Here is a 60,948-nt window from a genome sequence, read left to right on the forward strand (position 1 = left end):
CATATCTGAATGATGAGTACTCCGTGTTGCGTCATATCTGAATGACGAGTACTCTGTGATGCGTCATATCTGAATGACGAGTACTCTGTGTTGTGTCATATCTGAATGACGAGTACTCCGTGTTGTGTCATATCTGAATGACGAGTACTCCGTGTTGCGTCATATCTGAATGACGAGTACTCCGTGTTGCGTCATATCTGAATGACGAGTACTCCGTGTTGTGTCATATCTGAATGACGAGTACTCTGTGTTGTGTCATATCTGAATGACGAGTACTCTGTGAGCAAAGAAACAGAGGAGGAGGAATGTGAATGCGTCGGCTGACCTCATTTAAGGCAGGAGGCGTGAGTTGTCTGAGCAGCCACCAAAGCTAAACGAGCCCGTTTTGTCTCGATAACGAAAATAAATAATAAATAATAATAAATAATAATATTTTGTCACAGTTTCGTTATCAAAGAGCTATTTTTAGCTCAACATCTTTAGTCAACATCTCATTTTAGTCATGGATAAAAAGGTTTTTGACGAACATATTTCGTCTCGTCTGACGAAATTAACACTACACAGAATCCGTACAAAATATGAAAGCCGCTCAGTCATGTACATCCTCTCCACAAAAACAAATCTTGCAAATTTGTCTCTCCTACTCCATTCCCTACTCTTGCAACTTTTGTGTGTGCTTGCCTGTGTGTGTGTATGTGTCTGTGTGCTTGTATGTGTGTGCCTGTGTGTGTCTGTGTGCTTGTATGTGCGTGCCTGTGTGTGTGTGTGTGTGAGTGTGTGCCTTTGTGAATGTGTGCAAGTGTGTGTGCGTGCATGCGTGCAATAGGCCTAGCATGCTTATAGCGCTTTAATAGTGTGTGTAATAGGCCTAGCTTGCTTATAGTGCTTTAACAGTGTGTGTGTAATTAACAGTGTGTGTAATAGGCCTAGCCTGCATACAGTGCTTTAATAGTGTGTGTAATAGGCCTAGCCTACTTATAGTGCTTTAACAGTGTGTGTAATAGGCCTAGCCTACTTATAGCACTTTAACAGTGTGTGTAATAGGCCTAGCCTGCTTATAGTGCTTTAACAGTGTGTGTAATAGGCCTACTGTTCAGCCTCCTGCTCCCGCACCACCAGACTTGCAAGTAGCTTCACTCCCCCAACACCTCCCCAGGACCGCCCTGTGGAACTGCACTGTGACTGCGCAGCCTTACACACAGTACACACAAGCACAAGTTTAAACTTCATGTAAATGTTATTTATCACTCTGCCACAATGCTGCTGCTACTACTACTCTGTCAGAAGGTTACGCTAGGACTATGTAAATATACAACACAACTACCTCTATTTTCGTTAAAAAATTCACTATTTTTTATTGTCTATGGCTATGTCTAAAGTATGTCTATGTCTGCATGGGAAAGTAAGAAACGAAATTTCAATTCTTTGTATGACCAGTGCATGTAAAGAAATTGACAATAAAGCCGACTTGACTTGACTTGACTTGACTAGCCTGCTTATAGCACTTTAACAGTGTGTGTACTAGGACTAACCTGCTTATAGTGCTTATAATGATTTAACAGTGTGTAATAGGCCTGGCCTGCGTATAGTGCTTTAACAGTATGTGTGATAGGCCTATCCTGCTGGTGAGTGAGAGGGTGAGTAGTTAGTCTACCCCTCAGCTGGTAAATAATAGGGTGAGCGGTTTAATGTAAGACTAATAACACTCTGGTTAGATAAGCAGTGAGGGTGAGCGGTTTAATGTAAGACTAATAACACTCTGGTTAGATAAGCAGTGAGGGTGAGCAGTTTAATGTAAGACTAATAACACTCTGGTTAGATAAGCAGTGAGGGTGAGCAGTTTAATGTAAGACTAATAACACTCTGGTTAGATAAGCAGTGAGGGTGAGCAGTTTAATGTAAGACTAATAACACTCTGGTTAGATAAGCAGTTTTTTGCAGTGCATGTGGTTTCTCTTCAGCTTCACAGGAAGTGATGTCAGTGATAAGCAGAGGAGTAGGCAGGATCCTGCACTAACAACTACTTTATTTCCACTCTGTACAGCTGATAACAACAAGAGGCCGCTGCACTAACAACTGCCTTATTTCCACTCTGTACAGCTGCATAGCAGCACTGAAACACCCACTGCATCCTGTGTGCAGATTTCTACTGAAATACCCAGATCATCACCATCAGCATGTTCACCTCAGCATAAAAATACTTGATGAACATTCAATATGAAAATGGCAATGCCCCGCTGAAGGCCTAGATGACTGAAACATTTTGCCACAATGCAAAAAATAAAATCTAACCAAGTGTTATTAATCTTATATTAAGATCAGAACATCCTTTTGGTATTGTTTTTAGTATGAAGAGACTTACCTAGCACTCTCTCAAAAGATCATTTTGACTTAATTTGAGAACACTTTGACTTATTTTAAGGAGTCTTATCAAGACAAATGTACTTAACGCACTGGCAGAAAAAGCATATGCTGTGAAGTGGATTCAAGGGGGTCCACCTGATGGGTTTCGCACCAAGATGTGAATTTGCCCCAGCGAAAGGCGTAGGCTGCACGGGTCGATTATGCCCTTGCCGACTCCAATGTTTGGATTACTGGATTTGAGAGGCCTGAAACTCTGCCCTTTCAGGGGCCACGGCCACAACCTCAGGCCCCGTGGGAATGGGTGAAACAGGGACCCCTGTGCCTGTGTCAACAGATCCCTCCGAATGGGGAGCTCCCAAGGGGTGCCATTCAGAAGCAGAACAATCTCCGAGAACCACAGCATGTAAGGCCAGTTCGGGGCTATCAGGATTACGTCCGCACTCCATAAAACGTCCATAAAAGAGGATGAAGAAGGCCGAAGGGGGGAAACGCATAGAGCACAGACACACACACCCAGAGGCCACTGATGGGCCAGAGCGTCCATCCCTAAGGGTGGGTCGTCCCTCCTCAGAGAGAAGAACATGGCACAAAGTGTCGTCTCCCTTTAGGCAAACAGATCTGCTAAGGCGACCCCAAAGCGTTGACATATCTGCGCAACCACCTCTGGATGGAGTCTCCACTCCCCTGGCTGAGGCCCTCCCCTGGACAACAAGTCTGCCGCAGTGTTCAGGGAGCCTGGTAAGTACGTGGCCCTCAGGGACAGAAACCGTGGGTAAGCCCAACTCCACAACTCGTGGGCCAGGCGTCCTAGGATGGGAGAGCCAAGCCCCCCCTGCCTGTTGACATAAGCAGCTGCCGCTGTGCTGTCGGTTTTGACTAACACATTGTGGCCCCTCAAGTGTGGGAGGAAACTTTGGAGTGCAAGGCGAATTGCTGTCAGTTCCAGTGCATTGATGTGTTGGCTCAACTGTTTGCTGGTCCAGACACCTCTGACCCCGAATCCCGCATGCACCGCCCCCCAACCTTCTTGTGAGGCATCCGTTGCCAGTAGTTGGCGATGCGTCACTGGGCCCAGCCTGCTGCAAGTTCCCTGGGTACCTCCACCATTGGAGAGCAGTGGAGAGACGCCGCGTCACCCGAACTCTGGCTGACGAGGGGGACTGGGGGTTCAGACCCAGACTCAGAAAGCAACGCTGTACTGGCCGCATATGCAGCAAGCTGAGAGGAACCACATGAACAGTAGCCGCCATCAGACCCAACAGGCGAAGACATAGTCTCCAGCTCATCTTCCTGTGAGGGTGAAAGAGAGAGAGACAAGACCTGATGGTCTCCTTCCGCACCGAAGTCAGGGAGATCTGAGCAGCCCTGGAGTCCAGAGTCGTACCTAGGAACTTGATGACCTGTGATGGCTCCAGTTTGCTCTTTCTTACATTTAGACAAAGCCCTAGGCTTTGAATATGTTGTAGCAGCCTGGATATGTGTTCGCAGCACTCCTGCTGTGACTGTGCACATAGCAGCCAGTCGTCCAGGTAATTCAAAATCCGGATGCTTTGCTGGTGGAGGGGACCAAGGACGGCGTCCATGCACCTCGTGAAAGTGCGGGGAGAGAGCGCATTGCTCCGGTCAGAGGAGTCATTCCTCTGCCGCTTGGGAGCATCACCATCACCAGGCGGAGAGTGGGGTCGTTTACCCATAAAAAATGGAAACGGGCCTCCCTTGTGCAGAAGGGCATTATAAAACAATCCATGCATGTCGCTGGGTTATTCCTTGCGGCCTCAGCATGTCGGAAACCCAAGCACCTAATGCATTTGTCATGTCCATCTTCCATGGGCAATGTAACTGTACATGCCACACAAGCGTGACTGGGAGGATTTGGGCAGCCGTGGCCTACTGGTTAGCGCTTCAGACTTGTAACCGGAGGGTTGCCGGTTCGAACCCCGACCAGTAGGCATGGCTGAAGTGCCCTTGAGCAAGGCACCTAACCCCTCACTGCTCCTCGAGCGCTGCTGTTGTTGCAGGCAGCTCACTGCGCCAGGATTAGTGTGTGCTTCACCTCACTGTGTGTACACTGTGTGCTGTGTGTATTTCACTAATTCACGGATTGGGATAAATGCAGAGACCAAATTTCCCTCACGGGATCAAAAGAGTATATATACTTATATACTTATACTTAGCCAGATCATTTCAGTGCACTGTTTAGAATACACTTACCTGTTTGATTTTGCCGTAAACATTTCCCTTTAATACAAAATGAGACCTTGCGTGGTGACGCTACGTCTGGCCACAAGGGTTTGTTTACCACAAAGTTTGTTTGAGCTTAAGCAGCTATGGAGTCTGCGCGTTTGCAGCTCACATGCACCATCTCGCGGTCTGTGACAGGTGGAGGACAAGCAGGCAATTGCCTGGGCCTCGCACCCAGTCTCCTCGGCCGCGTTAAACACACAACAATGTGTGTAATACGCCGTACGGAGAAACTTACCCGATAGTAGCCTAGTTCAGACGGAGGAGAACAAACAAGCTAATGCCTGTCCTGCAACCTGTCGCTCCTGGTCACGTTAGCAACACAACCTTGTATGCAATCCGTCATTTGGACTGGCTACCTGTTTGGAAACAAAGTCGCAACAGTAAGGAGAATGAATGGATACAACCACCAGAGAGAAAGCCAGTTCTCCCACTGCTCATCTGCGGCTTCAGCGGCAGGCAAGCGGCTGTTGTGCCATTAATTGGGTTTCAATTATTCTTACCTTGTCTTCGAGTCACGCACGTCCGTGTGGAGATCAAAAAAGCGCTAACCTCACACCAGCACAGGTGTTTAAACAACACTAATCGAGGGCATGGCCGGTGCCACCAGTGTGTCTTAAAGAAGTATCCACGTTACACGATCCGGTAGATCAATCCCCCATACATATGGAATATGTAATGGGTGGAGAGATAGTCTCCATACGATAGAGAACAGCATTACAGTAATCAATACGGGACCAGATGAAGGCATGAATGAGCATTTCCAACTCTGCCTGGGGCCTCTAGGTTTCTTATACTAGGGCACACTCAAGACGAAGGAGGTCCAAGGTTTTGCCATGTCATGGGCAGAGTTGTGTCTGGAGCAACATAATCCAGCAGCATCATGAGTCCTGTGGGCATTTTGGTATGACACCAAGACACCAAGACAACATGACACCATGACACCAAGACAACATGACACCAAGACAACATGACACCAAGACACCATGACACCATGCTAGATGGCTCAAGGGGACCCTGACGGTTCATGAAAAGCACTCTGGGAAATGGTGCTACTACCATTATTACTGTCACATATGTGCCCTCCATACAACTGAATACAGAACACTACTACTACTGCTGCTACGCTTGCCCTCCATACAACTGAATACAGAACACTACTGCTGCTGCTGCTAATATAATAATAATAATAATAATAATAATAATAATAATAATAATCTCCATACAACTGAATACAGAACACTACTGCTGCTGCTGCTAATATAATAATAATAATAATAATAATAATAATAATAATAATAATCTCCATACAACTGAATACAGAACACTACTGCTGCTGCTGCTAATATAATAATAATAATAATAATAATAATAATAATAATAATAATCTCCATACAACTGAATACAGAACACTACTGCTGCTGCTGCTAATATAATAATAATAATAATAATAATAATAATAATAATAATAATCTCCATACAACTGAATACAGAACACTACTGCTGCTGCTGCTAATATAATAATAATAATAATAATAATAATAATAATAATAATAATCTCCATACAACTGAATACAGAACACTACTGCTGCTGCTGCTAATATAATAATAATAATAATAATAATAATAATAATAATAATAATCTCCATACAACTGAATACAGAACACTACTGCTGCTGCTGCTAATATAATAATAATAATAATAATAATAATAATAATAATAATAATAATCTCCATACAACTGAATACAGAACACTACTGCTGCTGCTGCTAATATAATAATAATAATAATAATAATAATAATAATAATAATAATCTCCATACAACTGAATACAGAACACTACTGCTGCTGCTGCTAATATAATAATAATAATAATAATAATAATAATAATAATAATAATCTCCATACAACTGAATACAGAACACTACTGCTGCTGCTGCTAATATAATAATAATAATAATAATAATAATAATAATAATAATAATCTCCATACAACTGAATACAGAACACTACTGCTGCTGCTGCTAATATAATAATAATAATAATAATAATAATAATAATAATAATAATAATCTCCATACAACTGAATACAGAACACTACTGCTGCTGCTGCTAATATAATAATAATAATAATAATAATAATAATAATAATAATAATCTCCATACAACTGAATACAGAACACTACTGCTGCTGCTGCTAATATAATAATAATAATAATAATAATAATAATAATAATAATAATCTCCATACAACTGAATACAGAACACTACTGCTGCTGCTGCTAATATAATAATAATAATAATAATAATAATAATAATAATAATAATCTCCATACAACTGAATACAGAACACTACTGCTGCTGCTGCTAATATAATAATAATAATAATAATAATAATAATAATAATAATAATCTCCATACAACTGAATACAGAACACTACTGCTGCTGCTGCTAATATAATAATAATAATAATAATAATAATAATAATAATAATAATCTCCATACAACTGAATACAGAACACTACTGCTGCTGCTGCTACGCTTGCCCTCCATACAACTGAATACAGAACACTACTGCTGCTGCTGCTGCTGCTGCTGCTACGCTTGCCCTCCACTACTACTGAATACAGAACACTACTACTGCTGCTGCTAATATAATAATAATAATAATAATAATAATAATAATAATAATAATCTCCATACAACTGAATACAGAACACTATTACTACTGCTGCTAATATAATAATAATAATAATAATAATAATAATAACTCATTCTTACCACAGCTGCCATGGCGACGGTTCCTCCTCAGCTCCAAGGCTGCTCTTAAACAGACAGGTCCTGTGCTCCTGTGTTCTTCATAGAAACACGGTCATTTTGACAGGAAGAAGATAAGAAACGCTGCAACGATAACACAAGGCAGTTTCATCATCTTCAGTGATGAAATGATCATAAACAGGAAAGCACTAAGGCTCGCTCTCTCTATCATGAAACTGACTGTGTGTGTGTGTGTGTGTGTGTGTGAGAGAGAGAAACTGTGTGTGTGTGTGTGTGTGTGTGTGTGTGTGTGTGTGTCTGTGTCTGTGTGTTTGTGTGAAACTGTGTGTGTGTGTGTGTCTGTGTGTGTGTGAAACTGTGTGTGTGTGTGGCTAGGGACAACAGATGAAAATGAGCTCCAGCTTATTTACAAGGCCAGTGCAGAATGCTGGTTAGCCTGTGTGCTCCTGGGCCCTGGTTAGCCTGTGTGCTCCTGGGCCCTGGATGGTGTTGTTATGCTGGTTAGCCTGTGTGCTCCTGGGCCCTGGATGGTGTTGTTATGCTGGTTAGCCTGTGTGCTCCTGGGCCCTGGATGGTGTTTTTATGCAGGTTAGCCTGTGTGCTCCTGGGCCATGGGTAGTGTTCTTATTTACAGTTGAGTTTCACACAGCTGATGAAATATGCATTACATCCAGGATCTCATCAGTAAAAGTCCAAGAAAGCGTAATTATAGCAGTGAAACGTTCTGTTGTATAAGTCAAGACACAAGCAAGTTTAGCAGGTTTTCAAAGGTAAAAACCCAGATGTGTACTTCTGCATTCCTTTAACATGCATGACCAGATGCAGTGATATGTTTATGTTTTATTTTAGTGTTACACAACCCAGTTGAGGTAATGAGATTAAGGATAAATTAACTACAAGCATAACTAATCATGAACATTAATCCATGGATTGTTATTGAATGAGTCCAGATATTATGGGCAAGGGTTTAGCCAGATGTATTTTTTATCTAAAAGATTGGGTGTGCAACATGTGAATGTTTACTCTGCTTCCCTCTGCTCTGTGTCTGTCTGTCATGACCAGGTTCATGTGCTCATGCAAACAGTATTCAAACCAAAACAACTGAAAACCTGGACTCAGCTTTGACACTTTTTTAACCGGACATGTCATTTTTAATTGCAGTATGACTAGCATTATGTAACGGGATATGTTTGTTTTTAATTACAGTATGACTAGCATTATATTTAACGCGATATGTGCGTTTTTAATTGCAGTATGACTAGCATTATATTTAACAGGATATGTGCGTTTTTAATTGCAGTATCACTAGCATTATATTTAACGGGATATGTTTGTTATTAATTGCAGTATCACTAACATTATATTTAACGGGATATGTTTGTTTTTAATTGCAGTATCACTAGCATTATATTTAACGGGATATTTTCGCTTTTAACACCATTATTTTCTCATTTATGGTCTTGAAATAGTGTGTGTGTAAATGGAAGATAATGAATATGAATTTACATTTTTTCATTTAGCAAACACTTTTTATCCAATACATGATTGACTTACATACTGTATGTCAATCATATTACAAGGGCCATTCACACACACACACACACACACATACATACACACACACATACATACACACACACACACACATATGGTACATACACACACACAGACACATACACACACACACACATACATACACACACTCTCTCTCTCTCTCTCTCTCTCTCTATAATAATAATAATATGTATTTATATAGCCCTTTTCAAGCACATAGCACAAAGTGCTCTACAGACAAACAAACAAACAAAACAAAGCAAAAAACAAAACAATAGTAACGATAACAACAATAATAATAATAATAGTAATAATTAAAAAAAATGATAAAATAGTAAACTACCAAACTACAAATACAAACTTAACTAAATATATATAAAAAAGAAAATAGAAAAGGTATACAGTATCGTACCCAAGACAAAATAAACAAACAGAAATTATAATAATGATAATAAATTAGCAGAGACATGAGTGGAATCATTATTAATATTTAATCACTATTTAAGGAAAGCAATTTTATATAAGTGGGTCTTTAGACTAGATTTGAAAACAGCCACAGATGGTGCAGATTTGATGTTATAAGGGAGGCTGTTCCAAAGCTTGGGTGCTCTAACTGCAAATGATCGGTCACCCCTAGTTGACAGTTTACTTTCTGGAACAACTAAAAGTCCCAGGCTGGAGGATCTGAGGGGCCGAGCTGGACAGTAGGGGGTTAATAAATCTGTTAAATAGTCAGGTGCCAAACCATGTAATGCTTTATGGGTAATAAGGAGGATTTTAAAATCAATCCTAAAACTCACTGGCAACCAGTGAAGATTGGCCAGAACTGGGGTGATGTGTTCCCTAAATTTAGACTTTGTCAAAAGTCTGGCTGCTGAATTCTGAACAGTTTGTAAACGAGAGATGGAATGACGATTTAAACAGGTGAATAAGGCGTTGCAGTAATCAAGTTTAGATGAGACAAATTCTCTCTCTCTCTCAAAACTCTCTCTCTCTCTCACTGTTCACTATCGGTCACATCAAGTCAAGTGTGCCCTCACATTTGATCCTTATCCACCATATCGAAGCAGGAAACTAGTGACATTCCTCAACAACCCAGCTTCCTGATTGGGCCAGTCAATCCTTAACAACAACCCAGCTTCCTGATTGGGCACTTGGCTCTGAGCTATAAGAACCTGATGCTAGTGAGTGACCCCTCATCCTCTCAGGAACCATGGAGTCGGCCATCAAGCTCACTCTCATCTCCTGTAAGTCTGTCTGTGTGTGTGTGTGTGTGTGTGTCTGTGTCTGTGTGTGTGTGGGTGTGTGTGTGTGTGTGTGTGTGTGTGTCGGTGTGTGTGTGTGTGTCTGTGTCGGTGTGTGTGTCGGTGTGTGTGTGTGTGTCGGTGTGTGTGTCGGTGTCGGTGTGTGTGTGTGGGTGTCGGTGTGTGTGTGTGTGTCTGTGTGTGTCGGTGTGTGTGTGTGTGTCGGTGTCGGTGTGTGTGTGTGTGTCTGTGTGTGTGTGTGTGTCTGTGTGTGTGTGTGTGTGTGTCGGTGTGTGTGTGTGTGTGTGTGTGTGTGAGTGAGAGAGAGAGAGAGAGAGAGTAAGAAAGAGAGAAAAAAAAAAAAAAAAAAAATATATATATATATATATTAGGGCTGTCAATCGATTAAAAATAATAATCTAATTAATTACATACTCTGTGATTAATTAATCTACATTTTTTTTTGCTGTGAAAGTATTTTAAATATTTAAATTCAAATGAATCATTGAATAATCAGCATTAGTGACATTAAAGTTCAAAAACTCTTATTATTTTCACTGTTCAAATAACGGCCATAATAATCTATTATATGACCTAATATGCTGATGAAATAAATTCAAAACTGAATGCATTGATGTGCGACTATAGAGTTGATGAACTCCGGTGATATGCAAATTCCTTGCTGCAGACATTGCAAAGGACTTTATTTTCAACACTTTGTTTTTATCAACACCATCAGGGCGTTTTTTAAAAGTAAATGTTCCAATCAATGATCCAGTAAGGAATCGATTAATCTGCACAATTATATATATATATATATATTGTGTGTGTGTGAGAGAGAGAGATAGTGTATGTGTGTGAGAGAGATGTTGTGACAGGTATATATTGTGAGTGTGTGTGTCTATGTATCTGTGTGTGTGTGTGTGTGTGTTTGTATGTGTCACATCTGTGTACGCTGTCTCTCCTCTAGTGGTGATCTGTGCCTGCAGTGTGGGGACTAAAGCAAGTAAGTCTCACTTCCTTCACACACACACACACACACACACACACACACACCCACAACCCACACACACACACCCACAACCCACATACATACACACACACACACACACACACACACACACACCCACAACCCACACACATACATACACACACACAACACCCCTCCCCACACACACATAACCCACACAACCCACACACATACATACACATTGCTGTCTGATAAATAACACATTATGTCCAAAGTTGTTATTTTTCAAAATAATTGTGCATCGTGTTATCAAAAATTGGTATAGCAGACTGGTATTATGGGGCTGTTGTGTTAGAGGGTTGGAGTACTGACCGGTGTTACAGGGCAGGTGTGTTAGAGTACTGACCGGTGTTATGGGGCAGTTGTGTTATGGGGCTGTTGTGTTAGAGTGTTGGAGTACTGACCGGTGTTATGGGGCAGGTGTGTTATGGGGCAGGTGTGTTAGAGGGTTGGAGTACTGACCGGTGTTACAGGGCAGGTGTGTTAGAGTGTTGGAGTACTGGCCAGTGTTATGGGGCAGTTGTGACCGGTCTTATGGGGCAGTTGTGTTATGGGGCAGGTGTGTTAGAGGGTTGGAGTACTGACCGGTGTTACAGGGCAGGTGTGTTAGAGTGTTGGAGTACTGGCCAGTGTTATGGGGCAGTTGTGACCGGTGTTATGGGGCAGTTGTGTTATGGGGCAGGTGTGTTAGAGTGTTGGAGTACTGACCGGTGTTATGGGGCAGTTGTGTTAGAGTGTTATGGGGCAGTTGTGACCGGTGTTATAGGGCAGTTGTGTTAGAGTGTTATGGGGCAGTTGTGACCGGTGTTACGGGGTTGTTGTGTTAGAGCAGGGGTGGGCAAACTGCGGCCTGCGGGCCGGATCCGGCCCGCCAAGCACTTTCATCCGGCCCGCCGAGCATTTCATTTGGTTATCAGGCTGCTCGCTATTTTTTCCTGCGATAGACGGCGTTGGTTAGCTTTACTGCAAACTGCTTTTCACTCTCCTTAGAGAACGTTTACAATGTCAATGTCAAAACATCATGTTAAATAGAGAGAACATTATGTTAAACTAAGTTAACTCTTAGTTATCTCCTTTGCAGCAGATTTAACGTGAACATTATGCGATCCATTTAATTGGGAACACGTCTGCACTCACGAGAGGGAGAGAGAGCCGCAGGTTCCAGCTGGCTTGTCATTGTCGATCATTGATATCTCCTTATAAGAAACTGTTAAAAGGAAATCATGAAGGCAACAGTAGTTCCCACTACTGACCATTTAAAAACTCTGAGGGCCCAGCCGTAGGTACAGCACTAGCCATAGCGGAGCAGGCAGAAGATCATTGAGAAATAAACGTGAATTAAAGCGACTGTCTTAAAGCGACTGCACAATTTATACATTTGTTAAACAGCATAAAATTAGCAGTATTTTTAAGCAAGTAATATTTTAAAATTAAAATAAATACTTTTCATACTAAATTATACGCTATAAAAAATGTGTGTGTGGGGGGGGAGTTTGTTGTGCGGCCCGCCGGCCAATTTTAAAAACCCAATGTGGCCCTTGAGCCAAAAAGTTTGCCCACCCCTGTGTTAGAGTGTTGGAGTAGTCTCACTGGGTCAGGTGTGGTCATGTGATGATGATACCACCAATATCACCTGCAGGTGTCAGATTGACTGTGAACGTGAACCTGATGAAGCAAATTGCAAAACGTGTTGTTCACACCAAAAATAAAGTCTGCAACATATACCCCCCAGTATACGATGTATACTACTTTTAGACTTTTCAATAGTTACAGTACACTACACACCATAAGCACCTGGGGAAGAAGGGCAGTGCACTGGGATTTGGAACCTTGATGGTATAGTGTCTATTTATAGTCATTCACTTGCTTGTGTCATAGTATTATTCACATTCACACGGTCGTCGTGTGACATGGATTGTAAAACTCTGCACCAAATTTATTTTCATTCAGATATTCAACTGTCTGTCATTTGGTAATCCAGCCCACTTATACGCTTATAGTGCGTATAGAACCTGTAATGCTAATAGGCATAGCCTACTTTATACCACAATATGTTTTGATGTATAAACTAAACAGTCATTAATGAAACACAATGATTATGTTGTTGTAGCTTTGTGTAACCCAGACATCAGGAACGTTTTATACAACCAATCACTCCTCCTTATGGCTGCCTGCGCTTTCCCTGTCCTCACGGCTGCAGTGTGTGTGTGTGTGTGTGTGTGTGTGTGTGTGGTTAGCCTGCGCTTTCCCTGTCCTCACGGCTGCAGTGTGTGTGTGTGTGTGTGTGTGTGTGTGTGTGTGTGTGTGTGTGGTTAGCCTGCACTTTCCCTGTCCTCACGGCTGCAGTGTGTGTGTGTGTGTGTGTGTGTGTGGTTAGCCTGCGCTTTCCCTGTCCTCACGGCTGCAGTGTGTGTGTGTGTGTGTGTGTGTGTGTGTGTGTGTGTGTGTGTGTGGTTAGCCTGCACTTTCCCTGTCCTCACGGCTGCAGTGTGTGTGTGTGTGTGTGTGTGTGTGGTTAGCCTGCGCTTTCCCTGTCCTCACGGCTGCAGTGTGTGTGTGTGTGTGTGTGTGGTTAGCCTGCACTTTCCCTGTCCTCACGGCTGCAGTGTGTGTGTGTGTGTGTGTGTGTGTGTGTGTGTGTGTGTGTGTGTGGTTAGCCTGCGCTTTCCCTGTCCTCACGGCTGCAGTGTGTGTGTGTGTGTGTGTGTGGTTAGCCTGCACTTTCCCTGTCCTCACGGCTGCAGTGTGTGTGTGTGTGTGTGGTTAGCCTGCACTTTCCCTGTCCTCACGGCTGCAGTGTGTGTGTGTGTGTGTGTGTGTGTGTGTGTGTGTGGTTAGCCTGCACTTTCCCTGTCCTCACGGCTGCAGTGTGTGTGTGTGTGGTTAGCCTGCACTTTCCCTGTCCTCACGGCTGCAGTGTGTGTGTGTGTGTGTGTGTGTGTGTGTGTGTGTGTGGTTAGCCTGCACTTTCCCTGTCCTCACGGCTGCAGTGTGTGTGTGTGTGTGTGTGTGTGTGTGTGTGTGTGTGTGGTTAGCCTGCACTCTCCCTGTCCTCACGGCTGCAGTGTGTGTGTGTGTGTGTGTGTGTGTGTGTGGTTAGCCTGCACTCTCCCTGTCCTCACGGCTACAGTGTGTGTGTGTGTGTGTGTGTGTGTGTGTGTGTGTGGTTAGCCTGCACTCTCCCTCTCCTCACGGCTGCAGTGTGTGTGTGTGTGTGTGTGTGTGTGTGTGTGTGTGTGGTTAGCCTGCACTCTCCCTGTCCTCACGGCTACAGTGTGTGTGTGTGTGGTTAGCCTGCACTCTCCCTCTCCTCACGGCTGCAGTGTGTACACTCGTTTTTTTTTTTGCCCAGAACACCAGCCTGAGCTGCCATGTCAACAATGAATGAAAATGAGCTTATTATCAATGCGCGTTATCAATGAATGAAAATGAGCTTATTATCAATGCGCGTTATCAATGAATGAAAATGAGCTTATTACCAATGCGCGTTATCGACGAATGAAAATGAGGTTATTATCAATGCACCGTATCAACGAATGAAAATGAGCTTATTATCAATGTGCGTTATCAACGAATGAAAATGAGCTTAAATGAGCTTATTATCAATGCGCGTTATCAATGAATGAAAATGAGCTTATTATCAATGCGCGTTATCAATTAGCTCCAGTATACTACACATACATTTTTTTTAAAAGACACAGGACTGCTGCAGGCAAAGAGCAGCCAATCACCATGAACGGTTTTTAATGTTCTATCAGACAATAACTACTCGAGACTCTGTTCTCGTATAATTTTCGGGATAATTCGGGCCGGATTCGGGGGAGCTGCTTGGATGTAACTGCTTGGATTTCGGGAACTAGCTCTTTGTTTTGTTTTAACGTCAACAGAAGTGACTTTGCTTAGAGCACCCAACATTGCTTAGAGCACCTTTAATGTATCAGGAAGTAAAGAAAACGCTGCATGCCTTTGTGTTTTTGCCCATAATTTATTGAAAAATAAATCAGATTTTAAATATTTTCATGTTTTTCGCTCATGTTTGTGTTTATAGTTGAAATGGAATGACAATACTTTAATCATATTGCTTAGTTGTGCTGAAAAAAGGATATAAGATAGTCAGTGTTGAACATTCCTGAGACCTCTTTAAAGTCATTAAAAAATAGCAACAATGCATAAAAATGCAAAAAATGCTTGAGTTTTAAGGGTTAATATCAGAATAGCCATTTAAAGTCAGTAAAGCTAGATTTGAAATGTTTACATACCCCTGTAAGAGATACTGGAGGCCTATGGCAGAGTCTAAACACAATACTGGAGGTCTATAGCAGAGTCTAAACACAATACTGGAGGCCTTTGGCAGAGACTAAACACAATAAGAGATAAAGGAGGCTTATGGCAGAGTCTAAACACAATAAGAGATAAAGGAGTCATATGGCAGAGTCTAAACACAATAAGAGATAAAGGAGTCTTATGGCAGAGTCTAAACACAATACTAATAAGTCACACTGCCATTGTACACTATACTACCTATCGTGCACTACAATGCCATTGTATACTACCTATCGTGCAATACAATGTTGTTTGTAGGAGTGTGCATCAGACATGATAATTATATTAAAGGTTTTCTCTTTTTGGGCCATTTGTGCAAAATCACTTGAAATCCTGTTCCTGACCCACTTACAGCCACTGAGCTGGAAGCACAGAAATGGAAATGAAACAAGTCAATCATCTATGGAACGGGCAGGGCTCTGGCATGGTCCGCCAACCAATTTTCAAAACCCAATGTGGCCCTTGAGCCAAAACGTTTGCCCACCCCTGGTCTTTGGTCTGCAATTGTAATATGATAACAACCCAAAGTAATGAACTTGCTGTCCTTATCAAATATTCAAAAGTTGGAATGTGCCTGGAGTATTAGGCACATTCTCCATCCAATGACAAGACATTCCTCTGTGGTGTCAAATCCAAATTAAATAATACAACTCAAAAGAAGTCCGCACACTGTGGATGTATACTGCAGATGATGGCTTTAATGCACTCCGGAGCATTGGTGAAGCAAGCAAGCAAGTGAAAGCTAAGCTAAGCAAAGTGAGCTAACATCCTCTGGCTGTTGTCCAGCCTTTATACCCCTTCAAGTCATCCCAGAAAAGACCCTCATGTTTACAGATAACTGACCAAGTACGGTACTCCACCTTTGCCCTCTCATCCTGTTATTCCTACATTCTTTAGGTTTTGCCATTCTTTAGGTTTTGCTTACATTTCCTGGCACCAAACCTTATCTATGACATTTTCTGCCAGGTCTGCTCTTTCACTTGAACCAGTCTTCCTTTCCCACACTGAACATACTACAGACTTCAGTTTCACAAAACAATGATATTACACAGAATAAAGATACTACATAAAAGATATATAAACTAAAGGATATATTTCCATAAAGCCCACGACACCTCATTCAGTGACAAGTCACTTAGTACATACTGTATGTTCTTGTAAATTGCTAAGCCATAGAATACCCCACCATCATGACTCTTATATGGCTAGATTCCAAACAGTCCCACCTAAAAAATGAATAGTTATTTCTGCTGGCATGCTTCCTGGTGACATTAATGCAATAACACCAATATGTTTTCCTTGATATAAAGGCTGACATGAGGGACATGTGCCAGTATTATCACATTATACTTTCCCAGATGGGAAAAAATCCCTGACTGTCCAGACAAAATACTAAACACAAAAACAGATATAGCAGGTATATATGACCCTTGCAATGGCACATGACACTGATATAGCAGGTATAGATGACCCTTGCAATCACACATGACACTGATATAGCAGGTATAGATGACCCTTGCAATGGCACATGACACTGCCTAGGCCTCAAGGGATTAATGCTTCTTTCACCTTTTAAGGTGGCCTGGGTCCCTTGTCCTGTCTGCACCCAGGGGCACAAAAGGGTTCAATTTACAGTTTACACAGCAGTATCTGAGAGCAATTAAATTAGAAATAACTAGATGTACCGCATAGCGGTACAAAATATGACCGCCGCTCAGTCCTGTATATCCGTTCCGCGAAAATAAATCACACTTCAATTTGTCTCCATATTTTACTCCATCCCCCACTCTTGAAACTTTTGTGTATGCTTGTTTGGCATGCCTGAGTGTGTGTGTGCGGCTGCACAGAAAGTAGCCTACTGGTGCTGAAAGGTGAATAGATTGTAGAATAGCCAAAGAAGATGTAGCATTGTTATAAAACCTTTAAAATCTCTAAACAATCACAAGTAGGGCAGTTCATCACAGTTCATCCATTGCAACTGGATTGATGAAAGGTCACTTACACCTGTAGGCTACATTGTATTTGGGAAAAGCAAAAGGTATCAGCATAATGTTATTTATTTATTTATTTATGTATTTATAAACAAAAACATCTCTGTCAGTTCCATGCCGTTTTCCACAGCTATCAAAAACAAAGGTCATTTTTGGATGGATGGATTTTTTGTGAATGTTTCTTCTTCTACATAAGATTTTAGTCATCTTTAGTTCATGTAATACTTTATTGTCAATGCACAAATTAAGTAACAGTAGTCTGAAACGTTATTGTTAATGCACAAATTAAGTAACAGTAGTCTGAAACGAAATGCTGTTTTACATCTAACCAGTGGTGCAAATAACTGACATGTCCAAATGGGCCTTGATGAAATGCGTCGCTAGACTGTTCATACACATTTTAACGGGCCAAAGTTGAAGAGCTGTTGTCCGTTATTGTTCGTGCAAATATAGGCTGATTCATGTTCCCTTGCATTGTGTAACTGAGGTCCATGGCTAGTCTGGCTTTCACCAGACCAAGCTCAGTCTTTTAAGAAATCAAAAAATAAATAGCAGGCAGATCAGGCTGGGTTCACCCAGCCTAGTCCATAGGCACCCGATATTGTTTAATTTTCCGATTGAGATATCCACGCTCTGGCTATTCTAAATGCAAAAATGCATCAGGGAGTTATGACAAAACTGTAACCAGGGCCGGCGCTAGCCATTTGGGTGCCCTAAGCACAAATGCTTGGTGGTGCCCGTGGTGCCCCCCCCCCCCCCCCCCCCACACACACACACCCCAACCAACCACCACCACCACCAAAGGAATAAAAACCATTCAGAATTTCTTATTTTTTCTAATTGCAGTTTCACCAACAGATGTCGCTATTGGCCTAGTATCTTGGAAATGACCGCATAGAACAACAACTAGTAAATTTATCTAAAGCTGTCTAATTTGGCAAAATCATATCATGTTCAGTTGCAGGGTTTTTCAAAGTTCACCTTACCAAGAGTTGTTCCCAATCATTTCATTACGTTGTGAAAGTGTCACTTGTAGCGTTACTTTTTCACTACACAATTAGATCGTTTGATCATAATTGATAACAAACGCCAAAAAAGCGTCCTGAAATGCAAAGCAAACTATGCTAATAGGCTAAAGTTACCTGACTATATCTCTGATGGCTCAAAGAAATAGCAAACCCAGATTAAGCATAATCAGAAATAGCATTGCTAGCTAGCAACCTGAGGAAGGATTGCTAGTCTTATGCACCGATTGCTAACGTTAAAGGAAAGTGTTGAATTGCATTCAATAACCCATAATCCATATCCATAGCCACAACGTAAAATAACTAGCTAGCCAGCATCAAATCATTTGCAATGTAGGCCTAACACTTGAACATGAACATGGCTAGTAGGAGCTTACGTTACAAAGTGTAGGCCTATTGACGGTAGTAGTATTACCTGGCATAAGCATAGACATGCATACACGCAAGGGCTACAAACCTTTTTTTAAATTGATTTAAAACATTGTCTTAACTGCAAGCGCGAGCATCATCCCGCTGTCTCCTTTTTTTTCCTTTTTTCCGCCCCCGACTCTTAGTGCCTTTTCAAGGCGATGTCTATGTAACAGGTCACATTTCTATTGTTTTATAATTACACAAAGATGGTTTTTGCCTTGACACACTGCCTTGTATCGCCAGTACAGTGAGAGTCCTAGTGGGCCTCCGTAGTCTCCCGCCCCCTCTAATGTATCAATTTTTCATATTCATATTTCGCTGTGCCCTTCACCTCTTCCCTGTCTCTGTCACTTTGGGGAAGAGGTATGTTATCTGTCTATCCCTCCTTTCATGTTATATTAAATATCTTCACCCTATACTGTCTTTCACTACTATCATAACTATCACTTTACCTATACTTACTTTCTGTACACTTTGTTTTATCTATTATGGAGCTTTCTTGTTTATTTCTTTATATTTTGTACTTTCGTGTCACATGGTGTAAAATGAACCTGTGACTAGCCTGTGGCTGTAGCCTGTACCCTGTATAATGCTACTGTATGTTGTTAGCGATCGCTAGTACTTAGCATGCTATTTATAATTCACCACAGGAGTTGGGGGAAGGAGAACCTACTGCCTGCTTCACTGTATTGTCCCTATTGTTTTGCAGGTGTGTCATTGTTTTCTGTTTGTTTATCACTTTGTCATGGTGTTATTTTGCTTGTAACCTTGTACAGTTAATTAGCATGCTAGCTCCCGCTAGCGTAGTTGCTAACTAAGTTAGCCATACTAGCTAGCTACTTCCATTAGGTCTCTATCAGGAGCTAGGCTAGGTAGCATAGTTTAATGGTTAAATCCTAGCGACTAGTTGTGTTAACCTTTTAAATGTAATGATTGATGTTACTTTTATTTTATATCTTGTATTTTGTATTTAGTATGTTTTGTGTGGGTTACCTGTGCTTTTTGGCCCTGTCTCTGTCACTTTGGGGAAGAGGAGTTGGGGGAAGGAGAACCTACTGCCTGCTTCACTGTATTGTCCCTATTGTTTTGCAGAGAGAATAAAAGCCCGCGAATACATCGTCATCCCGTGTCACGTCAGTCACTCAAAAACAGCAAATCACAACGCAGAGTGTATTCCACCGGTCACATCTACTCTCTGCCAAATTTGGGATTGAGGAATAATCGAACAGACCACTGGGAGGTGGGGGAAGGGGGTACCAGAGGGAGACTGGAGAGAGGGCTGCACAGGAGATTCACCTTTTTCTCGACTAATTTGATCTAGGCCTATATTACTTTTGTATTGCTTTTGCATATTAACATGCTTTAGACATATTTTATTTGTTATTAACACTAGTAGCCTATTGTGGTGATTTTTCACGACCCAGATTTTTTGGTGCCCCCCCCAGGCACTTGGTGCCCTACGCGCAGTGCGTGATGTGCGTGTGCGGAGCGCCGGCACTGAATGTAACTAACAAACTAGATCCTAATAGAAAGCTGTTAGCTTCCCTAAGCTACAGGTAGGCTTATAAGGTAGGCCTATTTACAACATAAATTGTCAATAGGCTATGCTGGCGACACAAATAAAATCTCCTTTGGAAACCAATGGCTTACGCCTTACAGTATCAAGCGGACTTAAACTGCCATATCGTGGCGAAAAGTTGTAATAAAATTCACGCAGCTCCATGAGTCAAGGAAAGCGCGGATGAAGTAGCCACTTCTAAATGGGACCCACTACACAGTAGCTTAAGGTGTGTTGCTAAAGCAGCCATAATGAAATGAAGGTGTCAATGTTTGGATACTTCACACACACGTGCTTTTTAATTTCACAGACTACAACTACCAAGCTGGAATCAAAGCACATCGATTCCCCTCTCACACCCTGCACGCACTTAAAATCTTCCATTGCACAGAATGATTTTTGTAGCACGTGTAACAAATGACAGTCGAAAGATACAATTACAGTGCTGCTATCAATTTGCTTGGTATAACCACATTTATAGTTTTCTACAAATGCAATCAAACAAATTGGCCTCCATCACTCAACCAACGCTAACTGTAACATTACCTAGGTCCTTATTGATATTATAAGATTAACGTACCTGCAGTAAAAACCAAGCATGTCCGATAAACATCCTCAGATTTATTTCGGCTTCAAGAAGAAATGGGAATTACATTTCATGTGAACATCGTCCTATCCTTATTAGACGTTCTCTGTAGGAAGTGTCCATTGTTTTTCCAACCCACTTTTAACTTCCAACAAAATTACGTCTCACTGCAACGATGCGCCATCTAGTGGACAAACGACTACTTATCGCCAATACTGGAAATGCAGCCATGATGATGATGAATATTTATTTTGGCTTTCTTTTAATCCTACTGAATTTGTAATTATGTATTGGCCGTTCTAATACCGATAGTATGTGGGTGCCTGTGTGTGTGTGCATGTGTATATGTGTGCACCGCCATCTACAGGCCAATGAGTGTACAGTCACTAAATGTACACATAACCTAATTTTTTTTAGACCCCCCCATGGATGAAATTCTATGAAACTTGACATACCCCCAGAGAATGCCAGGTCAATCATACACATCAAATTTGGTGCAGTTCTGAACATCTTAACTGAAGATAGGGGTGATTAAAGCAGAATAATATTGCATTTTCATTTTTTACCGGGGGGGTGCAAATCACAAATGAGTGATTATGGGCCAAATTGATGTGGGCCCTTGAAACCAACATACCATAAAAGATTCTTCATCCTCAGTGCCACGGTTCAGGTAGTTATTTAGGAAAAACTGCTTTTTTTGCGGTTCGGGGGGCCCAGCACGGGGGGGGGAGTGGCCCCCGGGGACGAAACGAAATTTTTCCGTAAAAGTCTAGTGGGGCTACATACCCACCAAATTTCATGTGCCCCGGTGGTTCGGTGTCCCGGGTATCGTTGACCAAAAATTCAGGAAGTAGATGACGGGGAAAAAAAAAAAAAAACTTTGACAATCCCTATATGACCGCTTCGCTAGCTTCGCTAGCGGCGGTCATAATACTAATCAATATGTTACAAAATACTTTACTACATTTAGATTGTACACAGCAGTATCTCTAAGCATTTTAATTGCTCAGAAAGAATCAAATGTTGTTAAATAGGTCACCCCCCCCCCCCCCCACACTGGTTGCTGGCTATAGGTTATATCTAGTTGCTTATATCTGGTTGCTGGCTATAGATTATATCTAGTTGCTGGCTATACTGTAGATTATATCTAGTTGCTTATATCTGGTTGCTGGCTATAGATTATATCTGGTTGCTTATATCTGGTTGCTGGCTATAGATTATATCTGGTTGCTGGCTATAGATTATATCTGGTTGCTGGCTATAGGTTATATCTGAACCGCTGGTTGCAGGTTACATGTGTGAATGCCTATGTATATTCAAAGTTATATTTTATATATGAATGCATAACATGTATCTGTGTACTGTAACTTGATGAGCTGTGTGTGTGTGTGTGCAGATGAAGTATAACCATATTGTATGTCTCTCAGAGTATACCCAGGGATGTGAAGATCGATACACCTCCCTTGACTGTGGTATGTACTGTATATATACTGTGTGTGTGTGTGTCTGTATGTGTGTGTGGTGTGTGTGTGTGGTTGTGTATGTGTTTGTGTGTGTTGTGTGTGTGTGTGTGTGTGTGTGTGTGTGTGTGTGTGTGTTGCGTGTGTGTGTGTGGTTGTGTGTGTGTGTGTGTGTGTGGTGTGTGTATGTGTGTGTGTGTGTGGTGTGTGGTGTTTGTATAATGTGTTTGTGTGTGTGTGTGTGTGTGTGCTATTACATGCATGTCACTGTTTGCTGGTGTCTGTCCATCAGGTTCAGACTTGATTGATGTGCAGTTGGCCAGTTACGGTCGGACAGACAGGATCACCTGCTCTGATGGACGCTCATGCCACGAGCTGTCCAACACCAGCTGCTCCGCCCCCAGCTCTCTCTCAGAAGTGAAGAAACGGTAACACACACACACACACACACCACATACACACACACACACACACACCACACACACACACACACACACACACACACACCACATACACACACACACACACACACCACACACACACACACACACAATGATAATACAGTATGACTCTAAAGTGACACAATGCAAAAACGATTAGACACTTAAGTAACACAATGAAGATACATTTTGACTCTTAAGTAACACAGTGAAGATACCTTTTGACTCTTAAGTGACACAGTGAAGATACCTTTTGACTCTTAAGTAACACAGTGAAGACAAGTTTTGACTATTAAGTGACACAGTGAAGATACGTTTTGACTCTTCAGTGACACAGTGAAGATACGTTTTGACCCTTAAGTGACACAGTGAAGATACGTTTTGACTCTTAAGTGACACAGTGAAGATACGTTTTGACTATTAAGTAACACAGTGAAGATACGTTTTGACTCTTAAGTGACACAGTGAAGATACGTTTTGACTATTAAGTAACACAGTGAAGATACGTTTTGACTCTTAAGTGACACAGTGAAGATACGTTTTGACTATTAAGTAACACAGTGAAGATACGTTTTGACTATTAAGTAACACAGTGAAGATACGTTTTGACTCTTAAGTGACACAGTGAAGATACGTTTTGACTATTAAGTAACACAGTGAAGATACGTTTTGACTATTAAGTAACTTCACTCGTTATCTCTGCCCCCCTCCACTCGTTATCACAGTGAGGTGGAGGAGGCGCTCTCAGCACTATCGGGTCCAAGGGTCCACGACGAGTCTGATCCAAATACTCTCTGATCTCGCCTCATCTGTCTCACCCACTCACTTCATGACAATCTCCTCACTCTCCAGTCATAATGAAGGCAAAAGTCTAACATTCTGCTAAAAAAAGAAAAGCATCTGAGCATGTCATTGACAGTCTAAAGCTGCATATTGTATGTGTTAATGTCAGAGAACAAGGTAAATACTCCACCGGGGGACATTAATGGCTGGTCATCCATGTTTTGTCATGTTCAAGGTAATATAACTATATTGTGTTGCTTTTGAAATAATAAACCAAGGTAGACCATTCAGCAGCCTCCAATGACAGTGATTGGTCAAACACAGCAACACCTCTCTCAACATCAGTGTTCTATTCCCCCTCTCCTCTCCTGTGAAGGTGTGATATCAGTGTGAAGGTGTGATATCAGTGTTCTATTCCCCCTCTCCTCTCCTGTGAAGGTGTGATGGAAGGATGACCTGCATGGTGAAGGCTTCATCGCTCATCTTCTCAGATCCGTGCGCCGGCATCTCCAAGTACCTGGAGGTCCTCTATCGCTGTGTCTCCCCAGGTGAGCACCCACAGCAGAGCATCACCTCCCCCCAATGCTCACCTCCCCCATGCCATGTTCACCTCCCCCATGTCATGTTCACCTCCCCCAATGCTCACCTCCCCCATGATCACCTCCCCCATGTCATGTTCACCTCCCCCATGTCATGTTCACCTCCCCCATGTCATGCTCACCTCCCCCATGATCACCTCCCCCATGTCATGATCACCTCCCCCATGTCATGTTCACCTCCCCATGTCATGCTCACCTCCCCCATGATCACCTCCCCATGTCATGCTCACCTCCCCCATGATCACCTCACCCATGTTCACCTCCCCATGTCATGCTCACCTCCCCCATGATCACCTCACCCATGCTCACCTCCCCCATGATCACCTCCCCCATGCTCACCTCCCCCATGTCATGTTCACCTCCCCCATGTCATGATCACCTCCCCCATGATCACCTCCCCCATGTCATGTTCACCTCCCCCATGTCATGATCACCTCCCCATGTCATGTTCACCTCCCCCATGTCATGATCACCTCCCCCATGTCATGTTCACCTCCCCCATGTCATGTTCACCTTCCCCATTATCACCTCCCCCATGTCATTCATCTCCCCCATGTCATGTTCACCTCCCCCCAGCGTCACAGATCAACACTAAGGCCACATCACATCCTCCACCCTACAGATCTACACTAAGGCCACATCACATCCTCCACCCTACAGATCAACACTAAGGCCACATAACTAGATCCACCCTACAGATCAACACTAAGGCCACATCACATCCTCCACCCTACAGATCAACACTAACATCCTCCACCCAACACTAATGCCACATAACTGGAGTATTTAATGTGCTCAGGTCACATAACTGGAGTATTTAATGTGCTCAGGTCACATAACTGGAGCGTTTACATAAACTCACAGATTCCTTTCTTTCAGAGGAAAGGACCAGCCAGACATGTGAAGGTGGCGAAGGAAAACTGGAATGTGGTTTGTGTTTCACACATTTTATTACCTTGACTCTGTATACACACACTGACCTACAAAAGTTTGACTCTATATACACACACTGACCTACAAAAGCTTGACTCTGTATATACACACACTGACCTACAAAAGCTTGACTCTGTATATACACACACTGACCTACACAAGCTTGACTTCTGGACCAGATTTGTAACAGTTTTCAGATAAAAACATATATATATATATATATATTATAGCGACATATCCATTAAAGCCACATAGCCATTAAAGCCACATAGCCATTAAAACCACATAGCCGTTAAAGCCACATAGCCATATAGCCACATAGCCATTAAAGCCACATAGCCACATAGCCACATAGCCATTAAAGCCACATAGCCATTAAAGCCACATAGCCATTAAAGCCATTAAAGCCACATAGCCATTATAGCCACATAGCCATTAAAGCCACATAGCCATTATAGCCAGATAGCCATTAAAGCCACATAGCCATTATAGCCACATAGCCATTAAAGCCACATATCCATTAAAACCATATAGCCACTTAGCCATTAAAGCCACATAGTCATTAAAGCCACATAGCCATTATAGCCACATAGCCATTAAAGCCATTAAAGCCACATAGCCATTATAGCCACATAGCCATTAAAGCCACATAGCCATTATAGCCACATAGCCATTAAAGCCACATAGCCATTAAAGCCACATAGCCATTATAGCCACATAGCCATTAAAGCCACATAGCCATATAGCCATTAAAGCCACATAGCCATTAAAGCCACATAGCCATTATAGCCACATAGCCATTAAAGCCACTTAGCCATTAAAGCCATTATAGCCACATAGCCATTAAAGCCACATAGCCACATAGCCATTAAAGCCACTTAGCCATTAAAGCCACATAGCCATTAAAGCCACATAGCCATTAAAGCCACATAGCCACATAGCCATTAAAGCCACATAGCCATTAAAGCCACATAGCCATTATAGCCACATAGCCATTAAAGCCACATAGCCATATAGCCATTAAAGCCACATAGCCATTAAAGCCACATAGCCATTATAGCCACATAGCCATTAAAGCCACATAGCCATTAAAGCCACATAGCCATATAGCCATTAAAGCCACATAGCCATTATAGCCACATAGCCATTAAAGCCACATAGCCATATAGCCATTAAAGCCACATAGCCATTAAAGCCACATAGCCATTAAAGCCACATAGCCATTATAGCCACATAGCCATTAAAGCCACATAGCCATATAGCCATTAAAGCCACATAGCCATTAAAGCCACATAGCCACATAGCCATTAAAGCCACATAGCCATTATAGCCACATAGCCATTAAAGCCACATAGCCATTAAAGCCACATAGCCATTATAGCCACATAGCCATTAAAGCCACATAGCCATATAGCCATTAAAGCCACATAGCCATTAAAGCCACATAGCCATTAAAGCCACATAGCCATATAGCCATTAAAGCCACATAGCCATTAAAACCATATAGCCACTTAGCCATTAAAGCCACATAGCCATGAACCCCTGATTGGCATTGCCATGTTTTGACAAGAAAACGGTTGGCACTGCCATCTTTTGAAAAAGAAAATGGTTGGCACTGTCATCTTTTGAAAAGAAAATGGTTGGCACTGCCATTTTTGAAAAAAAATGGTTGGCACGGTCATCTTTTGAAACCATCTTTTGAAAAGAAAATGGTTGGCACTGCCATCTTTTGAAAAGAACAGGCTACTACATAGAGGCAGTGCTATCCACTTTAAATGAACAGAGTATCTAATCAGCTGTGTGGGTGCTATGTAGCAAGCTTGGCCTAACCTCAATTGCCAGATTCAATTATTTGAACAAATAAATGTACCTGTCATCTTTTGCTTCCATGTCAGGGTGTAACGCTTGTCCTTCCAACCCAGGTTCAAACGTAATCCACATCCATGACGCCAGTTATGGCCGGACTGATGAAACCACCTGCTCTTCTGGACGACCTGCACATCAGCTTAGCAACACCAACTGCTATGCTCCCACAACACTCCCCATAACAAGGGAAAGGTCAGTATTAGTTATCACAAGTTCTACTGTGTTAAGGTGTAAAGGGCTGTCTGTGTATGTATCCTTGCTAAGTAAAAAGCAGGATGTAATGTCTGCTTCATATCTAAAAACATCTTTCAGTCTGTGTTGTTCAGTCTATAAGTGGCTTCTGGGGTGTTTTTCCAACATACAAGTCCTTCTCTCTCTCTCTCGTTAAGATGCGAAGGAAGAAGCACATGCACAGTGCATTCCTCCAACCACATCTTCACTGATCCGTGTTTTGGCACCTACAAATACCTGCACATCTCCTACAGCTGTGTTCCTCCAAGTAAGGACGAGGAGCATCTCATCACAGTAATCCTTCCTCAAACACGCTTATGTGGGCTGCCGTGGCCTACTGGTTAGCGCTTCGGACTTGTAACAGGAGGGTGCCGGTTTGAACCCCGACCACAAGGTGTACACAAGGCTCACTGTCCTCAAACACGCTTAAGCTTGAAGAACCTTTTCCCTTCAAAGTCTGTGTACACAAGAACCTTTTCCCTTCTAAGTCTGTGTACACAAGGCTCACTGTCCCTAAAAGGCTGATTTAGAACAGGTCCTTGTAGATCTGTTTTTTCATTCTCACTAAAAAATTATTAAGATGTTTGGCATTTCTCAACCCATTTCCTGTTAACATGACAACTCGGTTTATGCATGGAAGGCTCTTTAGCACGCTCATTTGTTTCCGCTGGAGCCAGGTGTGTTGTATGTTGACCAGCCTGTCATGTGTCGGATACAGCTGGTGCAAGATGGTCATGCTGGTGACCAGCCTGTCGTGTGGGATACAGCTGGTGTAAGATGGTCATGCTGGTGACCAGCCTGCCAAGCTTGACATTGTTGGTGTAAGATGGTCATGCTGGTTTGCTAGAATGCAGAAAGCAGCTTTCCTCACTCATTAATGTTTACTGTACATTGCAGAGTCCAGCCAGACCTGTGAAGGCCATCACAGCAGTCTGGAATGTGGTGCGTATTGCTGCTAAATATTGTTACTTAGATCAGTGTTTTTCAACCACTGTGCCGGGGCACACTAGTGTGCCGTGAGAGATCATCAGGTGTGCCGCAGAAAATTACCCAAATGTCACTCACTGGTTCAGAAAAGCAACTGTTGCCACATAGCCATTAAAACCACATAGCCATTAAAGCCACATAGCCATTAAAGCCACATAGCTATTAAAGCCACATAGCCATATAGCCACATAGCCATTAAAGCCACATAGCCATTAAAGCCACATAGCCATTATAGCCACATAGCCATTAAAGCCACATAGCCACATAGCCATATAGCCACATAGCCATAATAGCCACATAGCCATTATAGCCACATAGCCATTAAAGCCACATAGCCATATAGCCATTAAAGCCACATAGCCATATAGCCACATAGCCACATAGCCATTAAAGCCACATAGCCATATAGCCACATAGCCATTAAAGCCACATAGCCATTATAGCCACATAGCCATTATAGCCACATAGCCATTATAGCCACATAGCCATTAAAGCCACATAGCCACATAGCCATATAGCCACATAGCCATTAAAGCCACATATCCATTATAGCCACATAGCCATTAAAGCCACATAGCCATATAGCCACATAGCCATTAAAGCCACATAGCCATATAGCCACATAGCCATTAAAGCCACATAGCCATATAGCCACATAGCCATTAAAGCCACATAGCTATTAAAGCCACATAGCCACATAGCTATTAAAGCCACATAGCCATTAAAGCCACATAGCCATATAGCCACATAGCCATTAAAGCAGCATAGCCATTAAAGCCATATAGCCATTAAAGCCATATAGCCATTAAAGCCACATAGCCATTAAAGCCACATAGCCATTTTAGCCACATAGCCATTAAAGCCACATAGCCACATAGCCATTAAAAAAGCCATTTTTGAAAAAAAAAAAAAAAATTGGTTGGCACGGTCATCTTTTGAAAAGAAAATGGTTGGCACTGCCATCTTTTGAAAAGAAAATGGTTGGCACTGCCATCTTTTGAAAAGAACAGGCTACTACATAGAGGCACTGCTATCCACTTTAAATGAACAGAGTATCTAAACAGCTGTGTGGGTGCTATGTAGCAAGCTTGGCCTAACCTCAATTGCCAGATTCAATTATTTGAACAAATAAATGTACCTGTCATCTTTTGCTTCCATGTCAGGGTGTAACGCTTGTCCTTCCAACCCAGGTTCAAACGTAATCCACATCCATGACGCCAGTTATGGCCGGACTGATGAAACCACCTGCTCTTCTGGACGACCTGCACATCAGCTTAGCAACACCAACTGCTATGCTCCCACAACACTCCCCATAACAAGGGAAAGGTCAGTGTTAGTTATCACAAGTTCTACTGTGTTAAGGTGTAAAGGGCTGTCTGTGTATGTATCCTTGCTAAGTAAAAAGCAGGATGTAATGTCTGCTTCATATCTAAAAACATCTTTCAGTCTGTGTTGTTCAGTCTATAAGTGGCTTCTGGGGTGTTTTTCCAACATACAAGTCCTTCTCTCTCTCTCGTTAAGATGCGAAGGAAGAAGCACATGCACAGTGCATTCCTCCAACCACATCTTCACTGATCCGTGTTTTGGCACCTACAAATACCTGCACATCTCCTACAGCTGTGTTCCTCCAAGTAAGGACGAGGAGCATCTCATCACAGTAATCCTTCCTCAAACACGCTTATGTGGGCTGCCGTGGCCTACTGGTTAGCGCTTCGGACTTGTAACCGGAGGGTGCCGGTTTGAACCCCCGACCACAAGGTGTACACAAGGCTCACTGTCCTCAAACACGCTTAAGCTTGAAGAACCTTTTCCCTTCAAAGTCTGTGTACACAAGAACCTTTTCCCTTCTAAGTCTGTGTACACAAGGCTCACTGTCCCTAAAAGTCAAGTCAAGTCAAGTCAAGTCAAGTTTATTTATATAGCACATTTCATACACAGAGGTCATTCAATGTGCTTTACATAAACAAAACCAAACGATAATAACAAATAAAAGCATAGAAGGGCAATATAGTCAAAGAATAGTTAAAAGGTAAAGATCATAATAAAAAGAAAACATAAAACACAAGGTAAAATCATTTAAAAATAAAGAATAATTAGTAAGCAAAAACAAAGGCAAAAGTAGTAAAAAAAGTAATAAAAGACAAAGTAGAATAATTATCGAGGCAGATTCAGAATTTGTAACTCGGCACAGTTAGCAGAAAGCGTCTGAGAACAGTTTGGTCTTAAGTCTAGATTTAAAACTGGCTACAGTTGGGGCCTTTTTAATGTCATCCGAAAGTTGGTTCCACAGCTGAGCCGCATAGCAGCTAAAAGCTGCTTCACCATGTTTAGTTCTAACTGTAGGTTTTACTAGCAGGTTTTTCACCTGGGACCTGAGAGGACGAGAAGGTGTGTACTGCTGAAGCATGTCTGACAAGTATTTAGGTCCTGCTCCATTTACTGATTTATAAACAAGCAATAGTGCTTTAAAGTCAATTCTGTGACTTACTGGAAGCCAGTGCAAGGACTTAAGAATTGGAGTAATGTGGTCAGTTCTTTTAGTTTTTGTTAGAGTCCTAGCTGCTGCATTTTGTATCACCTGAAGCTGTTTAATAGTCTTTTTAGGAAGGCCTGTGAACAGTCCATTGCAGTAATCAACCCTGCTGGAGATAAATGCATGAATGAGTTTTTCTAAGTCATGTTTTGACATCAGCCCTCTGAGTTTGACAATATTTTTGAGGTGGTAAAAAGCTGATTTAGTTATCGCTTTCATGTGGCTGTTGAAATTTAGATCACTGTCAATTAATACACCAAGGTTTTTAACAGTATCCTTTGCCTTCAACCCTTTTGTGTCAAGGAGAGTGGCAACCCTAAGTCTTTCCTCATTTTTACCAAATATAATTACTTCAGTTTTTTCTTTGTTCAGCTGAAGAAAATTTTGAGACATCCAGGTGTTGATTTGTTCTATACACTGACACATAGATTCAAGAGGACCATAGTTGTTTGGTGATAGAGCTAAGTAAATTTGTGTGTCATCTGCATAGCTATGATATGAAATCAAATTATTTTGAATGATTTGTCCAAGTGGGAGCATATAGAGGTTGAATAATAGTGGCCCCAAGATCAACCCCTGGGGAACACCACAGGTCAAGGACGTTGGTGTTGAGGTACAGTTTCCGATGGCAACAAAGAAGCTCCTTTCTTGTAGATATGATTTTAGCCAGCTGATAACTATGCCTGTAAATCCAACCCAGTGTTCTAGTCTGTGTAGTAAAATATTGTGATCAACAGTGTCAAATGCTGCACTAAGGTCCAGTAGCACTAGGACTGATGTTTTACCTGAATCTGTGTTGAGGCGTATGTCATTGGAAACTTTAATGAGAGCTGTTTCAGTGCTGTGATTTGCCCGAAAACCAGACTGAAAGTAATCAAAATACCCATTTGATGTTAGGAAGGTGGTTAATTGATTAAAGACTACTTTTTCAATAATTTTGCCAATAAAAGGTAGATTGGATATGGGCCTGTAATTGTTTAGCATGGAGGCATCCAGGTTATTCTTCTTGAGAAGTGGCTTTACAACAGCTGTTTTCAGTGACTTAGGAAAAGTGCCAGACAGCAATGATACATTTACAATTTGAAGGACATCCGCCGCTATGAGGTGAAAAACAGTTTTGAAGAAATTGGTAGGCAGAGTGTCTAAGACACATGTGGAAGGGCTGAGATTCTGTACCGTTTTTTCAAGTGTTTCGTAGTCTATCAAGCTGAACTCTGACATCAAGTTTAGTTTCCCTCTGTTTGTTGCTGGAAGTTCAGGTTGTTGAATTTGTAATTGAGCAGATATGTTGAGTCTGATTTTGTCAATTTTACCTTTAAAAAAAGATGAAAACTCATTGCATTTATTAGTTGAGAGAAGTTCAGGCGCTAATTGTGAGGGGGAATTTGTTAACTTATCAACAGTTGAAAATAGAATACGAGTGTTATTTGAACTTCTATTGATAATGTTAGAAAAAAAGGACTGTCTTGCTTTGCATATTTCAGAGTTATATGTGCGGAGCATCTCTTTATGGATTTCATAGTGGATCTGAAGTTTGTATTTACGCCATTTTCTTTCAGTCTTCCTACAATCTCTTTTTAGAAGTTTAACTGCTGGATTTTGCCTCCATGGTGCTTTCTGTTTGTCCTTAACTTTCTTGAATTGTAATGGAGCAATGTCATCCATAATGTTTGCCATTTTTGCATTAAAGTGATCAAATAAGTCTTCAGAGTCTGACAGTTGACTTGACTTTAGTGAAAGTGCTTGCTCAAAGAGAGCACTTGTCTGATCATTTATGATTCTCCTTTTTACCATCATAGCTGTGTTTTGAGTGTGTGGGGACATAGACACATCAAAGAACACGCAAAAATGATCAGATAAGGCCGGGTCTTTAACAGCTGTAGAGACATCGAGACCCTTTGTGATAACAAGGTCGAGGGTATGGCCGAGAGAGTGTGTTGGCCCCTGTACATGCTGTGTTAGGGAGAAAGTATCGATTAGTGCAATGAATTCCTTGGCATAATTGTTTTCAGGATTATCCACATGCAAGTTTAGATCCCCTGATATAATAAGACAGTCATACTCTATGCAAACAACTGATAGCAGTTCACCTAGCTCTTCAAGAAAAACTTTAGCTGAATGTTTTGGAGGCCTGTAAATTGTCAGTAATAAAATCTGAGGAGAAGACTTAATGCATGCACACAGATATTCAAATGAAGTAAAGTCACCGAATGACGACTGATTGCACTGAAAAGACGTCTTGAAAATTGTGGCTATCCCCCCACCTCTTTTATTTGCTCTGGTAGCACTCAAAAAACTGAAGTTTGGGGGAGCTGATTCGATGAGAGTAGCAGCACTGTTTGCTTGATCTAACCATGTCTCAGTTAAAAGTAAAAAATCAAGGTTGTGTGTGCAAATTAGATCATGAATTAAGAATGATTTGTTTGAAAGAGATCTGATATTTAGGAGTGCTAGTTTTGTTAGTTTAAGTGTTGGGGAAATATGATCCATGGGGGAAATCTGAGGTTGATGTGGTACGGGTAGGAGATTGGACTGGTTTACCCTATAAGCTCGATGCATTTGTGTTCTATTTCTTGTCAATACAGGAATAGAGAATGTCATGGGCTTACTGGGTCCCGGCATGTTCTCAAAACTACTGTCAGTACCATTTATATTGCAGGGACCCTGAGAATATCATGCAATACAGTCATCATATAATTGTCCCCTGCTGCTGCCATCTGTATTTTCCACTGCACATTCCATGCTATATGCCGGCTGAGAAAATGAACTAAGAGGTTGCTGCTGCTTAAGAGATCCTTCTAAACGGGGAGGGGGAGGGCGAGGGGGTGGAGGTGCCCTTCGCTTCTTTGGTGCTAATGATCTTGGGCTAGTAAAACTCTGCATGGCTACTGGTAGCAGTCTCTCCATTCTTGCAGGGAACATCATGTGCTTGGGTGGGGATGGTGATGGGTATTCAGGGGATCCTGTGGAGTTTGAGTGGGTGGTGGGATGAAGGGGTGGGGATGGGGATGGGAGATTAGGGGGGTTTGTGTGGCCTGGGGAGTTTGATTGGGTGGGGACGTGATTGGGTGTGGGTGGTGATGGGAAATCAAGGAGGTTGGGGTTGAAAATTGATCCAGAGTCTCCATCTGCCTGCTGAGGTTCTGGGAAGTTTGTTGCAGACGCTCCGCTTTCAGCATGTATTCCAGTAGTGTATTCCATGTTGTTGTGTCTTTGTGGTGACAAGGAGACGACGGAGGTGGGGAGGGGTATTGGTACTGGTGTTACAACATGACCCTTCCTTTCTGATATCCTCTCAGCAGCTTTGATAGGTGCTATCTCCTCATGCTCATCACATCCATTTGTTTGCTGAGATTCCAGGGAGTTTGACGCCAGTGATTGACTTTGAGTCATTTTAGCAGCACCCATCTTATCGTGTCCAGTGGACATGGCTTGGCATTGTTGAGCTGGTTGTTTATGTTTCTCCAAGGTCTGCATTTCAGTGGAGGCTAGCGGGTGGTTATCAGAGGGCCCCACAGCAGGGGAGGTTGGGCATATCTCTGTTTCAGCCTGTGCAGAGTGTTTTGGTTTAGCTGAGTTGTTGATGTCATCCGCTTGTTCCGTCTGTATGGCCACTGAGCGCTTATCAGAGGCTCGGCTCAAGGTTGGCAGAAAAAATGTTGGGTGCAGGAGAGAGAGGTGATAGTATTCGGTTAAGATCTTGGCCCCAGTCCAACTCAGCTCTGTGCTATTTGGTCTGAAGTATTCCCTGCGATTCCAAAAAAGGTTAAAATTGTCAATAAAATTCATCCCAACTGAAAAGCATGTTTTTGCGAGCCAGGTGTTTAAACTGAATAGTCTGGAAAATACAAAGCTTCCCTCTGCTGGGAGTGGGCCACTGATGAAAATTTGTATTCCAAGCTCATATAGGGCCGAGAAAAGTTCCTTGAAATCTTCTTTGACATACAGCTGTTCTCTGTAGATGTCATTTGCTCCAACATGCACAATGATGCGCTTGATAGTTGCATATTTTGACACCAGTTCTGCAAGCTTGTTTTTTGTGTCAGACACTGAAGCATTTGGGAAACAACATACAATCATCCTTTCCCCATTTATATGTCTCACAGCAAAGTCGCCTAGAACGAGGGTTGTGGGATGAATAGGGGTCGAGTGCTGCTTCTTGTCTGTGCCCATCTTTCTTTTGTTGTGGTTTGATCGCTGCCTGCTTTGGGTCTGTTCCCTGGGAAATTCCTCTCTCACGTCCCGGAGGCATTCAAATCTGTTCCATAGTGTTAGGGGCTGTGGGCTTCCCTTAGGACCACAAGCCCTGTAGTAGTTTGCTGATCTGTCTGTATTTCTGATACGTGGCCTGAAGTTAACATCTGAATTTACTGGTGTTGAGGTAATTACAGTTCTTGTATTACGTTTTTTGTTTTTTGGTCTGGCACCTTGCCTGTGCCAAGGCTCTGTACTCACATTTCCCTTTGTGAGGTCGATGCATTCATCTGCTCTATTAGCAGTGATATTAGACTGCTGGGTTACATTCTCTGCATTTCCAGTAGTTGCTGTACTCACTTCATGAGATGCCTCTCGTAGTTCATCTGTCGTTGATGGAAGGGCATGCATCTTTGATTCCAAAGTAGAAATCCTCTGTTCTAGCTCAGAACATTTTCGGCATGATCTCCTGGGTCTCTGGCCGGAGGAGCGCATTTTGTTTTAATCCAACTTCAAGGTGAATTGCCGTTCAGTTTTTGCTCGTTGACTTGGCTGGCTCATTTAAAGTAAAAAACTAACCACTAAAGTTTCAGATTTAAATGTACTGGTTTCACTGTCTTTGCTAAACTAGCTTGTAAATGAAATAAAAGAATGAAAAAGAGTGGAAATTGCTAAAAGGATAGGTGAAGCAGGAGCAGTGTGAAATGCGTCCTACTCGCTTGAGTAGGAGTTGGCCATTAAAGCCACATAGCCATTAAAGCCACATAGCCACATAGCCATTAAAGCCACATAGCCATTAAAGCCACACAGCCACATAGCCACATAGCCATTAAAAAGGCCGATTTAGAACAGGTCCTTGTAGATCTGTTTTTTCATTCTCACTAAAAAATTATTAAGATGTTTGGCATTTCTCAACCCATTTCCTGTTAACATGACAACTCGGTTTATGCATGGAAGGCTCTTTAGCACGCTCATTTGTTTCCGCTGGAGCCAGGTGTGTTGTATGTTGACCAGCCTGTCATGTGTCGGATACAGCTGGTGCAAGATGGTCATGCTGGTGACCAGCCTGTCGTGTGGGATACAGCTGGTGTAAGATGGTCATGCTGGTGACCAGCCTGCCAAGCTTGACATTGTTGGTGTAAGATGGTCATGCTGGTTTGCTAGAATGCAGAAAGCAGCTTTCCTCACTCATTAATGTTTACTGTACATTGCAGAGTCCAGCCAGACCTGTGAAGGCCATCTCAGCAGTCTGGAATGTGGTGCGTATTGCTGCTAAATATTGTTACTTAGATCAGTGTTTTTCAACCACTGTGCCGGGGCACACTAGTGTGCCCTTAGAGATCATCAGGTGTGCCGCAGAAAATTACGCAAATGTCAATCACTGGTTCAGAAAAGCAACTGTTGCCACACAGCCATAAAAGCCACATAGCCATTAAAGCCACATAGCCATAAAAGCCACATAGCCATTAAAGCCACATAGCCATATAGCCACATAGCCATATAGCCATTAAAGCCACATAGCCACATAGCCATTAAAGCCACATAGCCATTAAAGCCACATAGCCACATAGCCATTAAAGCCACATAGCCATTAAAGCCACACAGCCACATAGCCACATAGCCATTAAAGCCACATAGCCATTAAAGCCACATAGCCACATAGCCATTAAAGCCACATAGCCATTATAGCCACATAGCCATTAAAGCCACATAGCCATTAAAGCGACATAGCCATTATAGCCACATAGCCATTAAAGCCACATAGCCACATAGCCATTAAAGCCACATAGCCACATAGCCATTAAAGCCACATAGCCACATAGCCATTAAAGCCACATAGCCATTAAAGCCACATAGCCATTATAGCCATTAAAGCCACATAGCCATTAAAGCCACATAGCCACATAGCCATTAAAGCCACATAGCCACATAGCCATTAAAGCCACATAGCCACATAGCCATATACCCACATAGCCATTAAAGCAGCATAGCCATTAAAGCCACATAGCCATTAAAGCCACATAGCCATTAAAGCCACATAGCCACATAGCCATTAAAGCCACATAGCCATATAGCCACATAGCCATTAAAGCAGCATAGCCATTAAAGCCATATAGCCATTAAAGCCATATAGCCATTATAGCCACATAGCCATTAAAGCCACATAGCCATTAAAGCCACATAGCCATTATAGCCACATAGCCATTAAAGCCATATAGCCATTATAGCCACATAGCCATTAAAGCCACATAGCCATTAAAGCCACATAGCCATATAGCCACATAGCCATTAAAGCAGCATAGCCATTAAAGCCATATAGCCATTAAAGCCATATAGCCATTATAGCCACATAGCCATTAAAGCCACATAGCCATTAAAGCCACATAGCCACATAGCCATTATAGCCACATAGCCATTAAAGCCATATAGCCATTATAGCCACATAGCCATTATAGCCACATAGCCATTAAAGCCACATAGCCATTAAAGCCACATAGCCACATAGCCATTATAGCCACATAGCCATTAAAGCCACATAGCCATTAAAGCCACATAGCCATTAAAGCCACATAGCCACATAGCCATTAAAGCCACATAGCCATTATAGCCACATAGCCATTAAAGCCACATAGCCATTATAGCCACATAGCCATTATAGCCACATAGCCATTAAAGCCACATAGCCATTAAAGCCACATAGCCATATAGCCACATAGCCATTAAAGCCACATAGCCATTAAAGCCACACAGCCACATAGCCACATAGCCATTAAAGCCACATAGCCATTAAAGCCACATAGCCATTAAAGCCACATAGCCATTATAGCCACATAGCCATTAAAGCCACATAGCCATTAAAGCCACATAGCCATTAAAGCCACATAGCCATTATAGCCACATAGCCATTAAAGCCACATAGCCACATAGCCATTAAAGCCACATAGCCACATAGCCATTAAAGCCACATAGCCACATAGCCATTAAAGCCACATAGCCATTAAAGCCACATAGCCATTAAAGCCACATAGCCACATAGCCATTAAAGCCACATAGCCATTATAGCCATTAAAGCCACATAGCCATTAAAGCCACATAGCCACATAGCCATTAAAGCCACATAACCACATAGCCATTAAAGCCACATAGTCACATAGCCATATAGCCACATAGCCATTAAAGCAGCATAGCCATTAAAGCCACATAGCCATTAAAGCCACATAGCCATTAAAGCCACATAGCCACATAGCCATTAAAGCCACATAGCCATATAGCCACATAGCCATTAAAGCAGCATAGCCATTAAAGCCATATAGCCATTATAGCCACATAGCCATTAAAGCCACATAGCCATTAAAGCCACATAGCCACATAGCCATTATAGCCACATAGCCATTATAGCCACATAGCCATTATAGCCACATAGCCATTAAAGCCACATAGCCATTAAAGCCACATAGCCACATAGCCATTATAGCCACATAGCCACATAGCCATTATAGCCACATAGCCATTAAAGCCACATAGCCGTTATAGCCACATAGCCATTAAAGCCACATAGCCGTTATAGCCACATAGCCATTATAGCCACATAGCCACATAGCCATTAAAGCCACATAGCCACATAGCCATTATAGCCACATAGCCATTATAGCCACATAGCCATTATAGCCACATAGCCACATAGCCATTATAGCCACATAGCCATTATAGCCACATAGCCATTAAAGCCACATAGCCATTATAGCCACATAGCCACATAGCCATTAAAGCCACATAGCCATTATAGCCACATAGCCATTAAAGCCACATAGCCATTATAGCCACATAGCCATTAAAGCCACATAGCCATTATAGCCACATAGCCATTAAAGCCACATAGCCATTAAAGCCACATAGCCATTAAAGCCACATAGCCATTATAGCCACATAGCCATTATAGCCACATAGCCATTAAAGCCACATAGCCATTATAGCCACATAGCCATTATAGCCACAGTATGGCTGATTTAATGACAAAATACTTTGCAAAGGTGTTTGGAACTTTGGGCCAAAGTTGAAAATGATTGGCATTGCCATGTTTTGACAAGAAAACGGTTGGCACTGTCATCTTTTGAAAAGAAAATGGTTGGCACTGCCATTTTTGAAAAAAAAAAATGGTTGGCACGGTCATCTTTTGAAACCATCTTTTGAAAAGAAAATGGTTGGCATTGCCATCTTTTGAAAAGAAAATGGTTGGCACTGCCATCTTTTGAAAAGAACAGGCTACTACATAGAGGCAGTGCTATCCACTTTAAATGAACAGAGTATCTAAACAGCTGTGTGGGTGCTATGTAGCAAGCTTGGCCTAACCTCAATTGCCAGATTCAATTATTTGAACAAATAAATGTACCTGTCATCTTTTGCTTCCATGTCAGGGTGTAACGCTTGTCCTTCCAACCCAGGTTCAAACGTAATCCACATCCATGACGCCAGTTATGGCCGGACTGATGAAACCACCTGCTCTTCTGGACGACCTGCACATCAGCTTAGCAACACCAACTGCTATGCTCCCACAACACTCCCCATAACAAGGGAAAGGTCAGTATTAGTTATCACAAGTTCTACTGTGTTAAGGTGTAAAGGGCTGTCTGTGTATGTATCCTTGCTAAGTAAAAAGCAGGATGTAATGTCTGCTTCATATCTAAAAACATCTTTCAGTCTGTGTTGTTCAGTCTATAAGTGGCTTCTGGGGTGTTTTTCCAACATACAAGTCCTTCTCTCTCTCTCGTTAAGATGCGAAGGAAGAAGCACATGCACAGTGCATTCCTCCAACCACATCTTCACTGATCCGTGTTTTGGCACCTACAAATACCTGCACATCTCCTACAGCTGTGTTCCTCCAAGTAAGGACGAGAAGCATCTCATCACAGTAATCCTTCCTCAAACACGCTTATGTGGGCTGCCGTGGCCTACTGGTTAGCGCTTCGGACTTGTAACCGGAGGGTGCCGGTTTGAACCCCGACCACAAGGTGTACACAAGGCTCACTGTCCTCAAACACGTTTAAGCTTGAAGAACCTTTTCCCTTCAAAGTCTGTGTACACAAGAACCTTTTCCCTTCTAAGTCTGTGTACACAAGGCTCACTGTCCCTAAAAGGCCGATTTAGAACAGGTCCTTGTAGATCTGTTTTTTCATTCTCACTAAAAAATTATTAAGATGTTTGGCATTTCTCAACCCATTTCCTGTTAACATGACAACTCGGTTTATGCATGGAAGGCTCTTTAGCACGCTCATTTGTTTCCGCTGGAGCCAGGTGTGTTGTATGTTGACCAGCCTGTCATGTGTCGGATACAGCTGGTGCAAGATGGTCATGCTGGTGACCAGCCTGTCGTGTGGGATACAGCTGGTGTAAGATGGTCATGCTGGTGACCAGCCTGCCAAGCTTGACATTGTTGGTGTAAGATGGTCATGCTGGTTTGCTAGAATGCAGAAAGCAGCTTTCCTCACTCATTAATGTTTACTGTACATTGCAGAGTCCAGCCAGACCTGTGAAGGCCATCTCAGCAGTCTGGAATGTGGTGCGTATTGCTGCTAAATATTGTTACTTAGATCAGTGTTTTTCAACCACTGTGCCGGGGCACACTAGTGTGCCGTGAGAGATCATCAGGTGTGCCGCAGAAAATTACCCAAATGTCACTCACTGGTTCAGAAAAGCAACTGTTGCCACACAGCCATAAAAGCCACAGCCATTAAAGCCACATAGCCACATAGCCATTAAAGCCACATAGCCATATAGCCACATAGCCATATAGCCATTAAAGCCACATAGCCATATAGCCATATAGCCACATAGCCATTAAAGCCACATAGCCATTAAAGCCACATAGCCATTAAAGCCACACAGCCACATAGCCATTAAAGCCACATAGCCATTAAAGCCACATAGCCACATAGCCATTAAAGCCACATAGCCATTAAAGCCACATAGCCATTATAGCCACATAGCCATTAAAGCCACATAGCCATTATAGCCACATAGCCATTAAAGCCACATAGCCATTAAAGCCACATAGCCACATAGCCATTAAAGCCACATAGCCATTATAGCCACATAGCCATTAAAGCCACATAGCCACATAGCCATTAAAGCCACATAGCCACATAGCCATTAAAGCCACATAGCCACATAGCCACATAGCCATTAAAGCCACATAGCCATTAAAGCCACATAGCCACATAGCCATTAAAGCCACATAGCCATTATAGCCATTAAAGCCACATAGCCATTAAAGCCACATAGCCACATAGCCATTATAGCCATTAAAGCCACATAGCCATTAAAGCCACATAGCCACATAGCCATTAAAGCCACATAACCACATAGCCATTAAAGCCACATAGCCACATAGCCACATAGCCATTAAAGCAGCATAGCCATTAAAGCCACATAGCCATTAAAGCCACATAGCCATTAAAGCCACATAGCCACATAGCCATTATAGCCACATAGCCACATAGCCACATAGCCATTATAGCCACATAGCCACATAGCCATTATAGCCACATAGCCATTAAAGCCACATAGCCACATAGCCATTATAGCCACATAGCCATTATAGCCACATAGCCACATAGCCATTATAGCCACATAGCCATTAAAGCCACATAGCCACATAGCCGTTATAGCCACATAGCCATTATAGCCACATAGCCACATAGCCATTAAAGCCACATAGCCATTATAGCCACATAGCCATTATAGCCACATAGCCATTATAGCCACATAGCCATTAAAGCCACATAGCCATTATAGCCACATAGCCATTAAAGCCACATAGCCATTATAGCCACATAGCCATTAAAGCCACATAGCCATTATAGCCACATAGCCACATAGCCATTAAAGCCACATAGCCATTATAGCCACATAGCCATTATAGCCACAGTATGGCTGATTTAATGACAAAATACTTTGCAAAGGTGTTTGGAACTTTGGGCCAAAGTTGAAAATGATTGGCATTGCCATGTTTTGACAAGAAAACGGTTGGCACTGTCATTTTTTGAAAAGAAAATGGTTGGCACTGCCATTTTTGAAAAAAAGAAATTGGTTGGCACGGTCATCTTTTGAAACCATCTTTTGAAAAGAACAGGCTACTACATAGAGGCAGTGCTATCCACTTTAAATGAACAGAGTATCTAAACAGCTGTGTGGGTGCTATGTAGCAAGCTTGGCCTAACCTCAATTGCCAGATTCAATTATTTGAACAAATAAATGTACCTGTCATCTTTTGCTTCCATGTCAGGGTGTAACGCTTGTCCTTCCAACCCAGGTTCAAACGTAATCCACATCCATGACGCCAGTTATGGCCGGACTGATGAAACCACCTGCTCTTCTGGACGACCTGCACATCAGCTTAGCAACACCAACTGCTATGCTCCCACAACACTCCCCATAACAAGGGAAAGGTCAGTATTAGTTATCACAAGTTCTACTGTGTTAAGGTGTAAAGGGCTGTCTGTGTATGTATCCTTGCTAAGTAAAAAGCAGGATGTAATGTCTGCTTCATATCTAAAAACATCTTTCAGTCTGTGTTGTTCAGTCTATAAGTGGCTTCTGGGGTGTTTTTCCAACATACAAGTCCTTCTCTCTCTCTTGTTAAGATGCGAAGGAAGAAGCACATGCACAGTGCATTCCTCCAACCACATCTTCACTGATCCGTGTTTTGGCACCTACAAATACCTGCACATCTCCTACAGCTGTGTTCCTCCAAGTAAGGACGAGGAGCATCTCATCACAGTAATCCTTCCTCAAACACGCTTATGTGGGCTGCCGTGGCCTACTGGTTAGCGCTTCGGACTTGTAACCGGAGGGTGCCGGTTTGAACCCCGACCACAAGGTGTACACAAGGCTCACTGTCCTCAAACACGCTTAAGCTTGAAGAACCTTTTCCCTTCAAAGTCTGTGTACACAAGAACCTTTTCCCTTCTAAGTCTGTGTACACAAGGCTCACTGTCCCTAAAAGGCCGATTTAGAACAGGTCCTTGTAGATCTGTTTTTTCATTCTCACTAAAAAATTATTAAGATGTTTGGCATTTCTCAACCCATTTCCTGTTAACATGACAACTCGGTTTATGCATGGAAGGCTCTTTAGCACGCTCATTTGTTTCCGCTGGAGCCAGGTGTGTTGTATGTTGACCAGCCTGTCATGTGTCGGATACAGCTGGTGCAAGATGGTCATGCTGGTGACCAGCCTGTCGTGTGGGATACAGCTGGTGTAAGATGGTCATGCTGGTGACCAGCCTGCCAAGCTTGACATTGTTGGTGTAAGATGGTCATGCTGGTTTGCTAGTATGCAGAAAGCAGCTTTCCTCACTCATTAATGTTTACTGTACATTGCAGAGTCCAGCCAGACCTGTGAAGGCCATCACAGCAGTCTGGAATGTGGTGCGTATTGCTGCTAAATATTGTTACTTAGATCAGTGTTTTTCAACCACTGTGCCGGGGCACACTAGTGTGCCGTGAGAGATCATCAGGTGTGCCGCAGAAAATTACCCAAATGTCACTCACTGGTCCAGAAAAGCAACTGTTGCATCAAAAAATTCATAACCACATGCTCTCATTGATTGTATGATTGCACATTGTGGCATGCAGGCATTGTACAACGGGGGCCCCATATCCAGTATTCACAGAATCATCACATATCCAGTTCATAACAACAATTAAATTAGATATAGTCACCTACAAATGAAACAGAGGGCGCTTGTTTTATTGAGCAGGTCTTGCATAGAAGCCATAATAAGGCCATATCTGTGTATTATTTGAAGTTTTAGGCTATGGTATGTTTATTTTTTCTTCACACAGGATGTTAGTGTGCCATGGGAAATTTTAACTCATTGAATGCCAAGCTGTTTTCGGAAGCTTTGTCCTAGAGTGCCAGCAATCTAGACCATTGTTGCTGATTTTTGTACAGCCACAGCATATTCTGTGTTATAGCTATGAACACATACAATGGCTCGTTTGAAAGGTGAGACTTTAAGCTCTCAGTGGGTGCAAACCGTATATTTCTACACGCCACTGTTCCTGAGAAATCCCAAGCTAAACAGTGGCTAGTTTTCATCAAAATCGCTGTTTTTTTTCTAGAAATGGATATAACGTCTTTCATGAAATATGAAGTGTTGCCTGTAAGGTTCCGGGAAGTGACCAAGCGAGACCTGGCGAGACTGCCACCTAGTGTTAGACCCATGAAAATGGCCTGGTTTTGAGCTGACGTGCATGCGTCACTGAGTCGACCCAAAGCGGCAACCGAGTTATGATAAAATGTCCAGATTGTGCGTTTTCATGAGTTTTCGATCGTCATATATTTCATTTCCATTCATCACAGAGTTCCCAAAATCACATATAAGGTGTGTTAGAGTGTCTAGTTTCGTAATTTAAAAAAAAAAGCTAAAAACGTAATATTACGTTTTTGGCACTCAATGAGTTAAGTGTCAAAAGTGTGCCGTGGCACAAAAAAGGTTGAAAAACACTGACTTAGATGACGCTTTGCAAGATATTTTTTCCCCATGAATTTTACTCAGTATTAAACCACCATTTGCGTTCCACTGATTCAGGTTCAAAGGTCATTCAGATACAAGCGGCCAACTATGGGCGGACAGATGGCACTACATGTGCAGACGGAACAAACCCGAGCCAGGTCAACAACACCAGCTGCTTTTCCACAAACACACTCTCTGACATGAGGCAAATGTGAGTACACATGAGGGTATTCAGACATCATGAGTAGTCATTATAGGAAACCTCATAATGAATAGTCATTACAGGAAACCTCATCATGAGTAGTCATTACAGGAAACCTCATCATGAGTAGTCATTACAGGAAACCTCATCATGAATAGTCATTACAGGAAACCTCATCTAGTCATTATAGGAAACCTCATCATGAGTAGTCATTATAGGAAACCTCATCATGAATAGTCATTATAGATAGGAAACCTCATCATGAATAGTCATGATAGGAAACCTCATCATGAATAGCCATTATAGGAAACTAGGAAACCTCATCATGAGTTGTCATTATAGGAAACCTTATCTAGTCATTATAGGAAACCTCATCATGAACAGTCATTATAGGAAACCTCATCTAGTCATTATAGGAAATCTCATCATGAATAGTCATTACAGGAAACCTCATCATGAATAGTCATTACAGGAAACCTCATCATGAATAGTCATTATAGGAAACCTCATCTAGTCATTATAGGAAACCTCAACATCAGTAGTCATTATAGGTAACCTCATCAAGAATAGTCATTATAGGAAACCTCATCTAGTCATTATAGGAAACCTCACCATGAATAGCCATTATAGGAAACCTCATCATAAATAGTCATTATAGAAAACCTCATCATGAGTAGTCATTATAGAAAACCTCATCATGAATAGTCATGATAGGAAACCTCATCATGAATAGCCATTATAGGAAACTAGGAAACCTCATCATGAGTTGTCATTATAGGAAACCTTATCTAGTCATTATAGGAAACCTCATCATGAATAGTCATTATAGGAAACCTCATCATGAACAGTCATTATAGGAAACCTCATCTAGTCATTATAGGAAATCTCATCATGAATAGTCATTATAGGAAACCTCATCATGAATAGTCATTACAGGAAACCTCATCATGAGTAGTCATTATAGGAAACCTCATCATGAATAGTCATTATAGGAAACCTCATCATGAGTAGTCATTATAGAAAACCTCATCATGAATAGTCATGATAGGAAACCTCATCATGAATAGCCATTATAGGAAACTAGGAAACCTCATCATGAGTTGTCATTATAGGAAACCTCATCATGAATAGTCATTATAGGAAACCTCATCATGAACAGTCATTATAGGAAACCTCATCTAGTCATTATAGGAAATCTCATCATGAATAGTCATTATAGGAAACCTCATCATGAATAGTCATTATAGGAAACCTCATCATGAGTAGTCATTATAGAAAACCTCATCATGAATAGTCATGATAGGAAACCTCATCATGAATAGCCATTATAGGAAACTAGGAAACCTCATCATGAGTTGTCATTATAGGAAACCTCATCATGAATAGTCATTATAGGAAACCTCATCATGAACAGTCATTATAGGAAACCTCATCTAGTCATTATAGGAAATCTCATCATGAATAGTCATTATAGGAAACCTCATCATGAATAGTCATTACAGGAAACCTCATCATGAGTAGTCATTATAGGAAACCTCATCATGAATAGTCATTATAGGAAACCTCATCTAGTCATTATAGGAAACCTCAACATCAGTAGTCATTATAGGTAACCTCATCAAGAATAGTCATTATAGGAAACCTCATCTAGTCATTATAGGAAACCTCACCATGAATAGCCATTATAGGAAACCTCATCATGAATAGTCATTATAGGAAACCTCATCATGAATAGTCATTATAGGAAACCTCATCATGAATAGTCATTATAGGAAACCTCGCTTCCTGGTGGTCATCTTGGCTACAGCTTTAATCTTTGTGTTGGCCTGCTGCACCGTTAAGTTCCAGGACAGGACTTTCAGTTAACAACTCCGCCATGTTTAGCATTAGCATTAGGAATCCATCTCATAGAGCTCTACTCTCCTTTAAACAGACTTTCTAATGAGGACACAAAGTGCTCAAAGAATCCTCCATATAAATGCATAAGGGTTAGTTCGTATACCCAATATGGTAGTAGTCTACACATATCCCGCCCCTTCCTGCATGCCTCTCCATTCACTTGAATAGGAACATAGCTGCCTGATAACTGCCCAGAGTGTGTTACCAAGATGACTGCCGAGTCGGGGGAATTATTGCTGATCTGTCTCCTCCTATGAAGAGCTCCATTCATTTCAATTGCTGATCATGATTATGCTAATCTCTCTAATATGCTACTGTCCAGAGTGTGTAGCTAACTCAGCTAATCTCTCTCTTCTTCTCCCGACCTGGGAAGGTGCCAGGGGAAGAGCTCATGTGAGGTGAGGGCTACAAACGCAGAGCTCTCCAACCCGTGTCCTGGTACCCACAAGTACCTGAACATCTCCTACAGTTGTACCTCCAGTGAGTATACACACACTCTCTCTCTCTCTCTCTCATACACACACTCTCTCTCTCTCTCTCTCTAACTCACACACACACACACACTGGCGCCTTAATGCAGGGGGGCCTCGACCAATGAGGGGCCTCCTAATAATAATGATAATCAATAACAATAAACAGCCATGTCCGTATTCGCGGCGTCGGTCATTAGCCTACTCTGGAGCTAGCCTACTCTGGAGCTAGCCTAAATAATTGATCACATCGCTCATGACATCCATGCAGAGGCCCCCTTTGTCTTCTCTTCTAAACACTGGCACCTTAACGCAGGGGCTTACCTGGGCTTCAGCCCAGGGGCCTCGACCAATGAGGGGCCTCCTAATAATAATAATGATAATCAATAATAATAAACGGCGTGTCAGTATTTGCGGCGTCATTAGCCTACTCTGGAGCTAGCCTAAATAATTGAGCACATCGTAGGCTACTGCTCAATTACATCCATGCAGAGGCCCCCTTTGTCTTCTCCAATTCTAAAGTGTAACAAAATGTAACAAAACGTAATAAATCCCAATGGGTGTAGAGGAGCTAAAGGTGAGGCTGAAACTGACTGACAAACTTATCATACAAAGTCTGGAGATAACGTGGGTAGGATTGAAGCAACAATAAACGAATGACGTGGATTCCTGTAACTGTCCATGAAAGCAGAAGGCATAGCAGGTAAATATCGTAGCAAATAGCCTGGAAATGAAACGGCTTTAAAAACATGTATATCACTTGTCTCATTGGAGTGAACACAGAACATGGGCTGTGGCGCAAAGAAATTAATCTGCATCTAGTGCTGGGCGGTATACCGATTCACACCGTATACTGGTGTATATTTTCGTTATGATATGAATGTTTAATATACCGCCATACCAGTGTATTTGATTACACAACGTTTGGAACGCTGCGCCGCGCGACAGTGTTTAAGACGGGACTTTTTTCACACGCACGCATGGTGCGACTGCGAGGCATAGTAAACACAAAACACCTTAAGTTTTTCCCCTTAAGTATGACCTTTAAGGCTTAATTTCTCCTTAGGTAAGGGGTTTATTTAAGGGTGTTGCACAGGATACCTTAAATTGTTTCTTTAATTATGGAAAAACGTTAAGGGATACTGCATTGTAAGGGATTTACACGAAAATTCAATTGAGATTGTTCAATAGCTGTAACTAGCTGGCTAGTAGGTGATGTCGTTCGTTAGCAATAGCAACCCACTGAACACAGTGAAGTTTAATGATCTTATCATTCATCTCACTTTAAGAATATTCGCTGAAATTATCCAGGTAGCAAGTAAAGCATGTTATAGACAGGAACTGAGCAATACTAGCTGGCTAGTTAGAAATGATCCTGACTGTCATCCGTGCACCAAAACGAACTTTTGTATTAATGTTTTGCCTAGCGAACCGAACCGAAGCTCATGGCAGGCCACGTGAAGTTAACGTTAGCCTACCACTAACGTCATGTAAACCACACAATAACAATAAGGCATGTTTCTGATAGGCCTATTTGACAGAGTAAGCATATCAGTAGAGAAGTTTTATTTTAAATTGTATAATTTTCAAAAAAGTATAATTATTGCAAGTTGCACTACTTTTTGTATTGGTTTTAAGATGTTTGTGAAATTTGCACAGTACAAGTTCTGTATTTTGAATGCAGTTGTCTTTGCATTCTGATTAGATTCTTCATTAGAATCATGAGTGGCTCTTTGTAAACAGTATCATTTTCTGGGGCCATGCAAAACATCATTACCACTAGTGTGGAGTTATTCTACATCATGACAGTAAAATAGACCATCCTTAGTCAATGTACTGCAGCAATTCCTCTCCCAACCTGTAGAAAATGCTGAACATCTGATTATGCATGAAAAAAATAATACCGTCATATACCGTGAAACCGTAAGAATTTTGAAAAATACTGTGATATACATTTTTGGTCATACCGCTCAGCACTATCTGCATCTCCGTTCACCAACAGCTAAGTTTGTGCTAACCCATTCACACATATAATAGTCTATGTTATGTTTTCTCCATTGTTAACGTGAGATATGTCTCCATGTAGTGTAGTGATAATGCATAAGGTAGCCATGTTCACGTCACATGAGCCAGCTTGTTCTGTAGGCTAAAAGTATTTCTGTCCCTCCCAATCTGTGTTAAACTGGTGTGTTGAGTAGACAGAATTTCAAAAAAACTCCTGGGGAACCCCCCGACACGACAAACACATGCACTTTCGAAAAGTTTTTAAACGTCCATATGTGTACCCATCTTTTAACTTAGCCTACAGCCAGTGTTGTAAAAGTTCAACGCTTGTTTTCGTGCAGTAGGCTAGCCTTTTTGATAAGCGATATCATGCTGACGTGATTCGAGGGCTTTCTGTTCCTGTTTATGTAACTGTTTTACATAGGATGAATAATGATAGGCTACACTGCACGTTATTAACCAAAAGCGCACGCTATGTGTCGGGTCAGATCGCGGGCCGGGTATCATTTAATCATAATTAATATTTGCGGTTGGGGGGGGGGGCCTTAAAAAACATATAGCCCAGGGGCCTCGGGTGGTATTAAGGCGCCCCTGCACACACACACACACACACAATCAGGCATGCACTAATGCATACACACACACACACAAACATGTGAACTTCATGCACATGCAAACAAACACCCGCACAAGTGCCAGCAGATCTACATGTCACTTTAGTCTGTGTACACACACACACACATTTGATTTCTCTATTTGATCCGCCAATAAAATTTCTTTACAGAAAGGATTAAAATATTATCAGAGATGACACAGCTTTGTTAGGGATGTTACAAAACACATCATCGGAGGCATCAAACAGACACACACACACACACACACACACACCAGGGTTGTGCAAAATTGCAATTCTGCTTCCTGTTTGCTACCTCAATTGAAATGCAAGGGAAATTCAAGAATTGAATTGGAATTTGAGAGCCAGTTTCAATTCAGTTCTGGAATTTTGCACAACCCAGACACACACACACACACATTCTGTATTTTGGACTTTGGGTTACTCACAATTTTTTTATCACAAAATTACAACCCCAAAACAGAAAAAGTTGGGACGTTGTGTAAAATGTAAATAAAAACAGAATGTGATTATATACAAGTCTCGTAAACCCATATTTAGCAGCAAAAATATATCAAATGTTGAAAATGAAAATTTGGGATGCTCTTTTTCATACCCAATCGTGTTGACAGTTACCCTAATTAGTTGTGAAACATTCTTCCTTTTGTTTCCTTTATCATTACACAACATTTTCCAGCATTTTGTTGTCCCTGTCCCAACTTTTTTTGAAACATGTTGCTGGTATCAAAGTCGAAATTAACATATATTTTCCATGAAATAGTCAAATTTGTCATTTTCAACATTTGATATGTTGTCTGTGTCCTTTTTGTAATTAATTATGAGTTTAAGAGATTTGCAGATTATTACATTCTGTTTTTATTCACATTTTACACAACGTCCCAACTTTTTCTGTTTTGGGGTTGTATGTTATTCTCATCCACCATGAGAGTTTGGTACAGTATGTATTTATGGTATTTAGCTAGTGAAATGCCTGATTTTCTTTTGCCTTGTTTGTTAATTCTATCTTCCTCATGAGGGATTGATAAAGCATGTATGTGTTGTTGCCAGCGCTTGTGTGTGTGTGTGTGAGTGTGTGTGTGTGTGGGTGTGTGTGTGTGTGTGTGTGGTGTGTGTGTGTGTGTGTGTGTGTATGTGTCTTAAAAATCCCCTGTTTCTAACAGATTCAAGCCAGATATGTGAAGGAGACGCAATGAGAATCAATTGTGGTACGTGTGGCATTCATTTGGTCAAACTGTGGTACGTGTATCCCCGTGGCATTCATTTGGTCAAACTGTACATAGTTCCTGTATCGCCAGGTCATCTATGCAGTCAATCTGCAACGAGTTCCCGTTGGTCTCAGTTTTGGTCAGAGGAGTAGACTTCTGTTGGTAAATGTGAGATCCTAGCATTTAATTGTTTGACACAGTTTTGTAGGCTAGACAATGACATCTATCAGTAGCCCAGCTAAATCTTTACATCATAGCAGCATACCACAGCATAATGTCGGGGCGATATTTTCAGAGAAAATGACCACCCGAGCCTAATCACATGACATGATACCCCAAATCACCACTGACTGTAGAAACATCAAAACTGAATTCAAGCAACTTGGATTCTGTGCCTCTCCACTCTTCCTCCAGACTCTTGGGACCTTGATTGGACCCTGATATCCAAATTAAATGCAAATTTCGTTTTTGTGTGAAAAGAGAAGTTTGGACCACTGAGTAACGGTCCAGTTCTGTCCCTTTTTAGCCAATGTAAGACGCTCTTACCAGGTCTCTGATTCAGGAGGGGGCAGCCGTAGCCTACTGGTTAGCGCTTTGGACTTGTAACAGGGGGGTTGCCGGTTCGAACCCCGACCAGTAGGCACGGCTGAAGTGCCCTTGAGCAAGGCACCTAACCCCTCACTGCTCCCCGAGCGCCGCTGTTGTTGCAGGCAGCTCACTGCACCAGGATTAGTGTGTGTTCACTGTGTGCTGAGTGTGTTTCACTAATTCACGGATTGGGATAATGCAGAGACCAAATTTCCCTCACGGGATCAATATACTTAGGAGTGGCTTGACACTAGTCATGTGCCACTTGTAGCCCATTTCCTGGACACGCCTGTGTGTGGTGGCTCTTGATGCAGACTCCAGCCTCAGTCCACTACAAGGTCTTGAGTCGGCTTTGCTGGACGATTCTCTCAAGGCTGCGGTCATCCTTGTTGCTTGCACACCTTTTCCTACCCCATACAGAAAAAAATAATATATTGAAATATGTTTTAAAAAATATATTTTTGGGGCAATTTTGAATATTTACATATATTTAAAAAATATATTGTGAAAATATATTTACAATATATTTGTGTAGTTTATGGGCCTGTATGGACATACAGAACAAAACAAATATTTAAATATATTTTAAGTGTCAAAAATATATTTTTGGGCCAATTTTTAATATTTACATATATTTCAAAATATATTATATAAAATATATTTAAAATATATATTTTTTGTGTATGGGACAGTTTTCCCTTCCAGTCAACTTTCCATGAATATGCTTTGATAGATCTGATCTCCCTGCCCTTTCAGCAATGTGGCGGCTCACCCTCCTTGTGGAGGTTGTCAATGAGTGTCTTCTGGTCAACTATCAAGTCAGCCGTCTTTTCCATGATTGTGGTTGCGTCTACTGAACCTGACTAAGAGATTAAAGGCTCAACATTTCTGTATAATAATATTTTTATTCTAATATTTTGAGAAACTGATTTTTGCTTTTCAGATACATAGATAGATAGATAGATAGATAGATACTTTATTGATCCCCAGGGGAAATTCAAGGTCTCAGCAGCATACAGACAACACAAACACATTCTTTAACAGCAGAAAGAGTAATTAAAGTATATAATATAAAAACACAACTAAGCAATAAGGACAGTAGAAGATAAAGAATATTCTAAATATACTAAAATACAAATTATACTAACTAACACTTAATCTAAATCAATACTAAAAAATAGTATCCACATAGTGGTGATTAATCAATCAGAGGCGCTTGCAATGACTGAGGCAGGGACTGAGCCTGTGATTCTCTGTGCATAGTAAGGTAAGGTAAGGTGCTCTGTGTGAATGAGTGTCATGGTGATAGTGCAATGTCTATATATCTATATATTTAACTATTTTAAGAAAAGGTATAAGGCCTTGAGTTGATGATTAGTATGAGTTGTAAGCCGTAATCATCAAGATTTAAATTAACAATGGCTTGCAATATTTCACTTTATGAATATAGAATATGTAAAATATCCACTTTTTGAAATAAATTTGGGGGGGGGGGGGGATTTACTTGTTCATGATATTCAAATTTTTTGAGACCCACCTGTATATCAACAGGTCGTCTATGTATTTGTGACTAGCTCCTGTGTGGTGTTAATTACCGTATTTTCCGGTATTTTCTCACCAGTCAAAAAATGTGTCATTGAGAGGAAAAAACCATATATATAAATATATATATGTTGCACCTGAGTCGCAGGACCTGCCAAACTATGAAAAAAAAAGTGCAATTTATAGTCCGGAAAATACGGTAATATGCATAATTGTGCTTTTTCCTCTCACGCAGGTTCCAACCATTTTATCAAGATTCACGAGGCCAATTATGGGCGTACAGACGCGACAATCTGTTCTCAAGAACATCGGGCGCATCGGATCTCCAACACCACCTGTTATTCACCGAACGCTCTCTGTTGTCAGAAACAGGTGTGTTCCTACATTAATATGGGGGCTTACAGTATGTTCCAGTGATCATAGGAAACCAACTGCTAATCACCCAACATAGTGTCTGTTCCCAGACAATGATCAGTGTAGCATACGATCAGTAATTACATAATATGCTGGTATCAATGACTAAACTATGAGTAATGTGCTTAATAGCCTTTAATGTCTACCAGCATTTCCCATAGGATATTGAGAAACTACGGTGGATGGACCTGGGTTGGCTCCTCTATGGGGAGGTGCATACTCCCCCATAACACAAACTAAATTCATCAATCTGAATCACTTTGAGAATGAAGATGCTACATTTGTTAATTTATATTTAAGGAGATTTTTATGCTGTAAACTATTCTGTGTTAAGTATTTTAACCAGAATGGGATAACTAACCAGCACACACTGGCGGAGAACAGTCCAAATAGACCAATCCAAAGACATGCTCAAACAGACCTACTGTAGGCTAATTCAAAGACATTGCCACACGCTCAAAATGCACAAAATATCTGTCCACGTCTCGTTCCTGAAATGGAGGGACAAATTTAATGTTAACGTTAATGTTAATGTTAAAATATTTTAAAAGAGGAAGGAATGTCAATATGGCTTAAACGGATAAATAGGCTGAAATATTTTGGTCCACCATGAAACTATGGGGACTATGGGGTAATGTGCTTCATAGCCATCATTGACTAAACTCTGGGGTACTTGTGTGTAACCATCAATAATATAAACTATGGGGTTAACATGTTGCCCCAAATCTATATTTTCTCTGTAGTTGTGAAGGGGAGGTACGGTGCACAATTACAGTGTCCAACAGCATCTTCTCCAACCCGTGCCCTGGTACCCACAAATACCTGGACGTTACCTACAGCTGCGTTCCCCCTAGTAAGTAACTGCAGCCAGCAGGCTTGTCTATCACTGCTAATAAGTAGCTGCAGCCAGCAGGCTTGTCTATCACTCCTAGTAAGTAACTGCAGTCAGCAGGATTAATGAGTTTCCAGCATCCTTGCAAAGGTGAAGTTGGCTTCAGACAGTGGTCAAGTATAACTGTGGGTCACCACCACTTCCCAAACATGAATAAAGCTGAAAAGAACAAGCCTAGATTCTCACCAGTGCATCCCTCAACAGAAGAGCAAGCCTAGATTGTCATTACACTGATCAAATATTTAACTGCTCAAATCTTTAACTGCCCACATCAGTAACTGCCCATATCCATAACTGCCCACATCCATAACTACCCACATCTATAACTGCCAACATCAGTAGCTGCTGTTTGTCTCCACAGTATCCAGCCAGACATGTGAGGGTAACAGCACCATTCTGGACTGTGGTGAGTAGCATTACCCTCAGGGCTCTGTGTCTCTTTTACACAACCTCACACAACATCATACACATTACTACACACAGCATCATACACATTACTACACACAGCATCATACACATTACTCCACACAGCATCATATACACATTACTACACACAGCATCATACACATTACTCCACACAGCATCATACACACATTACTACACACAGCATCACACACACATTACTACACACAGCATCATACACATTACTACACACAGCATCATACACATTACTACACACAGCATCACACACACATTACTACACACAGCATCATATACACATTACTCCACACAGCATCACACACACATTGCTACACACAGCATCACACACACATTACTCCACACAGTATCACACACATTACTACACACAGCATCACACACATATTACTCCACACAGCATCACACACATTACTCCACACAGCATCACACACACATTACTCCACACAGCATCACACACACATTACTACACACAGCATCACACACACATTACTCTATACAGCATCACACACATTACTACACACAGCATCATACACATGACTACACACAGCATCACACAAATTACTACACATAGTATCACACACATTACTACACACAGCATCACACACACATTACTACACACAGCATCACACACACACATTACTCCACACAGCATCACACACACATTACTACACACAGCATCACACACATTACTACACACAGCATCACACACACATTACTCTATACAGCATCACACACATTACTACACACAGCATCATACACATGACTACACACAGCATCACACACATTACTACACATAGTATCACACACATTACTACACACAGCATCACACACACACATTACTCCACACAGCATCAGACACATATTACTACACACAGCATCATACACACATTACTACACACAGCATCACAGACATTACTACACATAGCATCACACACATTACTACACACAGCATCACACACACATTACTCCACACAACATCACACACACATTACTACACACAGCATCACACACACATTACTACACACAACATCAGACACATATTACTACACACAGCATCATACACATTACTACACATAGCATCACACACATTACTACACACAGCATCACACACACATTACTACACACAGCATCACACACACACATTACTCCACACAGCATCACACACACATTACTACACACAACATCAGACACATATTACTACACACAGCATCATACACACATTACTACACACAGCATCACAGACATTACTACACACAGCATCACACACATTACTACACACAGCATCACACACACACACAGCATCACACACATTACTACACACAGCATCACACACATTACTTCATACACACATTACTCTACATAGCATCATACACACACATTACTTCAGAACATATTTCATACACATACTACACACATTACTTCTGACCGTATTGCACATACACACACACACACACAAACACATTGCTGCATACATTAACCCACAAACATTCCAAAAAGCTTATTATTTCAGTCAACTATTTCAGAACATACAGCACTTTAGATGGGTTCCCAAACACATTACTTTTGGTCAAAACATACAGCACTTTAGATGGGTTCCCAAACACATTACTTTTGGTGATGTTTGGTCTTAACTATTTCAAAACATACAGCACTTTAGATGTTTTCCCAAACACATTACTTTTGGTCATGTTTGGTCTTAACTATTTCAAAACATACAGCACTTTAGATGTTTTCCCAAACACATCACATTTGGTCATATTTGGTCTTTTTTTGTCCTCTGATGTGCTTCCTGTCCTGCTCTCTCAGGACCAAATGTGATATCCATCCACACTGCTAACTATGGGCGCACAAACAGAGACATCTGCTCTGCTGGACAGCCTGATGAAGCGGTCAGCAACACTAACTGCAGGACCTCCAGAACCCGACCCAAACTCCAGGACATGTAAGCTAGCCTGCTAATCTAGTTTTAGACCCGAACTCAAGTACATGTAAGATAGCCTGCTAATCTAGTGCAGCTTTTAGTCCAAGTATTAGCTGTTGGTCTTGTGGTTTGGTTGGGATCTGGGATTCCAAATGCATCACTGGAAGGTTGTGAGTTTGATCCCAGACTTTTTACCCCTGAGCAAGGCAGTTAGTTGCTACATTTTGCCCCTGAGCATGGCAGTTACAGTAGTTGGTACATTTAGTCCCTGAGCAAGGCAGTTAGTTACTCCATTTTGCCCCAGAGCAGGGTAGTTAGTTGCTCCATTTCGCCCCTGAGCAGGGCAGTTAGTTGCTCCATTTTGCCCCAGAGCAGGGTAGTTAGTTGCTCCATTTTGCCCCCAAGCAGGGCAGTTATTTGCTCCATTTCGCCCCTGAGCAGGGCAGTTAGTTGCTCCATTTTGCCCCAGAGCAGGGCAGTTACAGTAGTTGCTCTATTTTGCCCCTGAACAGGGCAGTTAGTTGCTCCATTTTGCCCCTGAGCAGGGCAGTTACAGTAGTTGCTCTATTTTGCCCCTGAACAGGACAGTTAGTTGCTCCATTTTGCCCCTGAGCAGGGCAGTTAGTTGCTCCATTTTGCCCCTGAGCAGGGCAGTTAGTTGCAGTTGCTGCATTTTGCCCCTGAGCAGGGCAGTTAGTTGCTCCAGGAAGTCACTTTAAGCCACTCTGGATAAATTTGCCAGCTATAAGCGCATAATGTAATGCGATGCAAATATAATGTAATAGGATGCAAATATATATATAATAGAATGCAAATATCATGTAATGGGATGTAAATATATGCAAATATACTGTAATGGCATGCAAATATACTGTAATGGGACACAAATATACTGTAATGGGATGCATACTGTAATGGGATGCAAATATAATATAATGGGATGCAAATATAATGTAATAAGATACCAATATACCGTAATGGGATACAAATATACTGTAATGGGATGTTTTTTCTTTCAGTAACTGGTGACCATCTGCATGTTAAGTGAACCACCAAGATAGGTCCCGAGTAACCAGTTCAGAATTCTATAGCATTAACTAGCTGATCCGTCCTATGAGAAACTGGTTCAGATGAACAAAAGTAGAAAACAGCCAGCAGTGTATTACGTTTATGATATAATGTTGTTATAATGTTGATATAATGTTGTTATAATGTTGATATACTGTTATAATGTTGTTAATATATGTTTAATTTATAATCAGTATTTGTCTCTTCTGTTGTTGCCAATGCAGGTGTGATGGAAAACCTACATGTAAGGTCACAGCATCAAGCTCCACCTTCTTTACCCCCCGTAACTGTGAAGACACCTATAAGTACCTGGATTTGTCCTACAGCTGCAAGGCTCCCAGCTCTCCCTAAACCTGCTCCAGATTACAGCTCCCAGCTCTCCCTAAACCTGCTCCAGATTACAGCTCCCAGCTCTCCCTAAACCTGCTCCAGATTATTACAGCTGCAAGATTACAGCTCTCCCTAAACCTGCTCCAGATTACAGCTCCCAGCTCTCCCTAAACCTGCTCCAGATTATTACAGCTGCAAGATTACAGCTCTCCCTAAACCTGCTCCAGATTACAGCTCTCCCTAAACCTGCTCCAGATTACAGCTCCCAGCTCTCCCTAAACCTGCTCCAGAACAAATCTGCTCACAGTGGTTCCTCAACGCCAATGTACCAATTATCATGGCAATCCAGTAATACTGTTCTCTTACCAAGCAAATACCCTGATCTAAACCTGTTGGGTTGGGTGGATGAATGCTGTCAGTAGTCAACATAGTACTAATACAATAACATTTGATTCATAAACATTCAGCTTGATTTGTAATGAATTCAGTTTGATTTGTAATACATTCTGTTTGATTTGTAGTACATTCTGTTTGATTTGTAATGAATTCAGTTTGATTTATAAACATTCTGTTTGATTTATGTAGGACCATTACGTTTTTTGTTTTCAATGTTCAGCTTTATAACACGAGCTGCTTTACATCATGCAGAATCAGACGTTCTCTTATGAATCAGATGGACTGATCAAACCTGCTGGGTGGCAATGTTTATTTGGAATTTGGAATTCAACTTATTCATACTTATTCTTACTGGTGATGGAGGCACTTGTGGTTTGTAGTTCAACTTGAAACATCTTTCCGGTTGAGGCCTTGGCTAACGCCGGACCCAAAAATCCTGTAATCAACCACAAAAAAACATGTAATAAAGCATTCAGTTATATCCTGTAATCAATCACACACAAAAAAACATGTAATAAAGCATTCAGTTATATCCCGTAATCAATCACACTAATTTTTTTTTTAGGATTTTAGGAAATGATTTAGCCTCCCCCCTTTATTTAATTTTATTGAAGGTTTATTTAGACATGGACAGTGCACATTAATGAACATAAAAATGTAAATGCGCCAGAATTAGCCAAAATGGCTATTTTGCATCTGTTGTCCATGGGCCGATGTTAAGAGGCCAACAGGCCCCTTCCCCCTCTTGGCAGTATTGCAAGAGTTCGGTTCTGCAGAGTTAACAGTCACAAGGTCATGACAATGCTTTTCTTTTGTTGTTTGTTTGCTATGTAGCCTACACAACGCAGGTAGCCTAGATCGGGCAATAGCCTAGGGGGTTTCACTCAGGTTTCACTCATGTCAGCGACAGGGAAGTGACAGTTGGCTCGGCGTGAATTATGTAGCCCATTGGAACTGCGCGATAATAACTATATTCAAAAAAGATATTTCAAGATCGAAGTTCACACGCAGTTTGACTATTCAAATTTTCAAAGATCGCGAGTCATCCCTAGTAATAAAAGTTATAAAAAACACATATATACGGAAGCGTATTGCTGCCACACTAAAATAAATAAAAAGGCTCAGTATTACATAATTACGTGAAAAGTTTCTTGTTATAACAATATATTTTTCCTGTTTTAACAAGATATGTATCACGTTATTTCGTGATAATGATATTTTAATGTTATAACACAGGGGTTATCTTAACATTCCTAAGTTAAAGGATGGTAACCAGATTTCACAACATATATGTATATATAAGCACATATAATACATTCAGTGAGAAACATATACAAATTATCCCACATACCTATGGTATAGGACAATAGTAACAGTATTAAACCAACCAACAATATAAACTAGAAAAGCATTTCCTGAAGGAAATACAGTGCATGAAAATGCAAAAAATATGATGTAAAATATCATACAGAGTAAAAACAAACTATATTGGTTGCTAGGTAGATGAGGTTTGATATAGTTGGAACGACTGAACAGTTAAATAGGTGGATAGTTTATATAGTTAAATGATTTACTTGGTAGATAAGGTTTAATATAGTTGGAATGATTGAACGGTTAAATAGGTGGATAATTTAAATGGTTAAATTATTTAGGTAGATAATTGACGATAACTGACAGTTGGAATGGCTCTAATGTTTGCTAGTAGTTATGCTAACTATGTTATCAAAGATAATAATGTTAACCAAGTTACTTAACTTAGCTAGCCTGGCTAGCGCCACCACTTCTCAATGAGACGTGGTCTGGGAACCAAACGTTCATTTTCTCGTATTTGAAAAAAATGCCCAGATCTGTTTATTGGGTGCCACGGATGTCTATCAAATGCGTCTGTGCATAGCTCATCATCGTCTTGCTTTCCCACCTGTTCTGTGATTGGTTCCCTATCTCAGGCGAAAATTTGCTCCATGGTCTCCAGGCTGCCTTAGCAGCGTGAATCAAATCGCGCGCAAGGCAGCATGGGAACACCCAGGCTATAACTTAGCTAATGTTTTCATTTTTAGTAGTTATGCTAACTAGCTAACATGCTAACTATGTTAACCATGTGACTTAGCTAACCTAGCTAATCATTTTTAGTAGGTATGCTAACTAGCATGCTAACATGTTAAGTATGCTAACCATCTGACTTAGTTAACTTAGCTAATCATTTTTAGTAAGTATGCTAACTATTTTAACTAGCATGCTAACATGCTAACTATGTTAACCATGTTACTTAGCTAACCTAGCTAATTATTTTTAGCAGT

At 41.5% G+C, this 60,948-nt stretch overlaps 1 protein-coding gene and 1 long non-coding RNA gene across 2 annotated transcripts; both read left to right on the forward strand.

The window, feature by feature from the left end:
* The first annotated feature begins 10,115 nt into the window (after positions 1-10,115).
* LOC121697680 lies at positions 10,116-59,201 on the forward strand. Its single transcript, XM_042079330.1, has 26 exons — positions 10,116-10,186; positions 11,154-11,189; positions 22,535-22,579; positions 22,860-22,995; positions 24,229-24,338; positions 25,269-25,319; positions 27,245-27,380; positions 27,578-27,687; positions 28,317-28,361; positions 29,597-29,732; positions 29,928-30,037; positions 36,348-36,392; positions 39,576-39,711; positions 39,907-40,016; positions 40,646-40,690; positions 42,443-42,578; positions 42,774-42,883; positions 43,513-43,557; positions 44,724-44,859; positions 47,123-47,229; positions 51,018-51,062; positions 53,428-53,605; positions 54,350-54,459; positions 54,860-54,904; positions 56,743-56,878; positions 58,150-59,201. The coding sequence occupies exons 1-26, from the start codon at positions 10,153-10,155 to the stop codon at positions 58,274-58,276; spliced, it is 2,460 nt and encodes an 819-aa protein (XP_041935264.1). The 5' UTR covers positions 10,116-10,152; the 3' UTR covers positions 58,277-59,201.
* On the forward strand, positions 19,186-20,085 carry LOC121686339. Its single transcript, XR_006023883.1, has 2 exons — positions 19,186-19,326; positions 19,614-20,085. It is a non-coding gene; the product is annotated as an uncharacterized LOC121686339 (long non-coding RNA).
* Positions 59,202-60,948: the final 1,747 nt, after the last annotated feature.

Source organism: Alosa sapidissima, chromosome 2 (genome assembly GCF_018492685.1).
Source record: "Alosa sapidissima isolate fAloSap1 chromosome 2, fAloSap1.pri, whole genome shotgun sequence".
Classification (NCBI taxonomy): Eukaryota; Metazoa; Chordata; class Actinopteri; order Clupeiformes; family Clupeidae; genus Alosa; species Alosa sapidissima.

What these genes read in the sequence shown, in the direction of transcription:
- LOC121697680 (XM_042079330.1), top strand. Translation starts at nt 10,153, where the DNA reads ATGGAGTCGGCCATCAAGCTCACTCTCATCTCCT. An exon ending in CTACAGCTGTGTTCCTCCAA is followed by an intron (nt 27,688 to 28,316) that starts GTAAGGACGAGG and finishes TGTACATTGCAG; the next exon opens with AGTCCAGCCAGACCTGTGAA. An exon ending in CGCAATGAGAATCAATTGTG is followed by an intron (nt 51,063 to 53,427) that starts GTACGTGTGGCA and finishes CCTCTCACGCAG; the next exon opens with GTTCCAACCATTTTATCAAG.